This window comes from Oncorhynchus tshawytscha, linkage group LG06 (genome assembly GCF_018296145.1).
Source record: "Oncorhynchus tshawytscha isolate Ot180627B linkage group LG06, Otsh_v2.0, whole genome shotgun sequence".
Classification (NCBI taxonomy): domain Eukaryota; kingdom Metazoa; phylum Chordata; class Actinopteri; order Salmoniformes; family Salmonidae; genus Oncorhynchus; species Oncorhynchus tshawytscha.
This window is the reverse complement of record NC_056434.1, coordinates 63,747,449-63,817,141: the sequence shown is the minus strand read 5'-3', so window position 1 is coordinate 63,817,141 and position 69,693 is coordinate 63,747,449. Positions and strand designations below refer to the sequence as shown.

The 69,693-nt window shown below is 43.6% G+C and overlaps 4 protein-coding genes across 6 annotated transcripts in view; 2 read left to right on the top strand and 2 right to left on the bottom strand.

The window, feature by feature from the left end:
- Positions 1 to 1,445, top strand: part of stpg4 (sperm-tail PG-rich repeat containing 4) — a 3,612-nt gene extending 2,167 nt beyond the window's left edge. The window contains exons 5-6 of the mRNA XM_024425385.2: positions 802 to 936; positions 1,335 to 1,445. Coding sequence (XP_024281153.2) covers positions 802 to 936; positions 1,335 to 1,445 — 246 coding nt within the window. The remainder of the gene's footprint in view (positions 1 to 801; positions 937 to 1,334) is intronic.
- A 9,057-nt stretch (positions 1,446 to 10,502) lies between these two features.
- Positions 10,503 to 53,343, bottom strand: ttc7a (tetratricopeptide repeat domain 7A). Of its 2 annotated transcripts, none has more exons than XM_042323494.1 (20): positions 53,130 to 53,343; positions 50,580 to 50,743; positions 48,897 to 49,065; positions 46,370 to 46,500; positions 46,098 to 46,222; positions 45,695 to 45,773; positions 45,327 to 45,496; positions 44,329 to 44,392; positions 44,021 to 44,158; positions 43,353 to 43,436; positions 42,640 to 42,744; positions 41,193 to 41,310; positions 40,767 to 40,824; positions 40,560 to 40,632; positions 40,277 to 40,437; positions 34,443 to 34,559; positions 33,766 to 33,872; positions 33,053 to 33,202; positions 25,829 to 26,031; positions 10,503 to 11,221 (listed from the first exon to the last, which is right to left on the bottom strand). In XM_042323494.1, the coding sequence occupies exons 1-20, from the start codon at positions 53,260 to 53,262 to the stop codon at positions 11,003 to 11,005; spliced, it is 2,568 nt and encodes an 855-aa protein (XP_042179428.1). In that variant the 5' UTR covers positions 53,263 to 53,343; the 3' UTR covers positions 10,503 to 11,002. The 2 variants fall into 2 exon arrangements, with proteins under 2 accessions (XP_042179428.1, XP_042179429.1); XM_042323495.1 differs by having other exon boundaries at positions 10,504 to 11,221; positions 33,053 to 33,187; positions 53,130 to 53,342.
- A 1,416-nt stretch (positions 53,344 to 54,759) lies between these two features.
- Positions 54,760 to 57,902, top strand: mcfd2 (multiple coagulation factor deficiency 2, ER cargo receptor complex subunit). Of its 2 annotated transcripts, none has more exons than XM_024424531.2 (4): positions 54,760 to 54,878; positions 55,353 to 55,547; positions 55,814 to 55,973; positions 56,101 to 57,902. In XM_024424531.2, the coding sequence occupies exons 2-4, from the start codon at positions 55,381 to 55,383 to the stop codon at positions 56,230 to 56,232; spliced, it is 459 nt and encodes a 152-aa protein (XP_024280299.1). In that variant the 5' UTR covers positions 54,760 to 54,878; positions 55,353 to 55,380; the 3' UTR covers positions 56,233 to 57,902. The 2 variants fall into 2 exon arrangements, with proteins under 2 accessions (XP_024280299.1, XP_024280300.1); XM_024424532.2 differs by having other exon boundaries at positions 54,778 to 54,878; positions 55,364 to 55,547.
- A 902-nt stretch (positions 57,903 to 58,804) lies between these two features.
- prop1 (PROP paired-like homeobox 1) lies at positions 58,805 to 65,128 on the bottom strand. Its single transcript, XM_024424529.2, has 3 exons — positions 62,509 to 65,128; positions 61,549 to 61,772; positions 58,805 to 59,553 (listed from the first exon to the last, which is right to left on the bottom strand). The coding sequence occupies exons 1-3, from the start codon at positions 62,645 to 62,647 to the stop codon at positions 59,161 to 59,163; spliced, it is 756 nt and encodes a 251-aa protein (XP_024280297.1). The 5' UTR covers positions 62,648 to 65,128; the 3' UTR covers positions 58,805 to 59,160.
- Positions 65,129 to 69,693: the final 4,565 nt, after the last annotated feature.

Genomic DNA, 69,693 nt, shown 5'->3' with positions numbered 1-69,693 from the left:
ACAGCGGCGAAAAGTAGGCCAGGCGCCTTGCACAGAGGCAGATCACCAGGACAGCTCATCATGGGCAGGCGAGTGTGCTTTGGTCCTCTGTGTCCTTTCTAAAAGCTCCTGTGAAATACACCTGCATTAACACCTTCGCCGCAGATCAGCTCCCCTGAGGGCTGGCAGGCAGGCAGGCTGGCAGGCAGGCAGGCAGGCAGGCAGGCAGGCAGGCAGGCGGGCGGGGGTGGGGGTGGTGGTGGGGGGTGGGGATCAAGTGAACTTGCCCAGCGCAATCAAATGGCAAATAATGATAGCTATAGCCAGCTAGTCTGAGCTCAGGGACATAGAAAGCCTGCTTTTTTTTCTTCTTCTTCTCTCGTTCTTTGTGCTATGAATCACCGCATCAGGAGGGCTGGGGATGGATTACCGGCTCAGCGACGTAAAAACGTTTTATGTCAGGAACAGGAAAGGCTAGGATAGGCTGTGTGCTATTTTCTGCTTGTGGCCAACACCGTGTGTTAGTGGGCAGCAGGGGAAAATGAGAGCTGGAAGCTATTGAAATAAAGTAGTTTGAACCTCACGGAATTCATATAACGTATATGCCGTGGATCAAGTATAAATAAGCCATACAATATGAACTGCCTCACTGATCCAACTTCCAGCTTTAGACCTTGAATAATTATGCAATCGGGATTCGTGCCAGTAAATAATCCTCAAGACAACCATTCAACCGTGGTCCCTCTGAGCAGTTTTCTTTGCCTGTGTGAGTGAATTGGCCTATTGTAAATAGTGAATCAAATGGTTCCTGTTTGTGTTCAGAGAGAGGGCCCTGCTCCTGGACATTACAACATAAAGACGGGCCCGACCATAGGAGTCACGTCCTGTTTCAGATCCACTGTGCCCCGTCTTCACAGTGTGCGCTCGGTGAGTGACGAGCTCACGCACACACACACACACACACGCACGCGCACACACACGCACACACACACACACACACACACACACACACACACACACACACACACACACACACACACACACACACACACACACACACACACACACACACACACACACACACACACACACACACACACACACACACACACACACACACACACACACACACACACACACACACACACACACAGAGTCACCTTCATCACCATTGAGAGTAGTCGCACTCTCCTAAGCATAATGTCACTTCAGATAGTTATAAAAATGTAAACAGAGACGGTCATTTTTAATGCTTGGTATGTTATGCTATTCTATCTCCCACAGTAATGATATGTGAAGACCGAGCTAGCTGTGCTTTTTTCAGTGAGTGTTTGTTTGTTGACCTTGTTTGGCAGAGGACTCCAGGACCGGGGACTTATGAGCCGTCCTGGCAGATGGGTCACCGTCTGGGGACGGAGGCCAACATGGGCAGGGCCCACGGTCTCTTCTTCCGCAATGTCTTCTAGATCGTCCAACAGTGTCATCCAGCCATCCCTTTTTATGACTCCCTAGTCCCCCCACTTCTACTGTCTGATAGAATGCACGTGGCACTGGGTGATCATGTTGCTTATTTTCTACCCGAGTAAAGAAAAAACCCTGATTTCGTTGTCAAATGCACTTGACTACATTTACCCACAAACGCATCTCTTACTATTGCCAGACACATAGGCCCACCATTATCAAAAACATTTGTTTTACCTTGGTCAATTTTTAGAGACACTAACCAGGGAAACGAAACAATATTAATCTGCATTGCAACGCTGGTTGACTAAGGGCTGGATTCAATCCGTAGAAGATCGGCGTTATAGCGGGATTGAAATTTAAAACCAGTGTTTTCACGGAGACTGCATTCACGTTAAACAATGCATATCTCGGCTCTATTGAACATTTCCTAAAAACGTCCGATCTTCGGCACTACGGATTGAATCCAGCCCTTTGTACTTCTGCCTACCCCAGTTTGTCTCCCCTCTCTCTCTGCTGGCAGCCTGTCTGGCAGGCTGTTGTGCCTCCACACTATCTGCTGTGTTATGCACTCGTGAGTGAGGGGGGAAATGCAGTTCAGTCATCCATCACATGCACATAGCTGGCATGCTGCACATTCAACATTAGCGGAGCAGCCAGTGTCACACCACGAAAGGGCTATTCTTATCACTACCTATCCTTACTGTCAATGAAAAAAACTAACACGGGATAATGTTGGACTCAGGTTACACTAACATAGACCATAGCCTTGATAGGATTGTCTGAAACCACATTACATTCTCATCAGATTGCTATGAGATAAAAAGTTTTAAAAAATTAAATCAGGGAGTACTTGTTCTTGACGTCTTTTGAGACATCACTATGTATCTCACTCGTTCCATTGTCCTGTATAGATGTCAGTTCATAATGTCTGCATTCTCACAATATTCCCAAATATATCCATAACGTCATTATCTTAGCACATCAGTTTAAACCTTCCAACACTTCACGTCCTTGTCTTCAGCTTGCGACACATATGAGCGGCTGAAGTGTTTCAAGTGCAGGGCTCTTATTGACGTTGTCATTGTGCAGGGGACTAAGGAGAACACTTTGAGGCTGACAGAAAGACATCCCTATTAACGGGCTATAAACCCGGTCCTGTAAGTGGGTAAATCCATTTTGAATTCAATCCCTTTTTGACAGCATCCCTTTGGATTTAAACAAAACTGTTGTTACATGTTTGCCAATGGAAGAAGTGATCAGAAAGTTACTTTTTGGACATAAATTCCAAAACATTCAGGAAATAAAAAGGTGCTCAAAATTGACCCATTTTGCAATCCCCGCCATACCATGAGACATCCATGTCTTCATCACTGGAAAATATAAACAGTTGAGTTTGATATCATTTAAAACCTTACAAACATTTCTGGTGGATGCATCATCGCTGTAGGCTGTGGTCAGGTGTACACTATAGCCAGCCACTGGTAGCCTAGTGGTTAGAGAAGCAAGCCAGAGGGTTGCTGGCATCATCCTAGTTACCATCACCCTTGCACAAGGCCCTAAACCCCCTACAATTGCTCCAGAGGCGCTGCACTGCGGATGACCCATTGCTTCCAATCCCTCGGGGTGTGTTTGTCTCAGGGGGTTGGGCGTATGATCATAAAGACACATTTAAGTTCTCTGCAAGTTAATTAACAATAAAGTACATCTTATTTTACAATCCCTCAGGGTCATCATAACAACACTCTGATCTGTAACATATGCCCCATAGTGAGGACTTAGCACGACCCCTCTTTTAGGTCCTGAGTCAATGAAAGACATTGGTTAGGCTGACCACAATGCCTAGCACCATTTATACCTGCTTCTAACATGTGTCCAGATCTTGTCCACATTCCGATTGTGCCCACATTTTCAAACGTGTCACTTACATCATCCATCTGCTGTGTCTGCATTGTGACCAGATTTCCTGGTCCCTCCCGTATGCACATTATTTTACAGATATTCTTTCAAAATAAGATTTAATTTTAAGAAAAATGTATGCCATAAGCCAATGGTGCCACCTGTCAATGATTTTAGAAGGCAATATAATGATGATTTAAATGGTTTCACTGTCCAGATCCTTATATCCAGACACAATGGGTCTCCGACTACCTCTGGAGGTGATCAGGAAATCTGATCACAATCAGATCACAATGTGTCTTTTGATTGTCTACACCCGTCAAACAAATGTGGGCACAATCAGAATGTGAACAAGATCAGGACACAAAGGATGCATGCTAGAACCAGTTATAAACGGGGCTAGTGAGAAAAGGACAACATGTGATTGAACCAGGATCACCCTCTTCAAAAAAATGCTGAATAAATGACTCTCAGAGAAGGTAAAGCATGCACCTAGGCCACTAGGCTACATTTTATTTTCTAGCAATTGCGTGACTTTGTGTTATCGAAAAGCAAAGGAAAGGAGATAAGCGTGTTCAATTGATCACCTCCTTCTAAACTCCATGTAAAATCCTCTTCAGGTTTTGAGGCAGTTGGGTTGGCTGCAGCCAAGGTTTATTGTGGGATTAAGTCCCTCACTTTCATTAGAAACCATCTAGTGTCAACAAGGACAACTAGGCAGAACAAGGACAACTAGGCAGAACAGACAACCCAAACATGACCTTCTGGTTTCTGGAATAGCTAAATGAATTTAGGATAATATTGGGAAGGCGACATGATAATGGATGTTTTTAAAATCCTCCAATCCATATAATTGGCAGCTTTGAACAGGAAGTGACTCGACATCAAACCGAGCAGTTCAAAGAAATTGCCATGCTATTTGTGTTTTCCATTGTTTGAGGTAAGGACGTCTGTCCTGAATTGGCTCATCTCTGGAGATACAACAACAAGCATCATCAGTCACTCCACGGTCCACGTCACTCTAAAGATTGACGAACCCACGACGCCAAACGAGCGAAAACAGCCTTTGTTTACAACGCAATGAACCAAGATGGCCGCCCCCACACAATCTACTGCTGCTTCCTCCCTTCCTTGTATTACATGACCACCTTGAAAAACTCCAGCCCTCTCACGTAGCCCAATGGTAAGACATGAAGACAGAGCTGTCATGGAGTATTGTTCACTTGTGTCCTCTCCGGCAGGGTCACATCCATTCCCATCGCCACCACGGTGTTGACGGCTGGCTAAAGAATTCAGAAGGCAGCATGACACCAAAGCAGATGACCAGGTATCTCTTTACCATGTAATTGACAGGTGCGATAGGCCGACATTACAGCTCTATTAAATGACGTATAAAAGTTTAATAAGGTTGAATAGGCTGCTGTTAGTGAAACAAGGGGTCATTGTTTATCCCGTAATGGCGCTGGCATGATGTTGGGCACATGGACATGGGCCAAGGCTGTTTGAGGGCGATCAGGTGAGTCGGTTTGGTGAAATAGAACCTGGGGGGGGGCAAGGTTGGTGATATCTCTGCTGCTGTAACTCATTTACATTAACTGGTTAACCTCAAAATGTTATCAAGGAGAAAACGTTTCAATTGGATATCTGCCGCTTCATTGGCTGCTGCCTCATGTGTCAACATTGTTTTAGAATGTATTGCTAGGTTGCCGGTTCCTTTACTGATTGTTAAAGAGATATAACCATCTAGGTTTATGTGAAAACCCACACCAATGACCAAACATAATTGCCCTCCAGGCCCTGAAGTTCAGATTGCCACACATGACCTATTGTTAGCATCCTCTCTATTAAAGGTCCAATGCAGCCGTTTTTATCTCAATATCAAATCCTTTCTGGGTAACAATTAAGTACCTTACTGTGATTGTTTTAAATGAAAATGGTCAAAAAGAGAAGAAAAAAATGCTTCTTAGCAAAGAACACTTTCTCAATCAATAATTTTGCTAGGACTGTCTGGAGTAGGGAGGGGAAAACCGAAAAATATCTGTTATTGGTCTATTAACAAATTTACGACATGATGATGTCACCAGGCAGGCCAAAACTACATCCCTCCACAACAGGCTGAAATGTCAGGCAGTCATTTCAAATAGCTCTTACACTACAAGGGCATATTTTTGTTCAACCTCATAGTGTGGAAATATATATATATACACTACCGTTCAAAAGTTTTGGGTCACTTAGAAATTTCCTTGTTTTTGAAAGATAAGCACATTTAGTTGTCTACACTATATTTCTGATCAATTTGATGTTATTTTAATGGATGAAAAATGTGCTTTTGTTTCAAAAACTAGGACATTTCTAAGTGACCCAAAACTTTTGAATGGTAGTGTATACAGTACCAGTCAAAAGTTTGGACACACCTACTCATTCATGGGTTTTTCTTTATTTTTACTATTTTCTACATTGTAGAATAATAGTGAAGACATCAACACTATGAAATAACACATATGGAAGCATGTAGTAACCCAAAAAGTGTAAAACAAATCCAAATATATTTTATATTTGAGATTATTGATGTAATGATGGATTGATGTATTGATGTAATGATGGTCATTTCTCTTTGCCTATTTCAGCTGTTCTTGCCATAATATGGACTTGGTTTTTTACCAAATAGGGCTATCTTCTGTATACCAACCCTACCTTGTCACAACACAACTCAGACGCAATAAGAAGGAAAGAAATTCCACAAATTAAATTTTAACATACAGTTGAAGTCAGCAGTTTACATACACTTTTGCCAAATACAGTTTTTTATTTTTATTTATTTTTATTTATTACAATTCCTGACATTTAATCCTAGTAAAAATTCCCTGTCTTAGGTCAGTTAGGATCACCACTTTATTTTAAGAATGTGAAATGTCAGAATAATAATAGAGAGAATGATTTATTTCAGCTTTTATTTCTTTCATCACATTCCCAGTGGGTCAGAAGTTAACATACACTCAATTAGTATTTGGTAGCATTGCCTTTAAATTTTTTAACTTGGGTCAAACCAGACTTGTGGAGGTCCACAATTTTTTTTCTGGGGTCTTTGCTGATTTCTTTTGATTTTCCCATGATGTCAAGCAAAGAGGCATTGAGTTTGAAGATAGGCCTTATAATACATCCACAGGTACACCTCCAATTGACTCATATGATGTCAATTAGCCTATCAGAAGCTTCTAGAGCCATGACATACTTTTCTGGAATTTTCCAAGCTGTTTAAAGGCACAGTCAACTTAGTTTATGTAAACTTCTGACCCACTGGAATTGTGATACAGTGATTTATAAGTGAAAGAATCTGTCTGTAAACAATTGTTGGAAAAATTACTTGCGTCATGCACAAAGTAGATGTCCTAACCAACTTGCCAAAACTATAGTTTGTTAACAAGACATTTGTGGAGTGGTTGAAAAACAAGTTTTAATGACTCCAACCAAAGTGTATGTAAACGTCCAACTTCAACTGTATACACACTACCGGTCAACATTTTTAGAACACCTACTCATTCAACGTTTTTTTTTTATTCTTAGTATTTTCTACATTGTAGAATAATAGTGATGACAAAAAAAACACCTGTTAATTGAAATGCATTCCAGGTTACTACCTCGTGAAGCTGGTTGAGAGAATGCCAAGAGTGTGCAAAGCTGGCATCAAGGCAATGGGTGGCTACTTTGAAGAATCTCAAATATAAAATATATTGTGATTTGTTTAACAGTTTTTTGGTTACAACATGATTCCGTATGTGTTATTTCATAGTTTTGATATCTTCACGATTATTCTACAACGTAGAAAATAGTAAAAATATAGAAAAACCCTTGAATGAGTAGGTGTTCTAAAACTTTTGACCTGTAGTGTATATATATATATATAAATATATATATATATAAAAATAAATAAAACACAGGAAAATCACATTTGTGACTGCACTGGACCTTTAACTTCCCTCTGCCCTGCAATAACTCCCTGGATGTTGGCAGTCTCATAAGGTTGCTTCCTCTTTCTCCTGAATACCACCCCACATACAGTAGAGTAAAGGGCTAATCATAGAAATCAAATTACTAGAACATTGCCGTGTTCTGGCGGTCTTTAAACTTCCTAGTAATTACATTTCTATAGGGACAAAACTCTTGGCATGCTTCATATGAGACAGTAGTACAGTTTTCTAAAATGTTGGTATCATACATTTTGGTACTGTGGTACCGGTACAACGTGCAACACTACTTTTCCCCACTGAAACAACAGGCAGGCTGTAATAGGGGTGTAACTGGGCCCAGACACCTGACCCCCCTCTCAGCCCCAACAGTGCACAAGTAGAGCGACCAGGGACCTGGCCGCCCAGCCACCCCTGAGGGTAACCAGAGAACCCTGCCAAGGCCACCTGACATCACATGAAGCTGCCACACAGCAGACACAGCCACTGGGACCCACCTATACATAGGGGAGAACAAAGACCTAGGGACAATCAGAGCTATTAAGAGACAATTCCGATGTCTCTGCAGACGTGCTACTCGCGACAACCACTGTGATTATTATTATTTGACCCTGCTGGTCATCTATGAACATTTGAACATCTTGGCCACGTTCTGTTATAATCTCCACCCAGCACAGCCAGAAGAGGACTGGCCAGCCCTCATAGCCTGCTTCCTCTCTAGGTTTCTTCCTAGGTTTTGGCCTTTCTAGGGAGTTTTTCCTAGCCACCGTGGTTCTACATCTGCATTGCTTGCTGTTCGGGGTTTTAGGCTGGGTTTCTGTACAGCACTTTGTGACATCAGCTGATGTAAGAAGGGCTTTATAAACAAATTAGATTGATTGGAGAATATAGAACTCTCTAATTTTGGCCTCCCCTAGCCTACTATACAGTACTGGGTGTGTGTTTTAGAAGGCACGTAGGCTAATTATTCAGCCTGGCGATGAGCGAAACTGTCCGGAGCCCTTCGTCATCTGATGTCATCCTGAGAGGCTTTGCGGCAAGCAGGCCTATTCATTAATGTCTCCTTTTACCAGCCTCGTCATGGCTGTCCTGACCGCGCCACAATATAGAACATTCCACAACCGCATGGATTAGGCCAGCTGTCTCCTTGGGGATCCCCAGCCATTCCATGTGATCTATTCGAGCTAACACACCCGATTCAATTCGTCAACTAATTATCAAGTCCTTGACTGGTGAATCAGGTCAACTAGTTCAGGGCTACAACAAAATGTTGAAATAACTGGGGGTCCCTGAGGAGAGGTTTGGAAACCTCTGGATTAAGTCACTAATCTCCAACCCACCGGCCAAACGCAGTTGACACACACGGGCTAATGTGGGGGAGGACAGAGGGAGAGAGTGGTGGAGGTAGTAGAGGCAGGGATCAGAAGAAAATGTGTTGATCGCCAATTTAAAATGGGGACGTGCATGTGGCTTTTGATGTGTGAGCGAAGTAGACCTATGTGAAACAGACAGATTTAAATACTCTTCAGTCATAACTCTATCCTGGTGCGGGAAAGGGTTAATAAATTGTGCTTGCAGAGAAGAGACTGGGATTCTTCTTCTCAAAACATACATCAATGTACAGAGAACAGAACAGTTCATTACAGCAGCGAGAGTTGACATCAAACAGACACAGTCAGGCCCATAGAATAGCACACCAGTGGTATAATCTGCCTTGGTGTATGTGTGTGTGTTGTCCAGCAGACTAGATATCTCTCCGCTTCCCCAGTTACTCAAACATGGGATGGCTGCTAGGCAACCAAGCCACATCACATCAGGCAGAGAGAGAGCGAGAACTGAGAGGGTGGTTAGAAATGGAGAAAGAGGGAGGGAGAGGTAGAGACAGAGATGGCGAGGGAGGGCAGAGAGAGAGCGAGAGGATAGAGAGGGTAGGGAGAGAGAGAGAGAGAGGGAGGGGGTTGTGAGTTGAGGCAGAAACTGTGCTGGCAGTATTACATAAGATAGCAACTCGAGTCCCACTGCCCATATTAATGTGGTTAGGCACTATGAAGTGATGAAGATTCGTCATAAATGACGAGACAGATGAGGACACAATCCCACAGTGATTTTAAGTCATTGTTTATGATGACAATGATTTACAGATTAGTTTAAAACAGGACACACAATGAATCATATTATGATTAATACAGTTAGATACAATACAAGCAAATCAGTGATTTCAACACCACACAATGGTGGCTTCAGTGAAACACACACACCGGCTGAAGGATCTCGTTTTACAAGAAGAAAATGGAATGATACTTTAGAAAGGATCCCTGAGACTGGATGTATGTGGTCTGTATAACAGTGTCACCATAGACTTGTCTATGAATGCATCTGAGAGGTTCTTACGAATGCATAGTCATATATGTATAGTGTGCTTCCAAATGTATTGGGACAGTGACACGTTTGTTGTTGTTTTTGGCTCTGTACTCCAGCATTGATACAATGACTATGAGGTTAAAGTTCAGAGTGTCAGCTTTCATTTGAGGATATTTTCATCCATATCGGGTGAGCCGTTTGGAAATTACAGCACTTCTTGTACATAGTCCCCCCAAATTCACTTACACATGTATTAAAGTAGTCAAACGTTGAGTATTTGGACCCATATTCCCAGCACACAATGATTACATCAAGCTTGTGTCTCTACAAACTTGTTGGATGCATTTGCTTTTTGTTAGGGTGTCAGATTATTTTGTGCCCAATGGAAATGAATGGTAAATAATGTATTGTGTCATTTTGGAGTCACTTTTATTGTAAATAAGAATAGAATATGTTTCTAAATACTTCTACATTAATATGTGGATGCCACCCTGATTATGGATAATCCTGAATTAATTGTGAATAATGATGAGTGAGAAAGTTGGATGCACAAATATCATACCCCCAAGACATGCTAACCATTGCAATAACAGGGGAGGTTGGCATTTGTTTGGGGGGGGGTGATATTTGTGCATCGGTAACTTTCTCACTCATCACATCATTATTCACGATTCCTTCAGGACTATCCGTAATCATGGAGGCATCCACATTAATGTAGATGTGTTTAGAAACATATTCCATTCTTATTTACAGTAAAAGTGACTCCAAAATGACACAATACATTATTTACCATTCATTTCTATTGGGCACAAAATAATCTGAAACACAACCAAAACAAAGTGCAAATACATTCAACAAATGTGTAGAGTCACAAGCTTGATGTAGTCATTGCGTGTTAGGAATATGGGACCAACTTTTTACTACTTTCATACACATATAGGTGAACTTTTGGTCCCCTAAAATGGGGGGGACTATACACCAAAAGTTCTGTAATTTCTAAATGGTTCACCTGCTATGGATGGAAATACCTTCCAATTAAATCTTATAATCTGCACTTTAACCTCATGGTCATTTCATTTTATATGCAAAGTGCAGGAGTACAGAGCCAAAACAACAAAAAATGTGTCACTGTACCAATACCTTTGGAGCTCACTGTAGATATGAGGAGAGCAGAGAAGGGAGGAGAGGGGCAAGAGAGAAGAGAGCAAAAAGAGTGAGACAGGGCAAGAGAAGATATATTGCAGAAATGTGTACGTTTAAATGATCATACGTGTGTGTGCCTGTGCACATGTGTGTATTCACAAACAAGTCATACAGTAGTAGCCTCTGTCTGCTCCTCACAGCTCGCGTGGTATAATGGTGAAGGGCCTGATGGGGCAGGAGGCCTCCAGCTCCAGGGCTGTGAGGAAGCAGTCTGGTGCCTGGCTGCTGCCCTGTAACTGCAGGGCCTCCCCCAGGCCGCTCCACGCCTCGTGTGACGTGCTCTCGGCCTGCACCGCGTCCCGCAGCACCTTCTCCCCCAGACCCAGACGCCCACACCGCACCAACAACTGGCCCTGAGGAGGGGAAAGCAAGGGGAGGGGAGGGGGTGAAGAGACAAAAAGTGAGTCTGCGTGGGGGATAAGTCTTTGAGAGATTACAGAGAGAGCGAGATTTAGCTTTGACTTTGGACCTAGCTTTGGCAGTATCTAAACCAGCTACTAGATATTTGGTGTGTCAGAGATGCCATGTCCAGCTTTCTGAGATGATGAGATATTGCTAAGTTAAAGATCCTGTTTGTACCAACTCTATTTGTACTGGCGTGTTGGGTGATTGCAGCCAAAGGCACTCCCAGGAAGGATGAGGCGTGCGTGTGATGAGGATGACTACTCCCGATGTGTGTTTGTACACTGTATGTGTGTGTGTGAGTGTATGTTTGTGTGCGTTTGTGGCCGTGTGAGAGGGCAGTAGTGGTCAGTGCGGCGTGACATGTCTCTTTGGAACTTCTCTCTGTTGAGGCACTGTGTGTCTCGAGAGTCTAGCAAGCATAACAGAGTATCACGCAACCGACGTGTGTTCATGTCAACGGCATGAACACACAGAACTACACACCCACACACATGCACACAGCCTCCAGAGCGGGGCTTGCCTGAGGTCAAACAGACGAGTTTTGTTATGCAAGCTCTGATCCCAAACTCCAGATTAATTGGGCTGAAACTCAGAGAGCTGTCTCGGGGCTTCTGATGCAACCTCCAAAGAGGATGTTCTGCTCCCTCCGTCTCTCCGTCTCCAAGCCACTCTCTGCTGTTACTCACATCATATCCCCCCATATACTGTATATTTCCTCTCTCTGCAAGAACAGAAGACAAGACAGACAGAGATCTGATGGGGTGCAGACTCGGACACAGTGGAGGATATACAGTGAGGTCTGTAATTATTGGCACCATTGATAAAGATGAGCAAAAAAAGACTGTATAGAGTAAACAATACAAATACTGAGCTACAGTAATATTGTAAATATAGGGGTCAAACGTGATTGGTGCACCCGTTTCCATTACTCTTGCACCATCCCCTTGCGAGGAGACCATTCCTCTATACAGAATCTTCCCAGATCCTTTGTCTACGGAAGAGTATAAGGGCCAAGCGAAGAAAAACGGTGATGTAGGGGAGAGTGGGGTAAGTTGAGACATTTTTACATTCAGCATCACTTCATCAAGGGTAATATAGTATTCTTTCTAACAAATATTTCTACATATATTTCAGGGTGTTGTGTATCCCTGTAAATAATCAGAATGAATGTATACATTACAGTTTTGAAAACATAGCTTGTCCCAAAAAAGTGGTCTATTGGCACAAATACCCTGGCTATGGGGTAAGTTAAGCCGCGGGACAGGGTAGGTTAAGCCGCGGGACAGGGTAGGTTAAGCTGCGGGACAGGGTAGGTTAAGCCGCGGGACAGGGTAGATTAAGCCGCGGGACAGGGTAGGTTAAGCCGCGGGACAGGGTAGGTTAAGCCGCGGGACAGGGTAAGTTAAGTCGCCTACAAATTTCTGTACTGAATTAAATATTGCCACTACCTTTTTAAAACCACGTCTAGCTTTATTTCACAAACACAATCACTTTTTTGTCTTAATAATTTTAAGCATATTTTAACACAGGCTTAACACACTTTGTACTTTTTAATACTTTTAACAGAGGCCTGGCCCTGTTGTTACCTCACATCCCAGTGATTATGCCTTGTACTACACCTGGGAAGAAACACTTACATTTGCTCAAATTGCCATTGGCTCAACCACAGAAGTGGTAAAGAGGTTAATGGAACTCGACCCAAACAATGGAAATGCCTTGGAAACACGTGGGGGACAGATCCCGAATCTCTTCATTACTCTCCAGAAAATTTTACCTACATTTAGTCTATTGTATATATGTGTATTTCACAATATGTTGAGGTAAAAGTCAGAGTATAATGCTGTATGGATGTCAACCCAATGCATGTTTATGTCATCTTCACCAATAAACTGCATTACAGTTAAAAACAACTTAGACTACCACCACCGATTTCTGTATGCTAGCTATGCTACCAGCTTATATGAATGGGAGTTAGCATTTACCAGTCACTTTTTCTAAACCTTAAAAAAGGGACTACTTTTAAATGTTATGCAGAAAAAACTGCCAGATATATTTTTTAAAAATGGACTTTAGCAACCAACCACATTGTGGGCCCATTTACGATACAACAATCATGAAGGATTTGAAAAATATCCACTTTGCTCAACTTACTCCAAGTCAATCATTTTGACTATATGAGCCCACACAGCTACAAGGATGCACTTTCAAGCTAGGTTTAGGACTTAACATTGACATATTTTTATAGAAATGTGTGTTATTTAGCAGATGCTCTTATCCAGAGTGACTTACAGTTAGTTCATTCATCTTAAGATTGCTAGGAGGGACAACCACATATCTCGGTCAGAAGGAAAGGAAATATTTCCTCAATAAAGTAGCTATCAGCAAAGCCAGTGCCAGTGGTGGGTGGGTGGGGTGGTGCAAGTGTTAGTTGGGGGAGGGGTGCTGTGGGATTATTTAAAATACTCTTTGATGAGGTAGGGTTTCAGATGTTTTTGGAAGATGGGCAGGGATTCTGCTGTCCTAGCTTCAGGGGGAAGTTGGTTCCACTATTGGGAAGAGAAGAGATATGACCGGGCTGAGTGGGAGCTGCCCTCCCATAGAGGTGGGAGGGCCAAGTGACCAGAGGTGGCAGAGCAGAGTACTCAGGTTGGGGTATAGGGTTTGCGCAAAGCCTGAAGGTAGGGAGGGACAGTTCCTCTTGCTGCTCTGTAGGTAAATACAGTACTTGCAAAAGTATTCACCCCAACCATGCCGTTGTCCCTATTTTGTTACATTACAACCTGTAATTTAAATGGATTTTTATTGGGATTTCATGTAATGGACATACACAAAATAGTCCAAATTGGTGAAGTGAAATCCGCAAAATAACTTGTTTAAAAAAATTTGCAAAAATAAAAAAATTTGAAAAGTGGTGCTTGCATATGTATTCACCCCCTTTGCTATGAAACCCCTAAATAAGATCTGGTGCAACCAATTTCCTTCAGAAGTCATATAATTAGTTAAATAAAGTCCACCTGTGTGCAATCTAAGTGTCGTATGATTTGTCACATGATCTCAGTATATATACACCTGTTCTCAAAGGCCCCAGAGTCTGCAACACCACTAAGCAAGGGGCACCACCAAGCAAGCCGCACCATGAAGTCCAAGGAGATCTCCAAACAGGTCAGGGACAAAGTTGTGGAGAAGTACAGATCAGGGTTGGGTTATAAAAAATATCCGAAACTTTCAACATCCCACGGAGCACCATTGAATCCATTATTAAAAAATGGAAAGAATATGGCACCACAACAAACATGCCAAGAGAGGGCCCGCCCACCAAAACTCACAGATCAGGCAAGGAGGGCATTAACCAGATAGGCAACAAAGAGACCTGCAAAAGCTCCACAGTGGAGATTGGAGTATATGTCTACAGGACCACATTAAGCCATACACTCCACAGAGCTGGACTTTAAAAGAGTGTCCAGAAAAAAAGCCATTGCTTAAAGAAAAGAATAAGCAAACACGTTTGGTGTTAGCCAAAAGGTATGTGGGAGACTCCCCAAAAATATGGAAGAAGGTACTCTGGTCAGATGAGACTAAAATTGAGCTTTTTGGACACCAAGGAAAACAGTATTATGGCACAAACCCAACACCTCTCATCACCCCAAGAACACCATCCCCACACTAAAGCATGGTGGTGGCAGCATCATGCTGTGGGGATGTTTTTCATCGGCAGGGACTGGAAAACTGGTCAGAATTGAAGGAATGATGAATGGCACTAAATACAGGGACATTCTTGAGGGAAACATGTTTCAGTCTTCCAGAGATTTGAGACTGGTTCAGAGGTTCCCTTTCCAGCAGGACAATGACCCTAAGCCTACTGCCAAAGCAACACTCGAGTGGTTTAAGGGGAAACATTTAAATGTCTTGGAATGGCCTAGTCAAAGCCCAGAACTCAATCCAATTGAGAATCTGTGGTATGACTTTTAAAGATTGCTGTACACCAGGGGAACCCATCCAACTTGAAGGAGCTGGAGCAGGTTTGCCTTGAAGAATGGGCAAAAATCCCAGTGGCTAGATGTGCCAAGCTGATAGAGACGTATCCCAAGAGACTTGCAGCTGTAATTGCTTCAAAAAGGTGGCTCTACGAAGTATCGACTTTGGGGGGGGGTGAATAGTTATGCACGCTCAAGTTCTGTTTTTTTTGTCTTATTTCTTGTTTGTTTCACAATAAAAAATATTTTGCATCTCCAAAGTGGTAGGCATGTTGTGTAAATCAAATGATACAACCCCCCCAAAAATCCATTTTAATTCCAGGTTGTAAGGCAACAAAATAAGAAAAATGCCAAGGTAGGTGAATGCTTTTGCAAGCCACTGTACCATGGTAGTGAACCCAAGCTTCGGCTGGAAGCCAGTGGAGTGTGTGGAGCAGCAGGGTGACATGGGAGAACTTTGGAAGGTTGAACACCAACCAGGTTGTGCCATCCTGGATACATTTCAGGGGTTTGATGGCACAAGCGGGGAGCCCAGCCAACAGCGAATTGCAGTAATCCAGATGGGAGATGATGACAAGTGACTGGATTAGGACCTGCGCCGCTTCCTGTGTGAGGAAGGGTCGTACACTATGGATGTTGTTAAATGTTGATTTTTATTATTGGACATAAAAGACTAAACACACCAGCAAATCAGCACCATTTGATTTGAACTTTGGAAATCTATTCCAAAGTATTTCAACACATAAGAGAGAGACACTACCGTTTCAAAAGTTTAGGGTCACTTAGAAATGTCCTTGATTTAAAAAATAGCACATTATTTGTCCATTATAATAATGTAAAATTGATCAGAAATAAAGTGTAGACATTGTTAATGTTGTAAATGACTATTGTAGCTGGAAACGGATTATATTTTATGGAACATCTACATAGGCGTATGGAGGCCCATTATCAGAAACCATCACCCCTGTGTTCCAATGGCATGTTGTGTTAGCTAATCGAAGTTCATAATTTTAAAAGGCTAATTGATCATTAGAAAACCCTTTTGTAATTATGTTAGCACAGCTGAAAACTGTTGTTCTGATTAAAGAAGCAATACAACTTCTTTAGACTAGTTGAGTATCTGGAGCATCAGCATTTGTGGGTTCGAATACAGGCTCAAAATGGCCAGAAACAAAGAACTTTCTTCTGAAACTTGTCACTCTATTCTTGTTCTGAGAAATGAAGGCTTTTCCATGCGAGAAATTGCCAAGAAACTGAAATCTGGTACAACGATGTGTACTACTCCCTTCACAGAACATCACAAACTGTCTCTAACCAGAATAGAAAGAGGAGTGGGAGGCCCCAGTGCACAACTGAGCAAGAGGACAAGTACATTAGAGTGTCTAGTTTGAGAAACAGACGCCTCACAAGTCCTCAACTGGCAGCTTCATTAAATAGTACCCGCAAAACACCCGTCTCAACGTCAACAGTGAAGAGGTGACCCCGCGATGCTGGCCTTCTAGGCAGAGTTGCAAAGAAAAAGCCACATCTCAGACTGGCCAATAAAAAGAAAATATTAAGTTGTGCAAAAGAACACAGACATTGGACAGAGGAACTCTGCCTATAAGGTGTTTGACCGCTGCAAATTTACCACAAGAAGCCCAAACAGATGTAATATTTGACTATAACATAATCATTTCAAACCTTTCCCACATTTGTATAAGATCACATATACACTACTGTTCAAAGGTTTGGGGTCACTTAGAAATGTCCTTGTTTTTGAAAGAAATTACAAATTATTTGTAATTTTGTTCCGGCCCCTCAACCAATCCTCTCAATGAAAAGTCGGACCGCGGCTGAATCTAGTTGATGACAGCTGTACTAGAGCATAAACCTGCAGGAGTGAGTCACTGCTTTAATGTTTGCAGAGAATGACAGGATATTGTCCAGGGTCATGCCAAGGTTCTTTGTACTCTGGGTGTACTCTGAGAGGGGGACACTGTGGAGTTGCCATGCGTGATGGAGAGGTCTTGGAGCGGGCAGGCCTTCTCCGGGAGGAAGAGCAGCTCTGTCTTGCCGAGATTGAGCTTGAGCTGGTGGGCTGACATCAAGCTGAGATATCTGCCAGGCATGCAGAGATGCGTGTCGCCACCGAGGTGTCAGAAGGGGGGGGTGAAAAGAAGTTGAATATCATCCGCACAGCAATGATAAGAGAGACCATGTGAGGATATGACCGAGCTGAGTGACTTGCTGAAAAGAGAGAAGAGGAGAGGGCCTAGAACTGAGCCCTGGGAGACTCCAGTAGTGAGAGCATGTGGTGCAGACACATCCTCTCCGCGTCACCTGGTAAGAGTGACCTGCCAGGTAGGATAAAATCCAAAAATCCAACCACGAAACGCCAAGCCCCGAGAGGGTGGAGAGGAGAATCTGATGGGTCACGGTGTTGAAGGCTGAAGACATATCTAGGAGGATGACAACAGAGGAGAAAGAGTCAGTCTTGGCAGTGTGGAGAGCCACTGTGACAAAGGAGAGCAGTTTCGGTTGAGTGACCAGTCTTGAAGCCTGACTGGTTAAGGTCAATAAGATCGTTCTGAGAGAGTTTGTCAGAGAGAGCACGCTCAAGTGTTTTGGAAAGAAAAGAAAGGGAAACCAGTTTGTAGTTTTTGATGTCAGAGTAGTCGAGTGTTCGTTTTCTCGAAGAGGCGAGTGACTCTGGCCATTTTAAAGTCAGAGGGGACGCAGCCAGTGGTAAGGGATGAGTTGATGAGGGAAGTGAGAAGGACTCCAGAAATGGTCTGGAGAAGGGGGTGGGGTCGAGCAGCCAGGTTGTCGGGCGGCCGGACATCACTAGTCGCAGGATTTCATCTGGAGAGAGAGGAAAAAGAGCTCAAGGCATAGGGTAATGATATGTGAGTGGTACCAGTGGACTCAATAGGCGGAGTGAATGAGAAGCGGATGTCGTCAACTTTCCTTTCAAAGTGGTTGACAAAGTCGCTCACAGAGAGGAAGGTGTGAGGGGGGAGGGGGTGGAGGATTAAGGAGGGAAGAGAAGGTAAGGTGGAATATAGTTTCCTAGGGTTAGAGGCAGAAGCTTGAAATGTATAGTGAAAGAAAGTGGCTTTAGCAGCAGGTACAGAGGAAGAGAATGTAGATGGGAGTGATTGAAAGAATGATAAGTCCTCCAGGCGTTTAGTTTTCCTCCATTTTCAGATGCTCGCAGCCCTGTTCTGTTAGCAAGCCAGGTTCAAAAGCCAGGAATCCAGGAATCAAGAGGAGAGGGCTGAGCCGGCCAGGGGGAAAGGGGACAGTGAGAGTCATAGGCAGGTTAGTAGGTTTGAAGAGGCACAATCAGGAGAGGCACAATTGAAGAGGCACAATCAGGAGACTAGGGATTTAGCAGAAGGGAGAGATGATAGGCTAGAAGAGGAGAGAGTAGTGGGAGAGAGAGTGAAGATTGCGACGGCGCATGAACACCTGGACAGAGTCTAAGTGGGTAGGATTGGAGGAGAGGGAGACAGAAAAGGAAACCAAGTAGTGATCAGAGACCTGAAAGGGAGTTGCAGTGAGAATAGTAGCAGAGATGAGGTAAAGCACATTGCCTACCTTGTGAGTGGGAGGGGACAGGGAAAGGATTAGGTCAAAAGAGGAAAGGGGTGGAAAGAAATTAATCGGAGGCAGACGTCGGGAGGTTGAAGTCTGGCTCACCATAATAAGTGGTGAGCCATCATCAGGAAATGAGCTTATGAAGGTGTCAAGCTCATTGAGGAACTCTCCAATGGCACCTGGTGGGCAATAGATAACAACAATGTTAAGCTTGAATGGACAAGTGACAGTGATAGCTTGGAGTGCAAATGAGGAGATGGACAGGTGAGTGAGGGAGAAAAAAAAGGATCTCCATTTAGGAGAAATGGCCACCAGATGCATTCAAACTTTGAGAGAACACATAGTCAGATGAAGAGAGATTATCTGGAGTAGCAGTGTTCTCTGTGGTGATCCATGTCTCTGCCAGGGCCAAAAAGTCTAGGGACTGAAGGGCAGCATAGGCTGAGATGAAACTCTGCATTTTTAAACTCTAATACAATTCATTCATTTGACTTGGCGAAAATCCATATTTTGGGCCTAACTTGCTTACCACTTTTCCCATGTGGTTTCTACCTTCACAGACTCCATGAAATAATCACCTCTTCCTAAATATTTGTTCAAACTATACATTTTGTGTATGGTTGTCTAGAAACAAGGGTGGCTAAATTGACCCCTTTGGCTGAACTTGTAAATTAGTATAGATTAAAATTTGAGAATAAACTAGAAATATTTTGATTTAAATTTAATTTCAAGAATAAAGTCCTTTTAATTTTATTTTTTTAGAATAAAGCCAAAATTGTGAGTATAAAGTTGCAGTTATATTTCATGATTAATTGCCTGACTTTCTGAAGAGCTTGAAGAGGACCTTGATGAGGTTGTGCCACAGATCGAGTCTGAGGTGTTGGTGAAATCAACAGTGTGCGGAATACATATTAGGAACATTCCTCCTCATCAGACCTCTCCCCTTACCTAGCCTAGTTTTAACCCCGCACTAGTCAAGTGTCACCCCTCCGCCTCAAGCCTCACCCCTGCATTGGTCAGGCATCAAACCTCTGCCTCACCCCTCTCATCCGTGCATCAGTCAGTTCTCAACCTTGCATTACACCACATTCTTTCTTTCTTTCTTTCTAAATCACAATGAGCATGTCTATTGGCCAAAGAGACATGTCAATTCAAAGAGCCAGCTAGCAATTATCATTTATCATCATAATGATTACATTATCTTCAAAGATACTAGCAACAATAGCTTAGGGAAATGACATGTTTACATACACAAACTAGAGGACTTCACTTGCAAGCGAGCTATGTTATTTTATATACAGGCTAGCTATCACCCCAACTAGATGGAGTAGGTCTAGTTACAAAGCAGGATCAATGAGTTATACCCAATTCATTTGCTTACATTTTGGGAAATATGTTGAAATGGTCACGGATTGCTTTTAGTAAACCAACCCATGTTATTTAGCCATATTAAGCTTTGGCGGTATACCAGAATTCTAAGATTGCAATAGGTTAGCCCAGATCCAGGAAGTGGAGTGGTTGTGTTTACATGCGGCCAGTGGAGTGCTAACAATATCCATATTATCTAGCAACATTGTAATTTAAATGAATTGAATCCTAGATAAGCTAGCTACATTTTCCCAAATGTATACCTCCACATGTGTTGTTGTTGTTGTCGGCTCTTAGCATGTATTTGGGCCAATGGAAAGGCTCATTGTGAATAAATGAGTGCAAGGGTGAGCGGTGAAAAAGAGAAGTGAGGCTTGACTTGAGCAGGGGTGATAATTGACCAATGCAGGGTTGAGGAGCTTTGAAGAGAAGGAGTGATGGAGTTCCTAATATGCATTCCATACAATTGCTCCGCGGTGATCCCAGTGGTAGCATGTGATGATGGCTGAGACAAATATCAGGCTGTAGCCTACCCAAAATCTCGAAAGTGTTTGAATTTATTCTCCATATTTAATTTTGACTTCATCAGGGGGGTTTTCTTCACTTTTCCGTAGTCGTCAGCTCTTTCGGGGCTCCTGAGTGGCGCAGTGGTCTAAGGCACTGCTTGAGGTGTCACTGCAGATGCCCTGGTTCAATTCCAGGCTGTATCACAACCAGCCGTGATTAGGAGTCCCATAGGGCAGTGCACAATTAGGGCAGTGCACAATTGGCCCAGTGTCATCCGGGTTTGGCCGGTGTAGGCCGTCATTGTAAATAAGAATTTATTCATAACTGACTTGCCTAATTAAATCAAGTTTAAATGTAAAAACATATATATAATCATTTATGGACTGCCCTTTTCAATTCAAACCACAGGTTATCAATGGGGTTCTCAAGCATGGAGAGTAAGATGGCCATTGCAAAATGTTGACTTTGTGGTCAATTAACAATTTCTTTGTGGATTTTGATGTGTGCTTGGGGTTATTGTCTTGCTGGAAGATCCACTTGCGACCAAGTGTCAGATTCCTGGCAGAAGCAACCATTTTTGTGTGTGTGTGTGGAAAGAACAGCTGACTGAAGACAGGACTACCAGGCATTTAAAGTTTCATGACTGTCACAGCCCTAATTGCATTTCTATAAATTAATATAATTTCCCAAAAATGTTTGCTTCATTAAATAGCACCCACAAAACACCAGTTTCAACACTGAAGAGCAATGCTGGCAGAGTTCCTCTGCCCAGTGAGTTATTTTGCCCATCTTAATATTTTCTTTTTATTGGCCAGTCTGAGATATGGCTTTTTCTTTGCAACTCTGCCTAGAAGACCAGCATCCCGAAGTCGCCTCTTCACTGTTGATGTTGAGACGGGTGTTTTGCGAGTACTATTTAATGAAGCTGCCAGTTGAGGACTTGTGAGGCATCTGTTTCTCAAACTAGACACTCTAATGTACTTGTCCTCTTGCTCAGTTGTGCACCGGGGCCTCCCACTCCTCTTTCTATCCTGGTTAGAGACAGTTTGCGCTGTTCTGTGAAGGGAGTAATTCACAGCGTTGTACCAGATCTTCAGTTTCTTGGCAATTTCTCACATGGAATAGCATTTCTCAGAACAAGAATAGACTGACGAGTTTCAGAAGAGTTCTTTGTTTCTGGCCATTTTGAGCCTGTAATCGAACCCACAAATGCTGATGCTCCAGATACTCAACTAATCTAAATAAGGTCAGTTTTATTGCTTCTTTAATCAGGACAACAGTTTTCAGCTGTGCTAACATAATTGCAAATACGTTTTCTAATGATCAATTAGCCTTTTAAAATGATCAACTTGGATTAACTAACACAATGTGCCATTGGAACACAGGAGTGATGGTTGTGGATAATGGGACTCTGTACACCTATGTAGATATTCCATTAAAAATCAGCCGTTTCCAGCTACAATAGTCATTTACAACATTAACAATGTCTACACTGTATTTCTGATCAATTTGATGTTATTTTAATGGACAAATAAATAGCTTTTCTTTCAAAAACAAGGACATTTCTAAGTGACTTTTGAACGGTAGTGTACAGTATATCTTTTTAAATAATAACATTTTTGATAACTAACAATCAAATAAAAGCTAGAATAAATGTAAAAAAAAAACAGGTGTTCAGGCCACATGTCCATTGATTTTGTTGAAATGTTTGAGTAGAGGAATTAGCCAAGCATTAGCCATGGCAAAATCCATAGAAGTGCAGGAAATTAGCTTCAAAAGTTCTCTACGCTGCCAAGGTACCTTTCTACTTAATACTTTGTTAAGAGTTTACACTCCCTCTTCCAATGAACTGTGGGGAGGTCAAGATAATGAATCTGTCGACCAAAAGTACTCATTTTAAAACGTTGATTACTTCTACTTGCCATGATCATTCACCAGATGATGAGAAAAGATGTGATTATATATTTTTTTGCTAACATTTGATGGGGGTCCCTGGGTCGCCGGTTTACCTGGGCAGGGGTCCCTGGGCAAGAAAAGTTTGAAAACCCCTGCCCTATCCCTAAAATCCCCATCCCTGGTAGCCTTAGTTATCCCTAATAGCCCTGTCTCTATCACTGCTCTTCATCTCCCCCTCCCTGTCCCACTGCCTGCTCGCATGACCGTAGTCTCACTCGCCAGACTCAGAGTGCATCAGAAGGAGACTAACCTGCCCGTGACCTGACACACAGCCAGGGCGGGCCACGGATATGAGACACCTTGTGTCAACAGTCAATAATACACAAGTGAATCCAATCTCTCAAATGCATACCCATTCAGATAAAGAGAGAGAAAGGGATGGGAGGAGGAAAGAGGGAGGGAAAACAAACAGAGAGAGAGAGAGAGAGAAAAAGGGATGGGAGAAGGAAAGAGAGGGAGGGAAAACAAACAGAGAGAGAGAGAGAGAAAGAAAGAGAGGGAGGGAAAACAAACAGAGAGAGAGAGAGAGAGAAAGAAGAGAAAGAGGAGGGAAAACAAACAGAGAGAGAGAGCGAGAATGAAAGAGAGAAAGGGATGGGAGAAGGAAAGAGAGGGAGGGAAAACAAACAGAGAGAGAGAGAGAGAGAAAGAAAGAGAGGGAGGGAAAAACAAACAGAGAGAGAGAGCGAGAATGAAAGAGAGAAAGGGATGGGAGAAGGAAAGAGAGGGAGGGAAAGCAAACAGAGAGAGAGAGAGAGAATGAAAGAGAGAAAGGGATGGGAGAAGGAAAGAGAGGGAGGGAAAACAAACCGAGAGAGAATGAAAGAGAGAAAGGGATGGGAGAAGGAAAGAGGGAGGGAAAACAAAGAGAAGAGAAAGAGAGAGAGAGAGAGAGAGAGAGAGAGAGAGAGAGAGAGAGAGAGAGAGAGAGAGAGAGAGAGAGAGAGAGAATGAAAGAGAGAGAGAGAATGAAAGAGAGAGAAAGGGGTGAACACATGCAAACAAGTCAACTCCCTTCCTCCTATATTCATTTCTATCTGGTTATCAGAGGTCTTGCTCAATAGAATATATTTCCCTGGTTGCTAGGCAATACCATAAAGAGCTAAAGAAGGCGCGAAGTGTTATAAATAATGTATTTGCATTATCAAATCAGCTGCCAGCCTCCCCCATACAGAGAGAGAAGAGAGATAGAGGAAGAAAAGGAGGGAGGAAAGAGAGAGGGCCATTTGATCACTGGAACACAGTTAATTCTATGAGATTAAGTCATTGTCCTTGACAGTGTGTTTGTACACGAGTGTCTGTATCTGTCTGTGAATGTGTGTGTACGTGTGTGAGTAGAAGAACAAGAGAAAGAGACAGAGAGTGTGAGGAGGAAGAGAGCAGCCGGTTCAGTGAGAAGAGACCTATGTGTAGCCAACTGACTCACAGCAAAGCAGCAGGCCGAGCAGAGGAGAGGAGCAGAGGTGCTGGAATGTGGAGGATGTTGAGAGTGGTGGTGAGAATCATTTAACAGCAGAGTCAGGAAGAAGGCAGTGCAGGGAAAGCCACAGCTCTGATTCACTGGCTTCCCAACCTAGCCATCACTACCCATCCAAAAATACACCCATCCAACTAGCCCTGGGGATGAGTCATACCACACTGGCTTTCATAATGTATCACACACACACACACGTCACATACATTACATACACACATCCTACACACATTTAGTCACACACACACACACACACACACACACACACACACACACACACACACGAGTGTGTGATAACATGAGAAAGTGTGATCCACTCTCATAATGCTATCGGGTTTTCTAAATATCTGTTCCTTGACTCATACTCCCCTTCTCATGTTCCTGTGGCAAGTGGTGTGAGAACAGATATAGGGCTGACAAAGAATGTTCTTCTCATCACTGTAAGGTCCTGTGCTGGTTATAAATACTGCATAGACCTAGTGAATTGAATACAATCAGTGTCTGGTTAATCCTCGTCCTTGGTGTGAGACCGTAACCCGCTGGTTATGTTGAACACAGATTACATCATCACTGTATAACACAGTTTTATGGGGGAGTTGAGGGAGTATATTTTTGGGTCCTAACACCCAGAAAGATGGAGGGAATGAGCTGTTGCTAGGCAGCGAGCGAAGAGAAGAAGAGCGAGTCTGGAGAACATGCGCTAACGGTGCTGCAATAGCTACATTGCTAATTACCGTAGCTCGCTAAACCAAGTTATTATTAGCTTGCTTGTAAATTAAGCTCATAAAACAAAAAACAGGACCATGTTAAAACGGCCTCCGGGGTTAAGGGATAGGAGGTTCGGACGAACACCAAAACCCTCATTACAGAAAATTGGTACAGGCAGAGAGAGGAGCAAACGCACTATTGGTGCTGGATTGGTAATACTTGGATTGGAGCAAGCATGATTGACCATACTCCACATAATATGCTGTTCTGCTTACACACGAGCACAGACGCACACATACAGTGACACATCTGTCGTAGGAGAGATCCAGAGTGGGCCAGTGCCAGCTGGCTGTGTTTCAGCTCCTCATTACCCCAGGGATTGGTACTCCCACTGGCCAAATATGGAAGAGAGAAGCACCCTCTCTTACCCCATGGGGGTTGTGTACTCCCAACACACACACACACACACACACACACACACACACACACACACACACACACACACAAAGAGCGAGAGAGAGCCCTTATGTGGTCACACTGCAGCCACTGTTTTAAGTCAGAGAAGCATTTACGGCATCACAACCAATGTATGGTGACTATGGAGCCGGCATGTGGGGTAATGGGAGAGTTCACATTCTCTAGTTCTCTAGTCTTTCACCATGACAACAGAGAGGGGTCAGAGCTGCTCTGATTAATCCACTGGGTCAGCAGAGATGGGAGAGGGAGAGAAGAGAGAAAGTAGAGGGGGGGGTCAGCAGAGAGTAGGAGTTAGAAAGAGATCAGGAGATGAGGTAGGTCTGGGAATCTTTACGTTTGGACCCTTTCTTACAGAGTGCTATGGCTCACAGGTAAATTTGGGGATGGTAATCTGCCATTACTGATGATAATAGGTCTGTTGATGTGCCCCAGGCCTTTGTGTGTGTGTGTGACTCTCATCTGGACTGTATGTGTGTGTGTATGTGTGTGTGTGCCTGTGTCTCTCTCACCAGGTGCAGCAGTATGCGGTGTCCGTTGGGGTGGATGGCCAGGGCTTCGTCATAGAAGCTCTTGGCCTCGTCCTGGTTCCCTTTGAGCTCGGCCAGCCGGGCCCTCAGCAGCAGCACAGAGTGGGAGTTGGGAGAGAGCACCGCTGCCTCCTGAACACAGAACTGGGCCTCCTTCACACGTCCGTCTGCCATGAACAACTCTCCTATCGGAGATAGATGAGGGGATAAGAGAGAGACAGAGAGAGAGAGAGAAAGGGATTGGGGGGGAGGGGGAGAGCATGAGCACCGGATGGGACAGTAAGCAGTACAGTACGTGCAGATAAAGTCAGGCCGACACGTCACATCCCCAACTGCTTGGCCAGCGTTGTTCGGCATAAATGATTCTCGTTTAATTTCTCTTCATTTTACCAGGTAAGTTGATTGAGAACTTATACTCATTTACAATATTTACAACTGCAGCGGTTCCACGCCAGAGAGAGTGGAAAATATTTTGGGTCTCTCAGATTGTTCTGGCAATTCTTCCATAGGAACTACATTGGGAGGAAGGATGCTTGACATTCTTTTTACATTTGTATCACAAACCATTGTAGTCCCATTTTAGACATATACATGTCTCCTGTGAGACATAATGATCTGTTAATCCCACGTGATACAGACAACATCTTGGTGTCATTATACTACCTATAGTGTTCTCTCAAAAATGAAGTATGTCTAGATTCTGAAATACACATTAACATTAATTTATTCAATATAACAAGTACTAATATCTCAAAATGACTCTTTTTTATTTAGTTTATTTTTTAACATATTGTTTGTGACAATATACTTTTTAAACACGTGACATTTTCTGGTCCTGTAATGATTTAACCCATATTATACATAGACATTTACATTATAGATCATTAATCAATCACAGCCCTCCTTTCTGATTGCACATTCAGCAAGTCACCAGCAGAGGGAGTTCCCTTTTGAATCCATTTTCCCATTCAGTGTGTTGGTGGTACTCATAACATGTATCATACCTTCAGAATTAGTAGAGACTAATCTGGAAATGTGATGTACTTGTACAGTTCAAAACAATATGTATTCAAATGAACAATGTCAAAAAAAGGGCATTTTGGGATGTTAATATTTTTAACGTTGACTAAAGGAACGTGAAATTGTACAGTGCCTTTATAAAGTATTCACACCACATTACTTTCTCCACATTTTGTTGGGTTACAAAGGGGCATTGAAATGGATATAAAACACAGAATCTACACAACAAAACTCTAATGTCAAAGTGGAAGAAAAGTTGATTTCCAATTGTTTTAGAATTTAAGTTTACAAAAAATAAGTTTCTACAATTTAGAAAATCCAATATATTTTTTCCATTTCAACTTATTTGAGAAGAAATAGGGAATTATATACTGCACCTTCAGAAAGTATTCATACCCCTTGACCTATTCCACATGTTGTTGTGTTACAGCCTAAATTGAAAATTGATTTTTTAAATATTTTTTTTTACATACAATACACACCTTAACACGTTTTAGAAATATTAGCTAATTGAAAATGAAATACAGAAATATCTTATTTACATAACTATTCACACCCAAGTCAATACTCTGTAAAAGCACCTTTGGGAGCGATTACAGTGTTGAGTTGTCTTGGGTGTGTCAGTATCAGCTTTGCACATCTGGATTTGGGGATTTTCTCCCAGTCGTCCTTGCAGATTTTCTCAAGCACTGCTAAGTTAGATGGGGAGCGGCGGTAAACAGCAATCTTCAAGTCTTTCCACAGATTTTCAATGAGATTCAAGTCTGGGGTTTGGCACAGCAACTTAAGGACTTATTGTTCTGAAGCCATTCCAGCATTGCTTTGACTGTATGCTTGGGGAAAGTGACCTTTTGGAACGTAAAATCTTCGCCCCAGTATAAGGTCATTTTCAGGTTCTCATCAAGGATTTTCCTGTATTTGGCTCCATTCATTGTTACCTCTATCCTTACCAGTCTCCCAGTCCCTGCTACTGAAAAGCATCGCCATAGCATAATGCTGCAACGACCATGTTTCACAGTAGGGATTGTGTTAGATGGGTGATGAGCTGTGCCTGGTTGTATTCAGACATAGCGCTTTGCATTCAGGTCAAATACTTCCATTTTTGTCTCATCAGACCACGTAATATTTTACCTTATGCTCGGAGTCTGTCATGTGCCTTTCTTTTGCAACCTCTAGGCGTGCTGTCATGTGCCTTTTTCTCAGGAGTGGCTTCCATCTGCCCACTCTCCCATAATGTCCAGATTGTTGAATTGGTGTAGAGACTGTTGTCCTTCTGGCAGGTTTACCCCATCTCATCAAAGGAACTTTGTAGTTCTGTCAGAGTGGTCATTGGATTCTTGGTCATCTCTCTGAGCAAGTTCCTTCTTGCCCGGTTGTTCAGTTTGGTCAAATGGCCAGCTCCAGGCAGAGTCTGGGTAGTTCCATATTTTTTCAATTTCTCAACGATGAGACCACTGTTCTCTTGGAAACTTTCAACACTTTGCAAATGGTTTTATACCCTTCCCCAGACATATGCCCCATCACAATTCTTTCTCTGAGATCTACAGACAATTCCTTGTACTTCATGGTATAGTTTCTGCTCTGACATGTAATGTCAACTGTGGGACCTTACACTGCTCTTGCCATGACATAGACTGACCAGGTGACTCCAGGTGAAAGCTATGATCCCTTACTGAAGTCACTTTTTAAATCCACTACAAATCAGTGTAGATGAAGGGGAGGAGACACGTCAAATAATGATTTATAAGCCTTGAGACATGTGTCAAGAACTGCAACCCTGCTGGGTTTTTCATGCTCAACAGTTTCCCATGTGTATCAAGAATGGTCCACCACCCAAAGGGCATCCAGTGAACGTGACACAACTGTACAGGGATTGTGAAGTCAACGTGGGCCAGCATCCCTGTGGAAAGCTTTCGACACCTTGTACAGTCCATGCCCCGACGAAGCGAGGCTGTTCTGAGGGCGAAAGTGGGTGCAACTCAATATTAGGAAAGTTTTCTACACTCAGTGTAGACAGATGTGTTTCTTTCTAAATCATGTCCAAAAAATGTTATTGGTCACAGGTGGACTCCAATCAAGTTGTTGTGACATCAAGGATGATCAAAGTAAATTGGATGCACCTGAGCTCAATTTGGAGTGTAATAGCAAAGGGTTGTGAATACTTATGTAAATGATATATTTCTGTATTTAATTTTCAATACATTTGCAAAAATCTCAAAAAACATGTTTTATGGAGTATTGTGTGTACATGGGTGAGAAGCATACAGGTGTCATTCCTAACTCAGTTGCCAGAGAGGATAGAAACAGCTCAGGGATTTCACCATGAGGCCAATGGTGATATTAAAACCGTTACTTAGTTCAATGGCTGTGATAGGAGAAAACTGAGGATGGTAAACAACATCATGGTTACTCCTTAATACTAACCTAATTGACACAGTGAAAAGATATTCCAAAGCATGCATCCTGTCTGAAACAAGACACTAAAGTAATACAGCAAACAAATTGTCAAAGCAATTCACTTTTTGTCCTGAATACAACGTTTTATATTTGGGGCAAATCCAATATAACACATTACTATGTACCACTCTCCATATTTTCAAGTGGAGGTTGCATCATTTATTATTTTATTTCACCTTTATTTAAGCAGGTAGATTAGTTGAGAACAAGTTCTCATTTACAACTGCGTCCTGGCCAAGATAAAGCAAAGCAGTTCGACACATACAACACAGAGTTACACATGGAATAAGTAAACATACAGTCAATAATACAGTAGAAAAATTCTATACACAGTGTGTGCAAATGAGGTAAGATAAGGGAGGTAAGGCAATAAATTGGCCATGGTGGCAAAGTAATTGCAATATACCAATTAAACACTGGAGTGATAGATGTGCAGAAGATCAATGTGCAAATAGAGATACTGGGGTGCAAAGGAGCAAGATAAATAAATAAATAAATACAGTATGGGGGTGAGGTAGTTGGATGAGCTATTTACAGATGGGCTATGTGCAGGTGTAATGATCTGTGAGCTGCTCTAACAGCTGGTGCTTGAAGTTAGAGAGGGAGATAAGACTCTCCAGCTTCAGTGATTTTTGCAGTTCGTTCCAGTCATTGGCAGCAGAGAACTGGAAGGAAAGGCGGCCAAAGAAGGAATTGGCTTTGGGGGTGACCAGTGAGATATACCTGCTGGAGCGCATTCTACGGGTGGGTGCTGCTATGGTGACCAGTGAGCTGAGATAAGGCGGGGCTTTACCTAGCAAAGACTTGTAGATGAGCCAGTGGATTTGGTGACGAATATGAAGCGAGGGCCAGCCAATGAGAGCGTACAGGTCGCAGTGGTGGGAAGTATATGGGGCTTTGGTGACAAAATGGATGGCACTGTGATAGACTGCATCCAATTTGTTGAGTAGAGTGTTGGAGGCTATTTTGTAAATGACATCGCCGAAGTCGAGGATCGGTAGGATGGTCAGTTTTACGAGGGTATGTTTTTAGCAGTATGAGTGAAGGATGCTTTTTTGTGAAATAGGATTGGAGATGCTTAATGTGGGTCTGGAAGGAGAGTTTACAGTCTAACCAGACACCTAGGTATTTGTAGTGTTACGGATCATGTTATGGATATGCTTGTAATAGTTAAGGACTAAGCTGAGGAAAAATCCTAGAGGAAAACCTGTTTCAATCTGCTTTCGTCCAGACACTGGGAGATGAGTTCACCGTTCAGCAGGACAATAACACAAGGCCAAGTCTACACTGGAGTTGCTTACCAAGAACACAGTGACTGTTCCTGAGTGGCCAAGTTAGTTTTTACTTAAATCTACTTGACAATCTATGACAAGACCTGAAAATGGTTCTCTAGCAATGACCAACAACCAATTTGACAGAGCTTGAAGAATTTTGAAAATAATAATGGGCAAATGTTGCATTATCCAGATGTGGAGAGACCTAGAAATGATCCAGACCTAAAAAGACTCACATCGCTGGCAGATGAGCTTCTACAATGTGTTGACTCAGGGATGTGAATACTTATGTAAATGAGATGATTCTGTATTCAATACAGTTGCAGAAATGTCTAAAAACATGTTTTCACCATCATTATGGGGTATTGTGTGTAGATGGGCGACAAAATTATTATTTTTTAATCCATTTTGAATTCAGGATGTAACACAACAAAATGTGGAATAAGTCGAGGGGTATGAATACTTTCCCAAGGCACTGTATGTGCACTAGCCCAGTAAAGTGTGTGTGTCTGTGGATGCATACCCATGTGTGTATGTGTCTGTGTGTGTGAGAGACAGACTGAATAAATGTTTGTTTATCTGTTATTTGAAGTGGGCACAGATGGGAGCTAGATGGGAGCTTTGTGTGCACGCTATTATACACTCATATAACATTAGTCAGAAAGATTTAAAAAAAGGCTATTTAGGATCCCTATTTTAATTCGGGGAAATAATAGTTATTCGAAGCATTATCCCCTGTTATATAAACTATTTTTCATTTTCCTCACCTGGACTCTCACCAAAATGAACAACACCAATAATATAAATTAATCATTCATAGTGGCTTTGTCTGTGCGCGCATACATGCATGCATACATGCGTGCCCGTGTGTGTGTGTGTGTGTGTGTGTGTGTGTATGGAGCCAGGTCATGCTGATTGTTTCCTATGTCCTGCCCTGAGGAGAAGAGCAGTGCTGTGTGTGTGTGTGTTTGTGCTGCCTGACTATTTGACCAATCATGATGTGAGATTTTGGGCAGGAAGTTACAGTAAGTGGAGGCTCCTCATAGGAGGAAGACAAGGACTCTCCTACTCAGTAAATCAATTTTAAAAATATATATATTTGATCCTTTTTTTTTAGATAAAACTATCCTAAATATTAGTCACGTCACCAAATAACTGATTAAAACACTGTTTTGCAATGAAGGTCTACAGTAGCCTCAATGACACCCTCTTGGGTAGCACCATGGTTCTTACCCCCTTTCATAGACTTACACAGTTATGGCGACTTCCGGAGGACATCCACCCACCTATCAGAGCTCTTGCAGTATGAACTAGCATCTTGTCCATATCAATCAAAGGATCAGATAATTCATCTAGTACTGAAAGCAAAAGCTACAGCTAGCTAGCACTGCTGTGCAAAACGTGTGGTGGGTAGTTGACTCGGAGGAAGACAAATTCCTTTCTTCAAAATTAAGGAGAAGCAGCAGCAGAGAGAGCTAGCTATATTTGTAGTATTTTTCTTCTTAGTTTACCTGTCACTTAGCTAATACAGAGAAGAATGCTATTTATGTTAGCTAGCTGGCTATGGCTATCTAACACAGCAACTCTTCCAAGTCAAGGTAAGCATTCTGTTTTATTAGTTTATTGTTACCGGGGCCCGCCAGTGTAACTGCTAAACTGCTTACTGGACACTGTCTGTACTGCGTGATTGTACACATGGATTGGATTGTGGGTTTACAAATGCGTTAGTTCTATGTAGTTCGTTGACTTCAACGTTAATATGGTAACAACGATGTAGTCTGTGTAGCGGTTAGCGGTTACGCGTGTGGCTGCTTTCAAAGTGAACTGTGTGTGCAGGTGATCAGGTATTCATTCATTCTGCCGATTCTGTTGCCAAACGTTTCTTAAACGGAAGCAAACGGAACAAAAAACGGCGAGGGACCTACCTGAATATATCCAATAACTGTTTGGACTAATGATTACACACCGCAGATCAGCTAGAAGGAGGCAAGAGTGTGTAAGAATGTGCCACTGTGTCCCCTTGATTACTCCAATTCATCTCTCGACCTGTGTACTCACATTACCTACGACACCAGCCGCCACTGGATACAGTATATGTGTATCTGATGTGATGTAATCTAGAGAGTTCAGTGGGTTTTGCAGTGAAAAAATGTAAAGGTTCAGTCTAAAGGTTAAAATCCTACACGGTGGACTCGACCCTAACTCCTCCAATGTTATAATGGCGGCCTTTCTCTCTGCTTAGGTCACAATTATAGGGTAGGATACCCTCTAGCTAACTCCAGTGGAGTGTACACTAGTACCTCCAGCACTAGAGTGTACACTCCGGTGGTAGAGTCTACACTCCCTCCTGTAGCTAATTTCAGTAGGTAAGAAGCACACACGTTTCCTAGCCGACTCCAGTGTACACTGGAGTGTAGTAGACTAGATAGTAGTGTAGTCCCCCTCCCTCCTGTACCTGCTTGCAGCCAGATACGCTCCAGGGTGGTCCAGATGTAGGCGGGACCCTGTCTGTGGGCGGAGCTGATGGCTGACACCTCTGAAGTGACCTGCCCCAGACGAGACGCAGCGAGGGACGGACCACTCTGAGAACCTGACCCAGAGAGAGCTGACAATCAGCACACACACACAACATTATACACTAACATACACAGTAAACCTGACCCATGAAGAACTGATACTCAGTCAGTACACATACACACTGAGCCTGATCCAGGAAGAACTGATACTCAGTCAGTACACATACACACTGAGCCTGATCCAGGGAGAACTGATACTCAGTCAGTACACATACACACTGAGCCTGATCCAGGGAGAACTGATACTCAGTCAGTACACATACACACTGAGCCTGATCCAGGAAGAACTGATACTCAGTCAGTACACATACACACAGAGCCTGATCCAGGAAAAGTGGAGACTCAGCACACATACAGTAAAACAGAATGATGATATGATATATGTATCCTCATACACACTCAATCTGGTCCGGGAACAGTTCTCATTCTCAATCAGTACACATGCACGAAAACCCCTAATTTACAAAACAGCAGGTCGTATTTGGTAAAGATGCAAATTCTGATCTCTCTTGCAAAATAGCTTTTATGCTCAACGAGACAAGGTTAAATAAACATCAGTACACTCCCAAGAGCCTGTGTACAGTATACACACCAGTCTCAGGGTCCTGGAAGTCTGGCAGGGTGAGGTGGAGACCGCTGGGTTTGTGGCTGAGGGGAAGTGGCTCTGGTGGGTGGATACTGCTGCTGTCATCCCCCTCACTGCAACACCACATGACAGCTAATCAATACACAGCATCTTATGAAGCTCCCACTGAGCACACAGCAGCAGCCATTACACAGACATGCACCCATAGTGCAGTAGACACATGCACACACAGTCACTCATGCACGCATGTACAAAACACACGCACGTACATGCATGCACACTCCCACACATGAAATACAAGCATGTTATACACTATAGGCCTGGGAGAATACAAGTATTATACTATTTTTTTCCATGGAAATTATGAAAACAGGAAGCAGAACTAACTCTGACCTAAACTGCTGTATATAAAATATTGTGTGCTATTGTTTGGAAAATAAATAAAATGTGACTCTGGATGACGTTTGTTTCCAACATTTGGGCTGTTTTCCTAATGAAGATAAATCTGCTTCGTGTTTTGTTTCCTTGCCACGATACTAAGGAGCGCTATGATACTGGTATCGTCCCTATTATACACACAAGACACAGACACCCACATACATGCACGGAATGGTCGCACCCACATGTAACAAACACAACATGTAAACAAACAGAGAGACAGACAGGCAGAAACATCCACGTACCTGGTGCGTATGAAGTCATAGCGCCTCTGCAAGAGCTGCAGCATGTCTTGGCAGGTCTGGAGTGCTATACCTGGCCCATGTAGAGCCTCCTCCAGCTTCACCTTAGTGAACAGCAGGCTGAGTGACAAGGAGGATGTTAACACAACAATACAGCATACATTAATTAGTACACCTTTAGCACTTACCACATTGATACAATCAATAGTTGTTGACATGCGCGATGAACTGACAGGGCTTGGCCGAAGCCCTGGGTATCTTGTGATGATGACATGCATTTATCTGTATTAGGCCCACAGAATTATACCTACGGAGGACCGGCTTCTATGGAGGAACTTCGAATGTCTTTGAACGTCAGAGATTTGGTCGGACCAGAGCTAGCTTTTTTAATTTTTTTAATAACAAATCAATACATAAACGGACCAGAGCTAGCTAGCTAACACGCTTGTGTGTGCAGAGCGTCACCAGAATAAGAAATACGTCTTACTTTTTTGTAGTAAATAAATCCAATGTGAAACGTGATAACTATAGTATCTGCAGTGGTGTAAAGTACTAAGGTAAAAAATACTTTAAAGTACTACTTAAGTAGTTTTTTAAAATCTGTACTTTATTATTTATATTTTTGACAACTTTTAAGTCACTACATTCCTGAAGAAAATATTGTACTTTTTAAGTTTTCCCTGACAACCAAAAGTACTTGTTACACTTTGAATGCTTGTTGCGTTTTTTTGTGGGACTGAAAAAAAAAATGCCCAGATTGTAAAATAACGTTTTTAACCAGTTCGCTTGCTTTTAAAATAACAGTTATGTTCCGGAACAGCATAGATCACTTTCATTCCCAGATCGGATTATTTTTGACATTTTCCAGTTTTCGGTTCTAATTCCTGAACCGGTTCGAACCCCCGCACCAAACACATCAGCAAACATACACAACCACCCCACAATATAGACTCAATGTTGACACAACATTGCTGTGTTTGCTAGGTCAGCACATACTGTTGACACATCAACCAGGACCTGACAATACTATCATATAGGATAATCATGTTTATCAATGTATGTTTATAGAGCTTTGGTCCTCTGTTCTCCAACAGATGGGTGAGGAGGAAGACCTGTTTCAATGGCCAATGTCCACCAATAGACAAATAGACTGGACAAATACAGACGCTCCCCCAGCTTTTCCAATGGCTCCACACACACGTACAGTGGGGGCTAGTCATCTGCTCTGTGTGTGATAGAGTGAGAGAGGTTGAGTATGTAACGGGAAAAGAAAGAGAGAGACAGAGAGAGTCAGGGCCTTCTTTCAACCGTGTGAGCGAGCGAGAGACGCCCGTCTGTGCCTGCTTGCTGTCTTTCTGCCTGCCTGTCTCCCTGTCTGCTTGCCTGTCTGTCTCCATTTCTGTCTATCTCCCTGTTCCCCTGCCTGCCTGCCTGCTCCCCCAACTGAAGCCTCTTCCAATTATTCCTCCCTCTCCTCATCTCTGGCTGCCAGACAGCACTAGCGATCAATAGCGCAGCGAGACGGCCTTCGTCGGGGGAAGAACTACCGGTGAAATGTGGCTCGTTACTTGGTCACGGGTGGGCGGACGGGCTGGAGGGAGGGATGGAGGGAGGAGAGATGCCTACTGGATCATCTGACATGAGGATGACAACTGCTGCTGAGGGACGTGATGTTAAGGATACGCCTGTCAGCGGGGCCAGTTGGGGCTGAGGGTTTCCTATTAGCCCCCGTGCGGAGCAGCGTTTAGTAGTGGAGTGATATGCCGTGTGTTAGTGGGCTTCCTCCTGGGTGTGTGTGTGTGCAAGCACTCACGCACACACACTAACATCCTGCACGATGAATGCAGAATCAAAGGCTGGGATTAATCATTCTCTTTAGAACAAACTGTGAAACTACTCTCTCTCTCTCCTCCCTTCCCCCTCTCCCTTTCTACAGCTCTCTCATTGTGCTAGATAGAATTCAATTTAGATTGGAAATGCTCGCCTGTTTACTGGCTGATTAAAATTTCAAACATAGACAGAAAGATTTTTTTAAAGAATGCAACAGGCTATTACTGCATGTTAAGGTAAAAGCTCAATAAAATGTCTCAAATATAAGAAAAATGTCAACATGTCCCTCTCCTCGCCCCGAACCAGGGACCCTCTGCACACACCGACAACAGTCATCCACGAAGCATCGTTACCCATCGCTCCACAAAAGCCAACTACGACTTCAAGGTCTCAGAGCGAGTGAAGTCTCCGATTGAAACGCTATTAACGCGCCCCACCGCTAACTAGCTAGCCATTTCACATCGGTTGCACACACATGTCAACTGTTTCACCCAATTGCTGTCTGCTATTAATAAATGAACTGTGGCACCATGTGGCTTGAATAGACGTTTGTGTACGAGACGTGAGAAATGAATCGAGATCTGCGTGTTTACACTACAGTAATAAGTGTCTACGCGCATATTATTTTCAATGTCCATGTATCGTAGTGTAAAAGCTGTATGTTAGGAGAAAAAGAAAGACAGAAACTGAGCGAGAAACCACAAGGATTCAGTGTCTGTGCTACAGTGGTGCAGAGATTCTATGACTAGCGCCACCTCGCATGCACACGCGTGCACAAACCCTCACACAACCTGCTCAAACCAAATCTTCAGCATCATTTCTACACACATACAGCGCTTTGGGAAAGTATTCAGACTCCTTGACTTAAAAAAAACATTTTGTTACGTTACAGCCTTATTCTAAAATGGATTACATTTGTCTTCACAAAATACCCCATAATGACAAAGCGAAAACAGGTTTTTTTAGACATTTTAGCAAATTAATTGAAAAAATGAAAAACAAAAATACCTTATTTACATAAATATTCAGACCCTTTACTATGAGACTCGAAATTGAGCTCAGGTGCAGTCTGTTTCCATTGATCATCCTTGAGATGTTTCTACAACTTGATTGGAGTCTACTTGTGGTAAATTCAATTGATTGGACATGATTTGGATTTGGATGCAGTCTATCACAGTGCCATCCGTTTCGACACCAAAGCCCCCTATACTACCCACCACTGCGCTTCATATTCACTTCATATTCGTCACCAAACCAACTGGCTCCAGGTCACCCCCCCCATAGCACATGCTCCAGCAGGTATATTTCACTGGTCGCCTTTCCTTCCAGTTCTCTGCTGCCAATGCCTGGAATGAATTGCAAAAATCACTGAAGCTGGAGACTCATATCTCCCTCACGAACTTTAAGCATCAGCTATCAGAGCAGCTTACAGATCTCTGCACCTGTACATAGCCCATCTGTAAATAGCCCATCCAATCTACCTCATCCCCATTCTGTATTTATTTATTTATTTATTTATGTATCTTGCTCCTTTGTACCCCAGTATCTCTACTTGCACATTCATCTTCTGCACATCTATCACTCCAGTATTTATTTACTAAATTGTAATTATTTCACCACTACGGCCTATTTATTGCCTTATCTCCCTAATCTTACTTCATTTGCACACACTGTATATAGACTTTTCTATTGTGTTATTGACTGTACGTTTGTTTATTCCATGTGTAAATCTGTGTTGTTGTTTGTGTCGCACTGCTTTGCTTTATCTTGGCCAGGTCGCAGTTGTAAATGAGAACTAGTTCTCAACTGGCTTATCTGGTTAAATAAAGGTGAAATAAAAATTATTTTAATAACAATAATTTTTATAAAACAAATTTGGGAAAGGCACACGCCTGTCTATATAAGGTCCCACAGTTGACAGTGCATGTCAGAGCAAAAACCAAATCATGAGGTCGAAGGAATTGTCTGTAGAGCTCCGAGAGACGTTTAGAACCACCAAGACCCTTCCTAAAGCTGGCCTGCCGGCCAAACTGAGCAATCGGGGGAGAAGGGCCTTGGTCAGGGAGCTAACCAAGAACCCGATGGTCATTCCGACAGAGCTCCAGAGTTCCTCTGTGGAGATGGGAGAACCATCCCTACGGTGAAGCATGGTGGTGGCAGCATCATGCCGTGGGGATGTTTTTCAGTGGCAGGGACTGGGAGACTAGTCAGGATTGAGGGAAAGATGAATGGAGCAAAGTACAGAGATATCTTTGATGAAAACCTGCTCCAGAGTGCTCAGGACCTTGGACTGGGGCCAAGGTTCACCTTCCAACAGGACAACGACCCTAAGCACACAGCCAAGACAATGCAGGAGTGGCTTCGGGATAAGTCTCTGAATGTCCTTGAGTGGCTCAGCCAGAGACTGGACTTGAACCCGATCGAACATCTCTAGAGAGACCTGAAAATAGCTGTTTAGCAACACTCCATCCAACTTGACAGAGCTTGAGAGGAACGGCAGAGAAGAATGGGAGAAACTCCAAGCTCCAAGCTTGTAGCGTCATACCCAAGAAGAGTCGAGGCTGTAATCAATGCCAAAGGTGCTTCAACAAAGTACTGAGTAAAGGGTCTGAATACTTACGTAAATGTGATATTTCAGTTTAATTTAATTGAATACATTTGCACCAAGAAAAAATGCCTGTTTTTGCTTCGTCATTATGGGGTATTGAGGAAAAACAACAATTTAATACATTTTAGAATATGGCTGTAACGTAACAAAATGGAAAAATTCAAGGGGTCAGAATACTTTCCGAATGCACTGTATGTGTCCCTGCCTGGGCTGAAAATACCCATTCTCTATTTCTCCATAACAACTGAGTGGAAAAACAACTGATGTTGACTGCTCCCTCCACCGATATGACCTCATGGTTACCGGGGTGATGGGCATTCCTGGCGCAGGGAGGGCTGTGATTGGCTGAGCCTGGCAAAGAGCTCTTAAATGGGTCAATGCAGTCAAGTGTCTCTATGGAGAAGATGTGTGTGTGTGTGTGTGTGTGTGTGTGTGGGTGTGCGTGCGCACGCATATGAATATGAGGGAGAGAGATCGCTACAATATACGCTTTAGATGATCCAGTATACAGCCACAAATACAATATCAATGCATGTTTGATTTTCTCTGTCCTTCTTTGACTCCACTTCTCTCTTTAGTTCCCTTTCTCTATATCCCACTCATGCATCTCTTATCTATTTTCGCTGTGTCCCTCTCTGCCTCTTCTTGAGATCATGGAGACCAACACTGACCCCAAATGGTTGTTCTGTGAAGAACACGTGTATTAGATGGTTATTGCAGACGCTCAGGTGAGGTGGTACTGCAACCTACTATAAATGGCACGTGGCTATCAAATATCCATATTCTTCTAATAGAAAGAGGCAACACTGAGGCACGGGTCAATTGCATGGTGACATATGAGTATAATGCAGGGTGTCAGTGTGTGTTTACTACTGCATAATATTTTCTGCTTCTCAAACAGAGAGGGAGTACTGCAACACCAACCTACATGGTAAAGTCAGTGCGGCAGTGTGAAAAGGGTAAAGGTGTGTGAGGGTAGTCTGCGCGGCGCAGTGCAGATGCCCGGTCTGGCACGTCTAAATAAAGCCTTCAGTGTGTGTGTGTGTGTGTGTGTCCGTCCGTGGTAAGACACCCTATCCCCACAGAAAGGTCCAGAGCACCCGTATGGGTGACACACACCGGAGCTGGTCTCACAGACAGACAGACAGATCAGACAGACAGACAGACAGACAGACAGACAGACAGACAGACAGACAGACAGACAGACAGACAGACAGACAGACAGACAGACAGACAGGCAGGCAGACAGACAGACAGACAGGCAGGACAGGCAGGTAGGCAGACCAGACAGACAGACAGACCAGACAGACAGACAGACAGACAGACAGGCAGGCAGACAGGCAGGCAGGCAGGCAGGCAGACAGACAGACAGAGAATACAGGAGAGAGTGTGGTACTACTTGAAGTTCTCGGGGTGTTGACTGAGGGCTAGTGTGAGGGTTTCCAGGGCATGTTGGTGGTGTTTCTGGGCGCTGAACAGCAGGGTCAGCAGGTGGAGAGAGTGCAGGTCGTCCCCATGCAGAGACAGAGCCACCTGCAGGGGATCCATGGCAGCTGCCACCTGCACACACACACCCACAGTGAAGAACAGAAACCCAAGAACTAGAGAGGCATAAGATCCAAGATGGAGAACCACTAAGACAAGCCCTAATGGTGAGTGCGTGTGTGGCCGTGCTGACTGACCTGCCGTACAAGAGCCAGCTGGAGCGACAGGTAGAGGGCAATCTTAGCATCATTGGGGTCCAGTGCATAGGCTCTGCAGTAGAGAGGTCACACTCACTGACAAAGCAGAATAAACACACAAACTGTAGCGCACGCTGACTACAGAAACAAACACACAGGTTAAGACCAACCTAGACCGACAGAGAGAGGTTGGCAGTTGGTACATACTTTTGCAGATTTTGCAGCGCTCGTCTGTTGAACTCATCCCGCTGAGCTTTCAGAGTGGCTGGAGAGAGATTAGGTACAGAGGGACAAATCCATAAGTGGAAAACAAGACATTTTAGTGGACATTTTCTAATAGTAGATTATAATGAGGTTCGTGGTATTTTTTTCCGCACAGTTCTACTGTCTTTTGCACCATTGACTGTTCGTGAGTAACACCTCAGATTCATCCATACACAGTTTACCTCTGAATTAGTTATGGCAAAGAGTGATGGGGATGGTGAATTAGGAAAGGAAACGATGGATCGTCAGGACAAGTGAGTTCAGTGGGTTCCGTAAAGTGGCGTTTCCTCACTGTATCTGGACAAGGGACTCCGTTTGTTACAGGAAACCTATCCTGCCTCGACAGCAGCTCGCAGTGATGTCTCTTACCGTCAGAGGCCTGCAGACTGCAGCACAGCCCCACGGCCAGGTACGCACGGGGCAGAAACTCTGCAGCCTCCTCTCCCATGGACACCACACTCTGAGACAGGGCCTCTGCCTCCTCCAGCTATCACACACGCAGAGATAACAGTCAGACACAGTATGGGTGTCTAGAAGTACAGTATCTAGTCTGCTGAAGTACTTAGTATGGAACCAACTGTGAGCTCAAGGGTTTAAAGGCGTGGTCAGTTTGTCTTGTTTAGTGAGCTTTTCTATTCATATCGCATAGAGAGTTCGTATCCGAAGGCCTGTATGGTAGGCAGAATGACATCGAGGGAAGAATGACATTGAATAGTGTTAAAAGGCAGTGTATGGTTAGTGTGAGGAGGACTCTGTAGATTCAGGGGAAGAACAGCGCACTATAGAGTTGAGAGAGAAAAATGATGTATTTACCTGATTTGTTTGATATTAACAAATAGCAATTCATGCTTAACAAATTAGTCCCCCCTCAAACAGCGCCAGGCTGCAGTCAGAGTGTGGCTGAGCAGGGCTGAGCTGATCCCTCTCTTTCTAGCTCTCCTCTCCCTGCTCTTCATCCTCCTCGTCTCTCGCAATCCCTCTCTTTCTAGCTCTCCTCTCCCTGCTCTTCATCCTCCTCCTCTCTCGCGATCCCTCTCTTTCTAGATCTCCTCTCCCGGCTCTTCATCCTCCTCCTCTCTCGCGATCCCTCTCTTTCTAGCTCTCCTCTCCCCGCTCTTCATCCTCCTCCTCTCTCGCGATCCCTCTCTTTCTCGGAATACGGACGCTATCAACAAAGTTCCACGAAACATTTTAGAAAACGGTTCAGTGCCATTATCCTGAGCTTCTGAAAGGTATTGAAAACAGGGGTGTGAAATCATTTTGAACCCTGTCTCTTTGTGGATCAAATTACAATAATACTTGTTAAACAAAATCTCTTCCAGCAAAAATAATGATAGGAGTATAAAGATGCAACATTTCCCAAAATTATTCATTTTATACAGTCCTTGCTCGTCTTTATCCAGGGTGCCAATCATTTTGCATGGTCAAAGGTTATTGGGTCCAGATGTATTGTCATTCGTTGCTCTGTGGTCCCACAGTGTCCTATTGTGATTACGGCTGTAAGCGCCTTAGTCTCTCGAGACACCCATGATCTCTAGCTCCTCTGTTGTACTGACAGATGTGCCATGCCGTCACGCGTCTCCTAATCCTACACCAACACCCCCCTCCTGGATCAACGGGACAGCCAGCACTGGGCTGGCTACCACAGTGGAGGGGTGGGTAGGGCGTTGTTAGTGTGGAATAATGGGTGCAGCTATTCTGGATGGTGACAGACTTCCTGTATGGATGGTATGCATGGTATGTTGTGTACATGTATTGTGAAATAGAAAGAGTGCATGTGTGTGTGTGTGTGTGTGTGTGTGTGTGTGTCATTCACCCAGTGCAGCTGGCCGATGCAGACTTTGGCAGCCAACATGGGCAGTGAGGGGTCCTCGGCTCTCATCCTGGCACACTCCTTGAGCACAGACACGGCGCCCACACTCTGTAAAACACAGACACACACACACTCACATATTCATGCTTACACACACACACTCTCATACTGTAGTCAAGTGATATAACAGGAGTATAGATCACACACACATTTACTATCCATATAGAGTAACACAGATACGGACTCATATAGGCCATTCATCAATGCACTACAAACACTATCACACACACGGCCGGCCCTAAAAAGAAGCGGATCTCTGCAGAACTCCACCAATCAGGCCTTTATGGTCCCCCCCCCATCCTTATACGGAACAGCCTATTTCCAGAGCTCTCCATTGATCTCCAGAGTCGCCTCGTCCTGCAGGCAGCCAGGCAAAGGAGAAGATCAATCCTCCTGTTTCACTCAGATTCCAGAACTTTCTATCTGTGTCACACTACCCATCATCGCCCAATGAGCGCTCGCTCAGTCAGCGCTATCGCACACGCAACCTCACAGCAACATTTAGAGGATGAGTGAGCCTATATGATTGCGAGCAGGTAGTGGTGCCAGTAGGATAGAAAGTGTGTGTGTGTGTGTGTGTGTGCGCGCGCGCTTGTGCGTGTGTCTGTGCATGTGAATGGTGGGGAATGTGTGAAAAGATACGACGATAAGCTCACCTTCCCACACGCCATGAGTGACAAGCCCAACTGGTGCCAGAGGTGGAACTCCTTAAACGAGAACTTCATGGCCCGCTCCAGGCACTGGAGAACACATACATACGTGCAGGCACACAAGACACGCACACACACGCATTTCAGCTCGCAGGGCAGACGTATCAACACACGTTGTTGAAGAAGAGTGAGGTTGAAGGTTGAGGGCTTGAGGTTAAGTTAAAGAGCTCTAACTAGCAAGCTCCACACTGTGACACCTATGAGAGGGAGGAAGTTAGCCAGGCAGACAGACATAGCCAGCGTCTATTGTTAGCTAGCCTAGTGGCGCCCTGCATGGCCCCACACGTGAGAGGGTTCACCTGTTTGCCAGTGCTCACTCTCATTCACCTGGAGAAAAAATGGCTGCCAACCTGAATGCAAATAGAGAGAAGACTGGGTAAGCCAGAGAGACAGAGAATAAGAGAGAGAGAGAGGGGGGAGAAAGACAGAAAAGGATACAGAGAAAGACACAGAGAAAGAGAGAGCACAAAACCCTGCTTGAAAGTATATGACACAACAGGGGGCATTACAAAGTTGCCAGGCAAGGGCTTTCCCTTCACACAGTGTAGAGCTAATTCTGTTGAAGTATCTCCTATCCTCCCTTTAGCCTCCCGTGTTTTTCGAGGCAGGCTCACCTCAGACAGCATGGCATACTGCCCCCTCCTGGCCATGCCGATGCTCAGCAGGTCATAGACAGAGGTGGCGTCCTGCAGACTGGTCTCCTGCGCCTCCTTATGGTCGGGCGCTCGGCTGATGACTGCATCTCCGCTGGCCTATAGGGGGAAGAGTACAGATTCAGGATCAGATTCAACACAAGTCTGTTGCAATAGTAGGCCTATGAAGTGCCTTTAATCTGCTAGGGTCCTTTCCTTTACCGGATTTGACGGGACCAGTGAAAGCTAGCCTTACACCTGTCAAAGCCTTTTTAAAATCAATGTCTCACCATGGATTCTGTGATGAGCAGCAGGAGGACTGCCTCCTCGACCACGTCCTGGGGACAGAAGACACTGCGAGGAGACACAGGAAATAGGAGCAGGAAGTGACGAGTAACGCAACAGCCCCATTCCGTTGGCTAGATCACGGGGAGTGTCCTGTTTCCACTTCACCTGCTGGTGGTGTAACACAACCCTCTGACCACCCCTACAGTATCATAGCACGCCGCTCTCTCGGGTGTCTCTCACCCGCACGTGCACAAAATGTGTAAGCACGCGTGTCCACGTTTGCCTCCTTCCTTGATCCCTCTCTTTTTTTCTCTGGCACCTTCCCCATTCCTCCCACCAATCAGTTGAACCATCTCACTCTCTCTCTCTCTCCTTCGATCTTGACTGCTCTCTGGCTGATCCCCTGACGTACCGACTAAAGATACAATTACAAGACACTATCAGGGCACTTCTAAAGAAGGAACCCGTGACAACGAATCGGGCATACAACAACAGCAACCTTATTTCCCAGAGTGCATTCCCCATTCCTGCTCTTGTGCTCTCACTCACGCACTTTGTTTGGGGCGCAGCATTCGATATCCTCCGAGGATGGCGCATACCAATAAGATCTTATATGAGATCCGCTGGAACAGTCAAAGGTAAGTCCCTGACAAAGCCTCTAAAAACTCCACACAGGAAACCCGTGTCCACAGAGTTCCGAGCCAATTGGAGTCAGACTGTGGTGAGATCAAGTCATTTTCCACGTGTGTGTTTTGTATGACCGGAATGGTGGACTGGGCCTCTAGGAAGGTCTGTCTTGTCGAAGCTCTGGGACTATTTAAGGTTCAACGGTTCAAGCAGGGTCACACACAGTGTGAGCTGATCTCTCAAGCCAGTGGTGAAGCTAAATGATTGAGCAATATCAGCGGAATAATGCAATTACACATGAACAGAAAAGCAAGGGGGGGACAGAGGGAAAGAAAGAGAGGAAGGAAAAGAAGAAGAGAGGAGAGCTACAGACCTGTCAGTACTGTAGCGCTGAGGTGGTTTGGAGGAGGGGTAGATGGCGTCCTTCGGCCCGGCGTTCCCTTCTCTCTGCAGCCAGGCGGAGGGTGGGAGGGACATGGGGGCCCAGTAGCTGTCCTCACTCACCGAGCTCAGCAACACCTCAGCCAGCTTCCGCGCTGCAGCCTATGAGGCACATTAATTAAACATGCCATACAGCACCCGGAAAATATAACTAGGGCACAACTAGGGCCAGGACTGTTTCCTGACTAAGTCAAGTCGCGTTGTCAGGAAAACCTCCAGGCCGTAAAGGTAAAATACATATACCGGTAGACAGCCAGGGATTCGTCCTGCTAACTAGGTGACAATGTGAGCCCTCCTCACCTTCCTGAAGCTCTGGGAGCCTCGAGATTCCACCACCCTGAGGACCCTACGCAGCTGGTGGGCTCCCTGGGCCAGGTGACTGACAGACAGACAAAACAGACAGAGACATGCAGACAGACAAAACAGACGGACAGACAGACAGGGTGTTCAATGCCTAGGGCCTTGTTGGTCAGTGCCAGCAGCATAGCATGCTGCTCCATCTACGTATCAATGAGTGGCGCACCAGAGCTCAATCCCGCCACTACAAACAATAACTCTGTCCTATCTGAGGTGCAATACTGAAACCTACTGGTCAAAAACAAAAGTGCCACTTGCTGTGGCTGAAATCACAATGCACTGCTCCAGACAGGAAGAGAGCGAAGCTTCCACCATCTTTGACTGCTCTACCGGACCATTTACTCACCCCCTATGTAGCAGACACAGGTACGCACTCTGTAGCGCCGCCTGCTGGAAGAAGCCCAGGTCAATGTCCAGTGGTGGAAGGGCCAAACTGGCCTTACCTACTTTAGAACTAGGGGTGACCACCATCTGCCAACACAGTAACAACTTCAGTTGGTAAACACATACACCAAGTGGTTTTGTGCCGCTTTGTATCATGAAATAACATGTATTATCTGCATTGGGGGTAAAAAAACAACAACAAAAAAACAAGCAAAAACACACAGACACACGCACCTTATCGAGCTCTTGCAGGTAAACGAGAGCTGTGTCACAGGCCCTCAGGTAACAGGACAGGCATTCCTCCTCTCGCTCAGACAGACGGACGCGGGAGGCAGCTGACACTGCCTGGTGGTCCAGGGACAGACCTGAGAGAGAGAGAGAGAGAGAGAGAGAGAGAGAGAGAGAGAGAAATACAGAGAAATACAGAGAGATACAGAGGGATAAAGAAAGAAAGAAAGACATTTGACACAGAAAACAAATAGCACTGTTGCTTGTAGGAAGACGCCGGCTTGTTTTCTATGGATAATGTGTCATTTCGAGACAATGAGCGTATGGGAGGATGAGCTTGGGACAGATGGCCGGAGGGAGAATATGGTTATTAGTATAAATAAATAGAGTGAGACGAGACCTCCAGGATTGCAGGGAGGACACGACCAGACAACAGCCTTAATCAAATAAGGAGCAGCTGCCAATAGACAAGACCTCATCTAACAAATATTCCTATCTCATAACATTAACAAAACAATATAATGGAAACCTTGGAAGGAGGTTGAGAAACTATGCAATGTCAAGCCCTGTACATAGCTGAGTGATCCCCATCAGATCTTCTCTTTAAGCATATTGGCTTGACTCTAGTACTATTCTACTAACATTACTTATAGTCCATTATGGTTTATTCAATGATAGACGTCAACAAGGCTGCTTCATGAAATCTTCCCTTCAATCTAAGCAGCAGACACTGTGATGACGTTAACATGTCTACGGCCAGGAAGCTATGACTGGTTTGAATGTAATGCATCTCATGATGATGATGTGACGCTTCTCAAACACAATTATCCAGACATGGACCAGCAGTGTGTTGTGTGTGACAATGGACAACGCCCTCTGTTTCAGTGTGTGTGTGCGTGTGTGTGTGTGTGCGTGTGTGTGTGTGTGTGTGTGTGTGTGTGTGTGTGTGCGTGTTCATGTGGAAACTCTGCCTAACAGAACTCATAGTTCCAGTCCAACTATATATAGATGGTTCCCTAGAGACATCTTTACTGCATTACTTGAACTCAAATCTGAGTAAGTTCCCATTTGATTTGTAATCACTTCCAAGAGAAGTCTTAAACCAGGAAGTGATTTGAAGAACGAACAGACACAAAGACACACACACATAACAATACCTTTGGCAAGTGAATCAACGCATAGCAATCTGTCAAGTCAAATTTCCTCCCTCATGTAAATGAACACATGGCCAACGCTTCCTTTTTTTCACAGCCTAAAGGAGAAAACTCACCAGACCGATTGTCGGCCTGTGCGGTAGGGGGCCGTTCATTAACCCATTCATTCGCTTGCTGGCGGTTCGGTCTGTTATAGGGTCCTCCTGCCGGCACTCTGTTCAGAGGTGCTAAGTACTCTCGGCCGGTAGACACTCGACAATCTTACTGGTCTGTTCGTGCCTTTGGAGTAAAGATTTCACTACATTCATATCAACATACCTGAGATTACTGATCTCTCTAATCAAGCAAAGGTTTTCCAGGCATATTTCATTCTCATGATTGTATTCAGACATCCTAGAAAGGGCGACTTCTAAAACCATACACGGTTATAGTCATCACAGGCCTATAATAACTCCTACCATGGGGATTAGGGAATAGATCATTAAGTACATTTATGCACAGTGCTGTTCAACTTGAGTGTTTTTCAGGGAAACGTGCTAGTCTGCAGGCTTTGGCTGTCTCTTTGTCTAAATCGTGGGAGAGAGAGTAATGCCAGTATGCAAATCATATTTGAGATCCATGTAATCATTACACAGTACAGACGGAGACTAAAACCAGATACCTGATTGAAATAATCATCATTTGTAGCTCTGGGCTTGTAATTATAATGCGTTTCATAGTAGGTGTGGTGATCTAGGATCAGTTTTGCTATGTAGATTATAATGAATGGACAGAGGGGGGACCTGATCCTAGATCAGCACTCCTACTCAGATGCTTTATGAAAATAGGCCCTGGTCCTTCCTTTAGTTTGTGCATTGAGTGTTCATGGATGAGCAACCGTCAGCCTGCAGGCTGCACAATGTTGAAGGCCCTTGGATCAATTGGCTGACAGCCGTGGTATATCAGACCGTATACCACGGGTATGACAAAACATTTACTCTTACTGATCTAATTTAAGCTGGTAACCAGCTTATAATAGCAATAAGGCACCTCAGGGTGTGGTATATGGCCAATATACCATGGCTAAGGGCTGTATCCAGGCACTCCACGTTCCGTCGTGCTTAAGAACAGCCCTTAGCTGTGGTATATTGGCCATATACCACACCCCCTTGGGCATTACTGCTTAAGTAATAATGATGAGTTCAGCTTTTTTGTGGCCCCCACCCCCATCAAAGTTGCACATCCCTGATATAGGTCATATTCAGGTCAACATTTCAGGTAACACAGAATGTTTAGTCTGTCTTCTAAAAAATTTCCATAACTAAATACCACACAGGTTAAACATTATGCGTTTTCCATATATCATACCACCCAGTATTTGCTTATGAAAGGATTGGTACCTTTGATGACAAAGGCCTCTGCGAGCAGACGCAGGTGGTAGACGGGCTGCTCGTCCCCCGTCAGCTCGTCTATGCCCACCCTTGCACACATGCCCTGGGCGTCACGGTAATGACCCTGGACATAGTGTATTTTGGCCATCAGGAGAAGAGCCTCGTTCAGGTGCCTGGGCTGTGTGGGGACATACAGAGAGAGAGAGACACAACACGAAGGCTGTTACGAGAGGCTAAGTGAAGGGTAACACAGAGAAAACAGGTACATACTGTATACAATGCATTTGGAAAATATTCAGAACCCTTCCCTTTTCCCACATTTGTTACATTACAGCCTTATTCTAAAATTGATTTAAAAAATTATAATAATCCTTCTACAATCCATCTACAACCAATACCCTATAATGACAAAGCAAAAACAGTTTTTTAGTTTTTTTTGGTCATTTATAAAAGATACAAATTAGAAATACCTTATTTACATAAGTATTCAGACCTTTTGCTATGAGACTCGAAAGGACACAGTGGCCACCATCATTCTTAAATGAAAGAAGTTTGGAACCACCAATACTCTTCCTAGAGCTGGCTGCCTGGCCAAACGGAGCAATCAGGGGAGAAGGGCCTTGGTCAGGGAGGTGACCAAGAACCCGATGGTCACTCTGACAGAGCTCCAGAGTTCCTCTGTGGAGATGGGAGAACTGTCCAGAAGGACAACAATCTCTGCAGAACTCCACCAATCAGGCCTTTATGGTTCAGTGGCAAGATGGAATCCACTCCTCAGTAAAAGGCACATGACAGCCCGCTTGGAGTTTGTCAAAAGGCACCTAAAGGACTGTCAGACCATGAGAAACAATATTCTCTGGTCTGAAGAAACCAACATTGAACTCTTTGGCTTGAATGCCAAGTATCACGTATGGAGGAAACCTGGCACCATCCCTACGGTGAAGAATGATGGTGGCAGCATCATTCTGTGGGGATGTTTTTCAGTGACAGGGACTGGGAGACTAGTCAGGATCAAGAGAAAGATAAACGAAGCAAAGTATAGTGAGATCCTTGATGAAAACCTGCTCCAGAGCGCTAAGGACCTCAGACTGGGGCCAAGTTTCACCTTCCAACAGGACAATGACCCTAAGCACACAGCCAAAACAAAGAAAGGAGTGGCTTTGGAACAAGTCTTTGAATGTCCTTGATTGGCCCAGCCAGAGCCCGATTGAACATCTCTGGAGAAACCTGAAAACAGCTGTGCAGCATCGCTCCCCACCCAATTTGACAGAGGTTGAGAGGATCTGCAGAGTCCCCAAATACAGGTGTGCCAAGCTTGTAGCGTCATACCCAAGAAGACACAAGGCTGTAAACGCTGTCAAAGGTGCTTCAATAAAGTACTGAGTAAAGGGTCTGAATACTTATGTAAATGTAATATTTCAGTATTTCTAAAAACCTGTTTACGCTTTGTCATTATGGGCTATTGTGTGTAAATTGATGAGGAAAAAACAATATAATCCATTTTAGAATAAGATTGTAACGTAACAAAATGTGGAAAAAGGCAAGGAGTCTGAATACTTTCCGAATGCACTGTATAAAGAATAGACTGACTGGAAACATGGTGAAACAAGTTAACGAGATAGAAAGCTAAGTAGAATAGGAGGAAGTAAGATGTAGAGGGAGGTGACACAGAGGGGAGATGCTCAGACTGACCCCCAGGAGCCCCCTGCTCAGGATGGAGTTGAGGTAGCCCTTTGACCGGGACAGTTTGGGCTGGTTGATGTCCGTCAAAGGCGTAGCATTGCGTAACAGCCTCAGGTTGTCCTGCAGACACTCCTCCAGCAGGGCCTCTGCCAATAACAGCGTCCCGTAGTCATCTGGAGGAGGGCACAGGGAAATAGGACAGAATTCAGTGTAGGGAAAGGGGTTGGTGGGCTGAGTGCAGAGTGGGAGTCCAGGGTCAGGGGTCAGCTGCTTTGGGACACAAAATAAACCCAGCCCAATCCATCATAGCATAATTTCCCACAAGCCCCCGAGAGAAGGGAGAAAAAAACACCAGGGGAGCCTAAAACTGAAGTCACTGGATGGCAATACAAGTCACTTGCAAACACTCCTCTCCCGTCTCTGGTGGTGTGTTCTGACGCCAAGTCTGTGACTGGAGTATATGTCCTGGCATCTCTGACACACTGTAGCACCCCATGCTTATGAGACTGGCCCAGTCAAGGTTTGTCACTGAAAGGGATGATAGGGGCTGGAGAATGTTTAATGTGATGTACAGGGTTGGGGATGAACTGATGTAAAACAGTTACATATAATCTGATTACAAAAAACGGTACCTGTAATCAGTTACGTTACCAGCAAACATATTGTAATCAGATTATAGATACTTTTGGAGAAAAAAAAATCATGATTACTTCTTGGATTACTTTTAAATGCACAAATTATGTTTGTGAAAAAAATACATTGACACCTTTCTGTTTTCTCAATGACATTCAATTCAGCATTGAAAAAAGGCCACCTGTGCGAACCTGACCACATGTCAGATAGTGACCACATGTGTGTCACTATGATGACACACCAAATATGTTTAATGGATCATTTTTGTCTTCTAATGCCTCTTAAGGGGAAAGTAATCCAAAAGTAACGGAACATTATCAGATTACATTACTGTGAAAAGTTATGTTACTGATTACAATTTTGGACAAGTAACTAGTAACAGATTATATTTAGAAAGTAACCTACCCAAACCTCGTGATGTACAGTATTTATTTTGTATTTGTATTTAAACTTTATTTAACTAGGCAAGTCAGTTAAGAACAAATTCTTATTTTCAATGACGGTCTACTAAATTAAGAATATGGTGTCATAATGCATAAAACAAATAATTCTGCTCTCTAAAACATGAACTACAATCTAGCAGCAATGTGGAATGTTCATGTGGTGGATAAATTCTTCAGGAGAATAACATATCCTCTACATGGCATCTGAATAAAGCTACATTATCTTCAACACACTGTTCTGATCTCAAAACGTCCTGGTCAGAGACTGATCGTGATTTCACCCTTGTCTTGAATTGCAACTTGTAGTCGGCGCCGACAGATAGGGCAGCTCTGCTTCTAGCTCCTAAGCAACTTTGCAGTATTTTTTTTTTTTGTGTGTTATTTCTTACATTATTAGCCCAGATTTTTGGTGGGGCCATCACTAGCCGCCTTCCACCCGGTTACGCAACCCTGCACCTTAGAGGCTGCTGCCCTATATACACTGGCCACTTTAATAATGGAACACTAGTCACTTTAAAAATATTTAAATAATGTTTACACATTGCTTTACTCATTTCATATGTATATAATGTATTCCATTCTACTGTATTTTAGTCAATGCCTTTCCGACACTGCTCGTCCTAATATTTATATATTTCTAAATTCCATTATTTTACTTTTAGATTTGTGTGTATTGTTGTGAATTGTTAGATATTACTGCACTGTTGGAGCTAGGAACACAAGCATTTCGTTTTTTTTTTTTTTTTTTAACAACTAGGGACAGTGTTGTTGCAAAATCAAGAATGTCAAAACTATGGGCAAACTGTCAACATCAAGACAGACTTCAACAGAAGACCAGCTAGGGATGACTTGAATTCTACACACTCTGGCACAACACATTTAGCAGTTCTGTACACCTGCAGGCATGGTGAAAACAGTCTCAGGTGGGCAGTGGGAGTTCCATCCGGCTGATCAAATGACATCAAATGACAAGATTTGGTCATTAACACAATAACAGTGACACGCAGCAAGGTCGTGAGCCATGTCACCTTACCCCATGTTTACTTTAACGACATGAGGTGAGTAGCTACATTTGGCTACCCACTTCAGACTGAGTACACAGTAGATTTGAATATATAGACTGCACTCCTGGTGAATGTGCTTGAGTGGTGTGTTATTATACATGGAAAATCATTTTAAAAAATGAACAAATGACAGTGATAGTGACAATCGGTTAATACATTTTCACTACAATATGTTCTGTGTTTTAAACATTGTCCATTGAGAGGTGTAAGGTGATTATGTAGTTGTTCGAATGGTAAACTACTGCAGTTTGGGCATACCTAAAGCTGTTCGTTTTCATTGTTTGCAGAGTAAGCGCTTACTTGCAGAGTACAAAGTCCAACTCATGCGGAACTATTGCCATCCCTGTCTGGACATGTGACAAAAACTTAGTCAGGAAAAAGAAACCTATACCAGAATCCAACAGGTAGTTATCACTCACCGTCTTCGTGAAATCTGGCGGCCACGAGTTGCTCTACGATAGTGGGTATCTTGTCCCACTGGCACTCTGCTCTGTAGCGGTCGATCTCCGCTTCCAGACGGTATTGCGAGAAAGAGACCCTATTGGATGCCATGCCCGCTCTAGATCCCGATCTGTCTCGGTGAACGTACTCCCCTGATACCCGGGGAGTAACTGCGGACTGGCAAACAAATCATGAATAAAGTGTAATGCCATCTATGAGCATGTGCGGCTGCCCGAACGTCCCTCCTCATTAACATTTTGGGTGGACATGTCAAAATATTATGGAATCATCATTTATTCTTAAATACCAATCAGTCAATGTGGACTAGCACACACAATGAAAAAAACAATGCTGTTAACGAGTTGTATACCAACTCAGAGGCTACTGTAGGACAGGTGCTTCAGTTTGAAGATGAGATTGGGAGATTTGTGTGTACTTTTGCAGATTCAGATTTGTTTATTTTTCATAATAACAATTTAATGAAGTAGCTTATGATTGCTTTATAGCCAGTCAACATATAATAACTCCTTGTAGTCGACTCTACCCTATTACGCTTGTATTTAGTTTGCATACAATAGGTCTACACACCTAAACTATTTTAGGGGAAAAATCAATTATTGTAGAATTATTTTTTTTCTTTACCCTACATTGTAATACGGTAGAAGCAACACATTAGCTAGCCTATAGGCTGCTGAAAACGTTTTGCTTTGAAGTGCCTTTTGCCCTAGATAACCGTCCTAGATTTCCCTTCAAAAGCTTTCCCCAACTAGATCAATTCCTGGGATTAGCGCTAATAGCCCACTAGAGTGCAGAGGGTATAGATACAACAGTAAAGTTCAAACTGTGGATCTAAGAGACACACAGGTGGCAAGTTATTATTCCGGATTTTTACCGCAGTGTATGTCCAATCCCTCAATAAATCCTAAATAGGCTACTGTATTTAAAAGGTCAATTGTCAATTATTTTCATTGCCCGATTTTCAGGTTTTGTGGCTCAAGGTAGCTAGGCCTACACCTGCCATATGGTCTGCTCAGACAATTCATCATTGTATGGTAACGCGTGACTATGAGGGTCTCAGCTGTTGAAAAACCATTGGCAAAGAATGTAACACTTTACATGTTACAAACTGAATACAAAAATGTATACATATAATTGGCGAGTGCCTTTATTAGGGAGAAAGTGGTGGGGCAAACAATTATCTGAATGACCATTTGTCAAGAATACAATACATTATTTAATAGACCTTAACATGATGGTAGAACACATTTTTGCTGGCATAGTTTCCCAGGACGGCTGCTAAATCGGTCTTTCACAAAAACATTGGAAAACGACAGCTCGAAACACTTGACTCGCTACACAGCAAACTAATGTTTAGGTCAGGATAAGTTTCTATTGCTAATCCACCCTCAAATATTCGGAAAATAGATTTGGTGGCTTCATTTTCCCTATGAAAGGTTGATATTTGCTTGTCAAATGTGTTTACTTAACAAATTCAACGAAATACCCAGTGAACAACTACATTCACATTCCTGTTTTGCACAGGTGTCTGGGTTTGGCTACCTCACGCCTTCAAATCTCTGACGCAAAATGCCGATATCCAATCAGAATTTAGCTGTCGTGTCCGTGAGTTGAAAGGTGACTACGGCTCACAGTAATGCCCAAAAAGGTTGAAGAAAATACATGTAGTTAATTTACAAGCGAACTATTCCAAGTCTGTTTGTCAACTGGTGAGTATGCATTTTAATCATTCATATCGCTGCAGATCCATTACGGTGTGCTTGTTATCACCATATGAATGATCTTGCTTAAACTAACTGATGTTCTTAAACCAACTAAGTGCAAGTATTATTAACTTTAGCCAGCCATGTGTCTATCAACAACATCACTAGCTAGATTGTATTCTGAACTGTACATATAATAACATATCACTGAAAACAATGAAGCTATTATTGCCTGAAAATAATTCAATTCCATTTGATCAATCTTCTGATTCTTCTGCCATGTATGTGTTTCCAAAAGTTAACATATGGGCTCATAGATGGATCACCTATTTCTAGTGAAAGCTCTTGCCATTCAGTGACGGAGTGACACTGGCTGTTCTGTGCCTTCACCTTGCTTGCAACCATTGTTCACATTATTCAGCTTTGATTAACTTTGTTGTTAAAATGATGTCCCTTGCTCACGCTCTCTGTCTGTGTCAGTATCTGTGTAGTTACTGTACAGCCCAGAATGGTGTTAAGAGTAAGTAGCAAGAGGAGCGTGGTGTGGGGCTGGCTACTCCTGGTCTCCTGCTTTCTGCTGTCTGTTCGTTCACATGAGCAGGCAGCCCACGAACACCCACCGGAGAGTCACCGTCCTAACATGCACCTGGACAAGAACATGGTCCATGACAGAGAGTGAGTAAAGGGTTGTGTTCATTAGGATCCTCCGCTCTTTAATGCTTTGCAACAGAAGAAGTACAGATAGATAGATAGATAGATTCTATCTATCTATCTATCTATCTATCTATCTATCTATCTATCTATCTATCTATCTATCTATCTATCTATCTATCTATCTATCTATCTAAATAGTTTGCTCTATTCCAAGCTTTACCGATCATTTGGCGGACAGTGTGTGCATGGTTAATGCACTGAGCAGTGTCTCTCCTATGTCCTCTAAGACACATCATGGAGCATCTGGAAGGTGTGATTGACAAGCCGGAGTCGGATATGTCGCCGCAGGAGCTGCAGTTGCACTACTTTAAGATGCACGACTATGATGGCAACAACTTACTGGATGGGCTGGAGTTGGCCACAGCCATCACCCATGTGCACAAAGAGGTATGTGTGAAAGGAAAAACATAATGTAAAAAAAAAAAAAGATATTATCAGCCAATGATGCCACATACTGTATGTACTTTATTCATCTACACACTCGTGCACTTCCATGTTTCCACATTTTCTGTAGGAAAAAGGAGAGGATAGCCAGCCTATGAAAGAGGAGGACCTCACAAGCCTTATAGATGATGTTCTGAGGGACAATGACAAAAACAACGACGGGTACATAGACTACGCCGAGTTTGCCAGGTCCCTGGAGTAGAGGAGAGACGGTGCCTAACTATTGGGGTCTGGCTCCGTGCACTGCACACCACCACACCACTTTCTCCACCACACCACGTTAATTTACCTGAGCCGGTGTGCATGTCTCACGCTCTCTGTGGGGCTATCACTATCCTTCATCCGTCCAGACAGCATCTATACCAGAGGTGGGCAAACGTCTTGGCTTGAGGGCCACATTGGGATTTTTCGAAATTCAACGGAGGGTCGCACAGATTTTGTTTTGACCCATTTTTGTTTGTCAAAACCTATTTGCGGGTCAGAAAAAGGGTAGTCATTTGAAACTATTTAGGTCCGTTATCATTTCTACATACTTTCTATCTGGTTTCAGACGTTCAAGTGTGACCTGCAGTTTTTAAGCCCCGTCCCCCAAAACAAAATAAAAGGGTTTTACTCAAAACTCCTGTGGGCCAGATTGAAAGGTTTGCCCAGCCCTGATATACACAGTAGATTATTCAATTATTACTGTAATTATTAAACTGCCAATTGTGTCTACTGTATGCTAGCAACTAAACTAGTTCAGTCATTTTAGAATGAAATTCTTGAGCAGGTATTCACCTAAGCGCTGCTCTGCTGTATAAAATCCAGGATTATGGACCAAAGGTTTTGATATTTATGCAGCCAATCAAGTTAGGCCATTCATGACAACTGCCTGTGGTCCTTAACTTTAAGAGTGGCCTTTACTACTACTGCACCATTCTTGTACTATTTACTCATAGTGGGAATGTTACAGCCCGGATGCAGTATACTGTACCACAGAGTATGTGGGAGTGTGGGAATGGCAAAGCAGGTTTGGAGGATTTGTCTGACGCTCAGAAACGAGCCATGAACAGGGCTGCTTTCAGTTGGAACAAAATGGAAGACGGCGTTTAGAAACGGAGGCGGTAATACCTGGGCTAAGTCCTACTGCTCGTTCTTGTTTTCAAAAACGCTTTCTCCCATTTGTTCAAACCGAATGTGACTCAGGTAACATAAAAGCCACACTTGGTACGGGTTTGGTTCTGGTCAGACACAGTCAATCACAAATCATTTTTCTGCTGATCCACACGTACTTTACATCCCTTACATAGTCTGTTACCCACCTACCTGAACGCACAATTCCGCTTACAGCAGGGCTGATACTTGAGATGAACAGAATCTGAATTTTAATACAGAAGATGTGTTGTGCTGCGCATTGTGATTTCTTCATCACTGGATTCACTTTGACTTATAGCACAGTGAGACCTCTGGGTGACAGCAATACTGAAGGGTTAACTTAATTGTACAGATGTGCTATAAGTAGAATGCAGGGTTATGTTGCTATAAATGCTATTGAAGTAATGATGTTACATTATGTCTCGTTAGACCACACTTGATTCTTTCCAATTGAGCTCCATTGCTGTCAAACAGTTACAGATCATTAGGTTACCAGGTCTTTATGCTATAAGGCCCAGGTCTATATTCAACCCATTTTATAATACTTCCAAATGAATAATGAAACTTTATTTGTTACAAAAGAGTTCTAATTTCGTCATTCAGTGACGGTTGTTCGGTGAATACAGGTTACTTGAATAGAAATGTGTTATTAAAATCTATAAAATGACAAGAGTAGTAGACACATGCAACTGTGTTGTCTTTGCAATATGCTGCAATAAACAAATATATATGACTGTCTTCTCTGATGTTTTATGTTGAATATGTCTCAAAGTGGCATTCGCATACTGCAGCCTTCTTGAGTGCATGTTAGTGCAGATCTGTCTGAGGTGTAGGTTATGATAATTAGCAGATACTCATAGACTTCCAGTCATTGCGCTAACGCTAGTTAGCATCTTCCTTCAAATCCCTTTAAGTCAAAACTGTAACTCGGCCACTCAACAACATACTCTGTCTTCTTGGTAAGCAACTCCGGTGTAGATTTGGCCTTGTGTATTAGGTTATTGTCCTGCTGAAAGGGGAATGCACCTTATTGTCTGGAAAGCAGAATGAACCAGATTTCCATCTAGGATTTGGCCTGTGCTTAGCTCCATTCCATACATATTTTTATCCTGTAAAACTCCCCTGTCCATAATGATTACAAGCATACCCATAACATGATGCAGCCACCACTATGCTTGAAAATATGGAGAGTGGTACTCAGTAATGTATGGTATTGGATTTGCCCCAAACATAACCATTTGTATTCAGGACAAAGAGTCCATGTGACTTGTTAAGCACATTCTTACTCCTGAACTTATTTAGGCTTGCCATAACAGCGGTTGAATGCTTATTGACTCAAAACATTTCAGCTTTTCATTTTGAACAAATTTGTCAGAATATTTAAAAACATAATTCCACTATGACATGGGGTCGTGTGTGTAGGCCAGTGAAAAAAACATATCTATAAATACATTTTAAATTCACACAATTTGAAAAAGTCAAGGGGTGTGAATACTTTCTGAAGGCACTGTACGAAATGGATGACGTTGTATACAATTGTGGGGACCCGTTTTGACTTGTGAACGCTACTATAAAATCTACTGGCTGAAATGATACAAAACCTTTCTAGCATCAATTTAACATTTAAACAAACAAATCACTCCCAATACACACTACTTTATTTACTGTGAAAATACAAAAGGCATTAGAAAGATGTATAGTGTATATTTCAGACAATCTATATGGATAATTCAAGACTACCCACGAATGTCTTTCTCTCAGTTAGGCTACCCTGAACTTTCAAGAAAACATGCAATGTCAGGTATTCAATGGGAGGAGTTTAGTCATTCTCACTATTCTCTAAATTCTTCCTGTTCTTTAGTTACTAGCTATCACTGTATAGATACAAAAAACGGTATTTTGTCATCTAATCTAAGGTGCAATGAATAACTGTTAGTTCTTCGAGACACAGCCTATAAGAGATTGTCTACTTCCCGACGTAGAAGTTACTCTTTCTTTAGTTCCAGTGAGAGCCAGGGTCTAGAGCAGGCATGGAGGTCAGGGAGAACACAGGTGTGGCCAGGTTGCTGGGTGGGGCTCCAATGTTCCGTAGTGGGCTGTACCACTCCTCGTGCTGGCGGGGGGGTTGTGGCTCTGGTGGGACTGTGGGGCAGGAACACTGGCTGGCTGAGCCTGGGTGGTGGGAGTAACCACCTGAGGGCAGCAGAGAAGGGAACCGGGGGATATGGTGAGCCAGGGAGTGAGGGTAGTACTGACGGGTCAACCCTGTGGACTGAACACACATGCTGCCCAACAGTGCCCCGTGCCCTGGCATCATGGCCATTGGCAAGAGCTTCTGAGACGCACGCTCCTGCCTGCGGTATTTGGCACGCCGATTTTGGAACCATACCTGTGAAATACAATAAAAAATGAACTTAACTGGGTTGAATTTGAGATTTAACCAATTTATAGGACAATGGATAGTAAGTACAGTGGGGCAAAAAAGTATTTAGTCAGCCACCAATTGTGCAAGTTCTCCCACTTCAAAAGATGAGAGAGGCCTGTAATTTTCATCATAGGGACACTTCAACTATGACAGACAAAATGAGGAAAAAAAATCCAGAAAATCACATTGTAGGATTTTTAATGAATTTATTAGCAAATTATGGTGGAAAATAAGTATTTGGTCAATAACAAAAGTTTATTTCAATACTTTGTTATATACCCTTTGTTGGCAATGACAGAGGTCAAACGTTTTATGTAAGTCTTCACAAGGTTTTCACACACTGTTGCTGGTATTTTCAACTCCCTCCAAAGATTTTCTATGGGGTTGAGATCTGGAGACTGGCTAGGCCACTCCAGGACCTTGAAATGCTTCTTACGAAGGCACTTCTTCGTTGCCCGGGCGGTGTGTTTGGGATCATTGTCATGCTGAAAGACCCAGCCACGTTTCATCTTCAATGCCCTTGCTGATGGAAGGAGGTTTTCACTCAAAATCTCACGATACATGGCCCCATTCATTCTTTCCTTTACACGGATCAGTCGTCCTGGTCCCTTTGCAGAAAAACAGTCCCAAAGCATGATGTTTCCACCCCCATGCTTCACAATAGGTATGGTGTTCTTTGGATGCAACTCAGCATTCTTTGTCCTCCAAACACGACGAGTTGAGTTTTTACCAAAAAGTTATATTTTGGTTTAATCTGACCATATAACATTCTCCCAATCTTCTTCTTGATCATCCAAATGCTCTCTAGCAAACTTCAGACGGGCCTGGACATGTACTGGCTTAAGCAGGGGGACACGTCTGGCACTGCAGGATTTGAGTCCCTGGCGGCGTAGTGTGTTACTGATGGTAGGCTTTGTTACTTTGGTCCCAGCTCTCTGCAGTTCATTCACTAGGTCCCCCCGTGTGGTTCTGGGATTTTTATTTGACAGCTCTTTGGTCTTGGCCATAGTGGAGTTCGGAATGTGACTGTTTGAGGTTGTGGACAGGTGTCTTTTATACTGATAACAAGTTCAAACAGGTGCCATTAATACAGGTAACTCGTCGTGTTTGGAGGACAAATAATGCTGAGTTGCATCCAAAGAACACCATACCTACTGTGAAGCATGGGGGTGGAAACATCATGCTTTGGGGCTGTTTTTCTGCAAAGGGACCAGGACAACTGATCCATGTAAAGGAAAGAATGAATGGGGCCATGTATCGTGAGATTTTGAGTGAAAACCTCCTTCCATCAGCAAGAGCATTGAAGATGAAACGTGGCTGGGTCTTTCAGCATGACAATGATCCCAAACACACCACCCGGGCAACGAAGGAGTGGCTTCGTAAGAAGCATTTCAAGGTCCTGGAGAGGCCTAGCCAGTCTCCAGATCCATAGAAAATCTTTGGAGGGAGTTGAAAGTCCTGGTTGCCCAGCAACAGCCCCAAAACATCACTGCTCTAGAGGAGATCTGCATGAAGGAATGGGCCAAAATACCAGCAACAGTGTGTGAAAACCTTGTGAAGACTTACAGAAATTGTTTGACCTCTGTCATTGCCAACAAAGGGTATATAACAAAGTATTGAGATAGTATTTGGTCAATAAGAAAAGTTTTATTTTCCACCATAATTTGCAAATAAATTAATTAAAATTTTGATTTTCTGGATTTTTCTTTCTCATTTTGTCTGTCATAGTTGAAGTGTACCTATGATGAAAATGACAGACCTCTCTCATCTTTTTAAGTGGGAGAACTTGCACAATTAGTGGCTGACTAAATACTTTTTTGCCCCACTGTATGTCATGGCCTTTCCTTTGTAAATGAAAACTGTTTGAGTTAGACATCGCAATTATGATCAACTTTCCCACCCAGGATAAAAAATGTATGAAATCCCGGTGTACGGATAAATAGGCCCAAGCCCACTGACCTGTATGCGTGCCTCATTGAGTTTGGTGAGCCGCGCTAGTTCCTCACGGCAGTAGATGTCGGGGTAGTGGTTCTGTCCAAACGCCATCTCCAGCTGGTCCAGCTGCTTGTGACTGAAGGTGGTGCGATGGCGCCTGCGCGCTGGGGATGGATAGGCTCTCCCACGCCTGCTGAGGCCTGGGGTCATACTGTCAAATGGGCCTTTTCTGGCTGGGCTGCCCACATCTGTAGGCGGGATAAGAATAGGTTGAGTGGGTGAGGACTTTGAATTGAACAGTAAAATTGTGGCTGAGTTTCTTGATTATACTCTAGTTCACCTTTCATGAGGTAGGCTGGCCAGGCCTATTAAACCTACTTGTGTTTCACGTTCACCACATAGGAAGTCGCCCAAATTTGTAAGGACACATTTCACTGATGAATGTCCTTTTTAAAAAAAAAAAGAGATTACATGACTTTATCTTTCCCCATCAACCTCGAGCAACCTAATAGCCACGAGGCTTTGCTGACCAAATTCAATCTCGTGAGAAAGAGATACCAGAGACATGGGGATTTGTCCGAGATTAAGTTAACAATAGCTAACAGTGACTAATTTGTCAAATTGGTTGACATAGTTGACTGGCTGTTCACATTACGCTGGATGGCAAACAGACATAAGGAACAGGGAACTGGCCAAAATAGTATTTTATATTTGACATTTTTGTTTGTTTGTTATTCTTTCAATCATTTTCCTCAAAGTCTAGAAATATAAAGGACTTACATTTTTCAGTCCATTTTCATATAAAATATTTGAATGAAAACAATTGGCTAATACTACAACATTAACTCATATTTACACTTAAATCATGCAGATATAAATTAAAGGCCTACAACCATGTATAATTTGTTATTAATAACGTAACTTCAGCATACAATTTTGACTGATTACAATAGAATTTTGACAGAAAATAGCATTTGGACTAACCTGCGCTGGAGCTGACGATGGTAATATCAGAGTACATCTCTGCACGCTGCTGCTGACTCTTGACACCATCCACGGGTGACTTAACCTGGGCCATCTTCACAGGTGTGGTCTGTGATGCTACAGTCAGGAACGCTAGCATACATTGAGCTACCTGTTGCTTTTCCCACCGTGTCTAGCCGTGACATCACATGCCATTCCCACCCACCTCTACATTTACCTGGCTATGGCTCTCCTCTAGTATCTTCTCAGGTCACAAAAGGTCATGGGCTACAAGATTTCCTCAAGGCAGACCGAAAGTGACAAAGTGCTCACTGAGTCACAAGAATTAAAGCATTATGCTTATCTATGGGATTGATTCCATTGAAAATGATGTTCATAGAAAATGTCTATCCTGTATTCTAATTTATCATGTTTATTCTTGATATGAAATCGAACATAATACCATAATCTACCTTGGATTTAAAAAAGGATGTGTGCATTCATTCACTTCTTTACAATATTACTGAAGTGCAAGTAGGACATGTAAAACAAACTGAGTGACATTTGCTGAGTGAAATTGCAATGGTGCCTATGTCCACTAGGTGGCAACACAACCTTTACCGTCTGTCCATGAGCGTGTGCTAGGGAGACTGCTCTTTGGTACAGATTCGTCTCCCTCCCCAGCACACTCTCCTGTCCTCTCTCATCCTGACTTATTAGGCTGTAGGTAAAAAAAATACAGTTTCATAGCTACATCTCTGTCTTTCTTTCAACATGTTATCTCAAATGACCCTACTCCCTTCCGTTCGTTTTATTTGGTTAAACTCAAATGTTTTCTCATGGGAATTGAGCTGGTATGACAGTGCTGGCAGTCATTCCCATGATGCTAAACTCGGCGCAGGCCAGTGCAGAAGAATGGCCTTTTCACATGAGTGGACACTGGGCAGAGTCCCAAATATACCCAAGTCATGACAGGAGAGCATGTAGGCCGATTCAGCAACTTTTAGTGGGCAAGCAATGTCCATTTATACTCAGTGAAAGAAATGATACTTTACTACTATATGGTATGGGCCATCACAGGAGCTGTACAGGTGTGTCTGTGTGAACATGTACAAGAGAGTCTTCAAGTAGCACATCCCCATTTAACCTGCTTGTGTAATGGTGTCATCATTGGACATTTGATCTCACCTCCATGTGATGTAGTCATCCTCGTCAAAGCACTTATTAATAAGCGTCAGAAACATAACATCTGAGGAGGCGACATGTAAGGGTGTAGTAGGGACGAGGGATTGTTTGTATTCCCAGAAAAAAAGGGTAACACCATAGTCTGCAGTTATAATGCATTGTACAACTTGCAATAAGCGTGCATGACCCCCTGTGAGGTTTTATACACTGTTCATAATACCTGGATTATGAAACCCACTGAATACCTGATCAGCTTTCGTATGGAAAAGCTCTTGTTGAATTGCCCAAAAAATACATGTTAGGATGAATAAACTTCAAGATCTTGTCTTGACAAAGTCCCTTTCCTTGTTCAAATGTCTCTTTATGTAAAAAGGCCGAATTTGATTCCTTGTGATATATTGTCTCTGAGGACATAATGATGCCTGCGCCTCCTCTCACCATCATGTCTGTCTGTGCTCTACAGATCCCACATTGATCTTTCCTGTTCCCAACCACTGGCCTAAACAACTGACTCAATTTGCCTATGTATCCGCCCGCCCACCTGCCCGTCAATCCGTCTGTCTCTCACTCTCTCTCTCGCAGTGCATGCTGGGAGTTTTTGGAGTTAGAGTGTTTGGTGTGGAAGGCTCTGTCCTAACTAACTTTCTTGATTCTGTCCTTGGTCTTTTCTTTCAATTTTATTTTCTGTGGTGGAGGGTTAATGCACTATTTGTTTTAGCGGTATGCACAGGTTTTTTCAAAGTTAGGGTGGAAGAGGATAGAGTTAGTTTCCTGGGGTTTGGGAGGTGTGGTGTGTGCGATGGCTTCTCAGTCTAGTGCGGAGGAGACGCTGTCGTTACGACATGGATTCAGGTGTGTTCCTGAGAATGGAGTTAAAGTGGAGGAGGTTCTGCTTGCAGTCGGTGAACAGGTAGGATCTGAATTTATACATTCCGCTTCTAGAATGAACAAAGCTGTGGTTGTGTTCATGCAAAGAGCAAATTTAGTTGGTAGGCTAATTGCTAGTGGAATATTTGTACGGGGTGTGTTGGTGCCAATTTCACCTCTTTCTACCCCTTCGACAAGGGTGGTAGTTGCACATTTTCCTCCGTTTATTACGGATGATCCCAATCAGGAAAGAGCTGAGTCGTTTTGGTAAGTTTACGAGCGGTTTTCGTGTCAGCAGGCTTTCAGGCAGATGCCGTTAAGCACGTTGTTTCATTCCGGAGGCAAGTGTTTGTGTTTCCGAATAACAATGAGCAACAGCTAAATGTACATTTTAAAGGGAAGCATGGGGAGGGGCTCTACGCAGGGTTTGCAAGCACAGATAGTCTACAGTGTTTTGAGTGTGAGGATTTGGGGCATAAGAGCTTTGCGTGCCCACATAAAGGCCGTAGACAAGGTGAGGGCACAAGCGCCAGTGGGAGAAATCGAGGTCAACGTGCAGGGGGCAGTGAGATGCAGACAGCAGAGGCTGGGCCTAGTCATGTCAGGGATGGTGGTGTAGATGAGGCCAAGGGTATGCATGGTCTACGGCTGTCTGATGGGCGGGTGACCTCTGTGGTGGGGGAGATGCGGGAGCTGACTGTGGAGTTTTATTCGGCGTTGTATAGGACTTGTTGTTCGCAGGACTCCCTAAGCTCTTTCTAGCACAGAAGGATGAAATGGACATTCCTCTGTTGTCCCATGAACTGGCAGAGGCCTTAAACCAGATGTCTCCCAGTCGTGCACCGGGGGTCGATGGACTCCCAGTGGAGTTTTATTAAAAATTCTGGCGTGTTGCATGAATGCGTCTGGGTATGAGAGTTGCCGATGAGCTGCCGTCGGGGGGATCTGACTCTCCTGCCCAGAAAAAGGGACTTGTGTGAACTTAAGAACTAGAGGCCTGTGGCATTACTCTGTGCAGACTACAAGATATTTGCCAAGGTCCTCTGGAGTCCCATCTGGACTCGATAGTACACAAGGACCAAACATATTGTGTACCGGGAAGCTCAATCACGGACAACTTGTTCTTAATTAGGGACATGTTGGACTTGTCGAGAGGTTCTAATGTGAACTTTGGACTGGTCTCTTTAGATCAAGAGAAGGCTTTTGATAGAGTGGACCATGGTATCTGTTTAATGTGATGTCTGTGTTTGGGAAGAGTTTTTTGACCTGTGTGAAGCTGTTGTATGCCGGGGGTGTCATGTATGGTCAAGGTGGGAGGGGGGCTCAGTAGGCCAGTCTGGGTGAGATGGGGAATTAGACAAGGATGCCCTCTATCAGGGCAGTTATATACATTAGCCATTGAGCCTAGCAGTGTCAGCATATGCAGATTATGTTTCTGTGATGGTCAGGGATGGTTAGGATATGCAGGCACTAGAGATCAGTCTGAAGGTGTACAAGGAAGCTTCGTCAGCTAAGGTAAACTGGGGCAAGAGCAAAGCTCTGTTATTTGGGGCATGGGAGGATAGGGCCCCTCCTCTGCTTCCAGGGGGTTTGCAGTGGTGTTGTGAAGGGTTTAAAGTGTTGGGGGTGTACCTGGTCTCAGAGAAGTGGGTCAGGAAGAACTGGGAGTGGCTGTCACAGGCAGTGGTGTCAAGACTGGCCATGTGGAGGTGGCTCCTGTCCCAAATGTCATATAGAGGGAGGGTGCTGATAATCAACAACCTGGTGGCATCTTCCCTGTGGCATAAACTGGCAGTCCTCAACCCCCCCTGCCGGTCTGCTCGCAGACCTGCAATGCAAGCTGGTGGACTTTTTCTGGTCGGGCCATCACTGGCTCAGGGCGGCAGTGCTGTACATGACCATTCACGAAGGAGGAGAGCAGGGTGGCTGCTTTCCGACTAAAGGCGGCACAGAGACTTCTGTACCATACTGATGTCGACTGGAGGGAACCAGCATGCGCACTGCTGAGGAGAGCTGGCGGATTGGGGTTGAACCGGCAGCTGTTCCTCATGAAGCTGGAGAGGCTGAGTACAGCAGGTCTCTCAGATGTTTACTCTGCAGTGCTGAGGGCCTGGCAGCTGCTAAGGCCCACACGAGAAGGGGATGTGGAGCCTGGGCTGTGGGTGTGGGAGGAGCCTATCTTCCACAACCCAGCCATCCCTTGGCGATCGGTTCAGTCGGCCACCCTGCAGAGGCAACCGATGGAAGCGAGTTTACAAAGGCTGGGTGACCTGGGACTGCTGGGAGAGGAGGGGTGGAAAACCTCGAAGTCCTGGCACAACAAACAGGAATAACGTCTCTTAAGCTGCTGGAGAGATTCCTGGAGGAGGTCCAGGAGGCACTGCCTGAGCCGGTAAGGGGGGTGTTTGAGCGGCCAAAGGGGAAGGGGCCACCAATGTTTCCACCACTGCAGGTGACGGCAGAGACTGGAGACTGGCAAGGGGTCTGGAGGACTTGTTAGAATTTAACACTCCAAGCCTGGGGGAGTTTGAAGGGGTGGGAGGTAAAGCCCTCTACAACCTCTGGTTCAAGGTAAGGAACATTAGAAGCCTAACAGGAGTGAAGGCACATCAGTGGCAGGGGGTATGTGAGGTGGAGAGTATGGTGGGTTTTAGATGGAGGGGGCTTTACAAACCCCCAGTACCAAAGAGGTCAGGGGACCTCCAGTGGAGGGTTTTTCATGGAGCCCTAGCCACTTACAGCGGGTTGGTATGGGTTGAACCGGGAATCGGGCAGCGGTGTTCTTTCTGTGTGTGTGTGTCTGTGTGTCTGTGTGTGTGTGTCTGTCTGTCTGTCTGTCTAAGAAAGAACGGTGTAGCGGCAGTGGATGGAAAGTTTCTCTGTATTGGCGTGGTGACTGTGAGTCCTTCACCTAACCAGGCTGTGTGATCTACTGTAGAGTCCCCCAGAGAGACAACCACACCAAAGCGCTGTTGGATCCATCTCGACTCCTTCAGCTAGAGAAGAACTCAGTGGATAAACTAAACACACTGTAGGTAACAGAAAAAAAGGGAATTAGAGAAAGGACAGGAGAGAGACTGGTAGAGATTCTGTTATTTCTGCTATTTTTTCACCAGTTATTGGATATGGTTTTTATTGACTTAAATTTGTTTTATCACATCACTATTGGGAAAATGAGTGAATCTAAAAGTATCTGGGGGGTGTCTTTCTCTCTGAAACAGATATGGTCTAAATGCATTTTATGGGGAAATACTGGTATTTTTGTAAACATCTGTTTGTCTTTGTGATGCATATTTAAAGATTGTAAGATGGTCATGCTAAATAGGTTGTGACTGGGTGCACAGGTCAGCTGATGTGATGTGTCTTGTGATGCCTCTCAGGGTCTGGGCAGCTGAACTGTCTTCACCCATAGCTCAAAGTGGCTACAATATCCCAAGAAATGTCCAATAAGTTGTGGAATTCTGAGTTGGACCCAGATACCACTGGGACGAGGAGATGAAGCTCTGGACCAAACCGACAATCCCTCTACCTGCCTGTTTTGTTTTTGTCCAGTATGGACTCACAGAGGAAATTCTTCCCTCACAGTTTCCTGGGACTGAACTGGGAGTGACCTGGCTGGTAGAATCGCAGCCCCGATGGAAGGAATGTAACCCAACTCCCCACTATCCTGCCTACTCTTGTGTGTGTGTGTGTGTGGGTGTGTGTGTGTGAACGGCCGGCCCTAATGTGACTAAAACAATATTTAAAAATAGGTTAAAAGTTGGAGGATAAAAAGTAATACTCCTATGTTGAGGACTTTCTGCAAATCCAATTAGTTTTCCAGGTTGATTCAATGTCATCACATAGATTTTTGGGGGGTGGAAATGACATGTAGCAATGTTGATTCCGCCAGTTTTTGCCCAGTGGGATAGGCCTACTGGGCTAGGGGTTTTCAAACGTTCTTTCCCAGGGACTCACGCCCAGGCAAACTGGCAACCCATCATATGTTAGCAACAAAACAAAACAAATCACATCTTGTCTTATCAGGGGAATTATAATGGAAAGTAGAAGTAACCAACATTTTAAAATGAATAGAATTAGTAGACAATTTCATTATTTTGTACACATTTTGAAGATCATTTCCAACAATGCTACACAGTTTGCCAATGAGCTGAGAGACAATTTTGCAGTTTTATAGCTAATTTCCTGTAACGGTTTTCATGTGGTGAAGGAGAGTCGGACCAAAATGCAGCGTGTAGATTGCGATCCATGTTTAATGAACAAACGTAACACGAATCTAAATACAAACACTACAAAACAATGAACGTAACGAAAACCAAAACAGCCTATACTAGTGTAAACTGAGACAGGAACAAGGACACTAAGGACAATCACCCACGAAAAACTCAGAGAATATGGCTGCCTAAATATGGTTCCCAATCAGAGACAACGATAAACACCTGCCTCTGATTGAGAACCACTTCAGACAGCCATAGACTTAACTAGAACACCCCACTAAGCTACAATCCCAATACATACACACCACATACAAAAACCCATGCCACACCCTGGCCTGACCAAATAAATGAAGATAAACACAAAATACTTCGACCAGGGCGTGACATTTCCTGCCATTCTATGTATTTTTTTTAATGGATAATGCTGTGTTCCTCTCCTCAAACATTCTAACAAAATCACTGGACATGTGGCCTGAATGCCCGTTTCTTTATTTTTTAGTTAGAAAGCTTGCATAAAAGATATTGAACTATTTGATTTTGGTCATTTAAGTTAACACTGAAACAAAAACACTGAAAACTGTTTTTCCATCCCGAAAATTGCCACTTAGATGGCCCACATAAGAATTTTCTATAGCCTACAGAAAAAAAAACAGTAATTAGCTCCAAATTTCCTCCATATTAAAGGGATAGTTAGACATTTTTGCAATGAAGCCCTTTATCTACTTCCCCAGAGTCAGATGAACATGCTAACTGTTCCTGTAGACTTCCAGTCATTGTGCTAAAGCTAGTTAGCATTGATGCAGAGACATTTTGACATTCCATTTTGTGGACCCCCTGCAGTACCTCTAGAGGCAACAGACCCATGTTTGAAAACCCCTGTACTAGGCCAAACTAGCAGATACCATGAACTCAAACAATTAGTGCTCTCTCTGTTAAA

Bases quoted from the DNA above. Each gene is read 5' to 3' on its own strand.
- ttc7a (XM_042323494.1), bottom strand. From the start codon at position 53,262: ATGGCATCCAATAGGGTCTCTTTCTCGCAATACCGTCTGGAAGCGGAG. The intron at 46,501-48,896 runs GTACCAATCCTT...TCTCTCTCTCAG, and splicing joins AGAGGCCTTTGTCATCAAAG to GTCTGTCCCTGGACCACCAG. The intron at 34,560-40,276 runs GTAGTACCACAC...CTTGTCACTCAG, and splicing joins CAACACCCCGAGAACTTCAA to CCTGCTGTTCACTAAGGTGA.
- mcfd2 (XM_024424531.2), top strand. From the start codon at position 55,381: ATGGTGTTAAGAGTAAGTAGCAAGAGGAGCGTGGTGTGGGGCTGGCTA. The intron at 55,548-55,813 runs GTGAGTAAAGGG...ATGTCCTCTAAG, and splicing joins AACATGGTCCATGACAGAGA to ACACATCATGGAGCATCTGG. The intron at 55,974-56,100 runs GTATGTGTGAAA...CATTTTCTGTAG, and splicing joins TCACCCATGTGCACAAAGAG to GAAAAAGGAGAGGATAGCCA.
- prop1 (XM_024424529.2), bottom strand. From the start codon at position 62,647: ATGCTAGCGTTCCTGACTGTAGCATCACAGACCACACCTGTGAAGATG. The intron at 61,773-62,508 runs GTTAGTCCAAAT...TCCCGCCTACAG, and splicing joins CATCGTCAGCTCCAGCGCAG to ATGTGGGCAGCCCAGCCAGA. The intron at 59,554-61,548 runs GTCAGTGGGCTT...TGTATTTCACAG, and splicing joins TCAATGAGGCACGCATACAG to GTATGGTTCCAAAATCGGCG.